This window comes from Pithys albifrons, chromosome 19, assembly GCF_047495875.1.
Source record: "Pithys albifrons albifrons isolate INPA30051 chromosome 19, PitAlb_v1, whole genome shotgun sequence".
NCBI lineage: Eukaryota > Metazoa > Chordata > Aves > Passeriformes > Thamnophilidae > Pithys > Pithys albifrons.
Genome location: NC_092476.1, coordinates 8127839 through 8199927, shown reverse-complemented (window position 1 = coordinate 8199927; position 72089 = coordinate 8127839).

The window sequence follows — 72089 nt, the reverse complement described above, 5'->3', positions numbered from 1 at the left end:
TGACATGTCCATTACTGAGCTTCCTCTTCCTGCCGGCTGCAGAGAGGGCCACATTCCTCCATAATGTGCTCCTCAACCTCCACCTCCCCTCCCAAATTTATTTTATTACCCTTGTTAGAAGCAGGCACACTATAAAATGACATTAGAGGCAGAACAGCCACATGGGAGATGCTGACTCTGCCCTGAACAGCAAATGTACTTCATAAGGGCTATGTAAATACTTTGCTAATCTAGTGCCATTTGAGAATACAGAAGAAATGGAAAGTGGGTGAAAGCCCTACACAAGCACTTCTCTCCTGCTGGGTGCCCTTCCACAGCACCTTTCCCCTCCAGCTTCCCTGTGCTTTCCATCCTGCCCCTGGGTGAGCCTTAGGTTAGCCAATGCTTGGTAACTGGGCAAGCATTAATGGAGATGATGGCAACCCTTGGCATGGACATGTGAAGGTTTTCCTCAGGAGCCACAGGGTTTCAGTGAGTTAAAACTTCAGTTAATGTTATAACAGTGCAGTGTGATGTGTGTGCACAGAGCCAGGAGGGCATGGAGGAGCTGGGATGCCCAGGTAAGGGGGACCACCTCAGGATCTGAGCTTTCTCTCATCAGCTCATTTTATGTGAAGGTACCAGTGCTTCATGGATGAGTAACACAGATTTTAAACCACCACATAGTAGCTTTAGCCATTTATGCAGGTATTGAAATGGAGAACTGTTAGTCCTATTGCAACTAAATGGGCTGTGCCAGTAGGGACACAGGGATATGGCTCCAGGGGGCTTTGGACAGGCAGGAACTCGTGTGCTGGATAGATGAGATACCAGAGGGAATATGTGTGTGTGTATATGTGTGTGTGTGAATGTACATGTGTATATATGGCACCAGAAAATCATTTTTAAAGCCACTTTTTGGGCCCAGCAACTGTGCTTAAAATCAAATGAGAGATGAAGGAATTTTTCAACCCAAACCATAAGAGACCCTGGGGGGGACACAGGATTATGGACACTTATAACTAATGCAAAATAAACAAGGCAAAATTATATGTAATTACTCCTAAAGTCATTTGCTTGTTTCAGTAATTGACCTGTGCATTCTTTAATCTTTAATGCTCCTTTAAAATTCAGCCTCAGGGACTCATAACATTTATTGACGTTTGTCATGGTTAAGGCTCTGGAGGAACTGGGCTTTATTAGAAGTCTTCAAAGAAATATCAATTTAGGGATAAGCGGCATTAATATTTTGTACACAACATCATCAGCTTAGAAAGCTTTACTTGAGTTCTTTACATCTTAGAAAAAGTGAGTGATGGCCAAAAAGGGCAATGCTAAGAGTGACTCAGCTGAACCTGCTGCTGCTTTAGTGGATTTTACTAATAAAAATATGAGGTCGTGTTTTATAAAATCTTAAAGGTTGATGCAGGAGACACTGACGAGTCTGTTCATGGTGGCAAGAGAGTTTTGTCCCAGGCTGGGTGGGGAGGGTGCTGGGAGTGCAACAGAAGGAGCAGTTCTCCCTGACACAGACTTGCTGGGTGACCTTGTCAAGTGTTGCTTGCATTTTCCTTCTGCTAAAACTTTGTCCTCCTTTCCCTGACAGAGGGAGTGAAGGTCATAAACCAGCTTCAGATGTTATGGATCTCCCAGTTCAGAGTCACTGCACAGGTCTTAGCATCCACAGCATTTGTGGGATTTTTGTCTTGCTGTTTTTCACTCAAATTTTGTTATTGGAGAACATTGTGCAAAAAACTCCAGCCAGCTGGGGAGCATCAGTGATGTGCAGCCTGACTGCTCATATGGCTGTTACTGTCTCAGAAACCTGTTCATTTTGCCATTCATAACCTGGAGAGGTATATGTGGTGGGAGAGTGAAATTCCTTGAATATGGGAAGCTGGGAGGATATTGCAAATAGCTCAGAAAGTTTGTGCTGTTTCACAGTGCTGCTGGTCTTTCCCACACATTGGAGAACTGTTTTGTCAAGTAATGGCTTAGAAGAAATAACCAGTTCATCAATTCCTAGAATGGTTTTGGTTGGAAAGGACCTTAAAAATCAACTTGTTCTAACCCCCTGCCATGGGCAGGGACACCTTCCACTAAACCAGGTTGCTCCAAGCGCCATCCAACCTGGTCTTAAACACTTCCAGGGATGGGGCAGCCACAGCTTCTTTGGGCAAATTGTTCCAGTGCCATGTGGACAGTTCCCCTGGGAGCATCCACTGCCTTTTCCTCGGGATTCCCAGGGCTGCTCCTCAGAGGTCTGTGTTCAGATGCCAAATGTGGTGGTGCAGTGGTGACCCACCTTCCTTAGGTTTCCTTGTGGGGCAAAGACACTTATTAAAAGGTTGTTTTGTCATCCAGCATTGGGTTGACTTTACTCCAGCACTGGCACAAAGAACCATTTTACTTTTCTTTCCTGTGCTGAGTCAGCCCACCCACAGTAATTTTTGCTTCTTTTTGGTGTGCCTTGTCCTCTTCCTCAGTCCCTGGGCTCCTTCTCCACCAAACCGGTGAGACTACCCTGGGGCCAACTGAAAACCCCTCTTACACTGAAAATGGGGCTCACCAAAGGACATTTCTAAGGAATTTGTCCTACTTTTCTCGGAAGGAAAAAGAATCCAAGTATTTTGTTAAAGAAATGAGAGATTTAACAATTGGTACATCTATGGTGCTATGGAGTAATGGACTTGCGTTTAGACAGAGGCCAGATTGGGAACCCTTGTGACTGAGTAGTCATTTCAGAAATATTCAGGTTGCTGCCAGCAAGACTCCTCGTGGGTGTAAGGTTTGGGTATATCAGCAGTGCTCTTAGGGAGCTTAAATGTGGTCTCTCAACAGCTCTCCCCGCCTCTCCACCTGGTGTGACAACAGCTAAGCTCCCATCAGTTGATGTTTTTGAAGCGAGGTCCTCTTTTGTCTTTCATGGAAACAGCTTTCCCTGCCCGCGCCTCAGCGGTGCAGTTGCTGCGCCAGGACAAGGTTTCCAGCAGAGTGGCAGAGTTGAGCTGCCTCTCACATTAAGCACCAGAGATTTCATTAAATGGCAGAGGAGGGAGCTTGTGTAGAGGGGAGGTTCACCCCAGAGACATTACAGATTGTCTCATGCTATTTAAGTGGGCTAAAATTAGAGGGAAAGAATCTGCGGCTAATTGGACTTGTGCATTAATCATAGTCTGCTGCTGGAGTACTTCACCCATTAGAATGTGTTAATTTGGTAATTACAAGGTGAGGGGGAGGTCTCTCATTGTAATCCAAAGCCCTTCTTCATGGTTATTGCACATATCAGAAGCAGGTACAGTGAGAGGTTGGAGGCAGGATTACATGGGGGGGCGAGCTGCCTATTACCACCTCCTACCCCACCTGTGAACACTCAGGCTCTCCAGCTCCAGACACCTATAATTAAACTGGGTTAGATATTGGGAGCAGAAGGTCCTTCATTTCAGTTAACAGCTAATTAATTGTATCTCAGTTTCCATTTTAACTCCCTCCCCCTCTCTTGTTATAAGAAATAATGCAAATGTTCAGTGAACTCCTGCACTTGGGAAGAAGAAACTGCTCTTTGCTCCTCTTTTTTTAAGATACCTCTGAAGTATGTTTTGGGAAGCTCGAGGTAGACCTGGGAGAACTGCCCCTGTCCCTGTGCCCATTGCAGAAGGTTTCAATTTGCAGGCATGATCCTGCAACTGAGATGAAATAAGTAATTTCCTCCCTCTATTCCTTAGATATTATGAAGAAGATTTTACAGTAAGGATGGTGAGGCACTGGCACAGGCTGTCCAGAGAAATTGTGGGTGCTCCATCCCTGAAAGTATTCAAAGCCAGGCTGGACAAGACTTGGAGGCACCTGGTCTGGTGGAAGGTGTCCCTGCCTGTGGCAGGGGTGTGGAGTAGGTGACCTTTTAAAATGTTTTCCAACCCAAACCACTCAGATTCTATTACTCTAAGCCCTTCATTGCCTTGCCTTGTTGTTTAGGGCTGTGTTGCCTCTGCCAGCTCCCTCCTGGAAGGTTTTGCTACATTCAGAGGTGCCTCATGAATCAGGGCAGATGGGAAAATAGAGAAGAGAATTAACAAGACGGGGAACAGGCAGAAAACTCAGGCAGGAAAATGTAAGAGACTAAACACTGAGACAGCTAGTGCAAAATATGGATTTTCTGAGGGATGTAAAACACTAATGAGTAAAAACACTGAGATGTATGTGCTCTAATGAGAAGCAAATCAGACTGGAGCTTGCAAAGCAACACTGCCTCCAGTGCCTTTATTCTGGCAGGAGGCTCCATTCCCAGCTTTGCCCTTAGAGATGCTCATCGAGGGAAAGCCCCTTCATGTGACATCTCATTTTTCCCTCTCCCTGTATATTTGCTGGTTTGCCTGTGGGGGTAACAGCCTTTCAGGGGGGATGATGTCCACTCCACCTTGAACCTGGGCAAAGTAATGTTTGCTGGAAGGACCCTGTGGTTCTGACAGAGCCCTGTATAAACCTCGCTGCTGTTCCCAGCCCATTTCCCAGCCTATTTCCTTGCAATTGCAGCCGCTCTGTAATCTTTGCAAAGGTCGCAGCCGCTTGCTATGAGTGACTTCAGCTGTGATATATTTGTGGGCAGCCCCGGCAGTTGCAGGCAGCCCTCACAAACACTGACCTGAAATACTGACCTCCAGAAACCACATCATTTTCCACTTGGGCACCTCCAGATTGGTTCTCCGGATCTGCAGAACCAGAAGGCTAGTTTTGACTCCATTGCAATAATTTGCTGGCTCATTAGCACTAACTCCTTAAAGGGGCACCTTTAATGTTAGTAAGCCTAAAAATGTGACCCATTTCCCCCTCCTCTGTTATAGCTCCTTGCAAATTCCACGTCGTTAATCTGTGTATACTCTCATCCTTCCATATCCCTTGAAAGACCAAGTCTTGTGAACAAAATAAAAAACCTGCCCTAAAATGGATCCAAACACTGTGCCACAGCCAAATAAAACCCGTTCAGAATATATTTGATTGACCACTGGTGGTAGAGGAAGACAAAGGGGAGCTCAGCCTTCTTCTGAGGTCTGTTTGCTCTTTGGTGTCACAATTTGGGACCACTGAAGAGCATCTTTACAACAAAATACTTCACAATAAACCAACAGCAGATATCAAGAATGACAAGTGTGTTTATATAACAGATTTTAATTTTAAACCTTTGGAGACCTGCTATAAACAATAAGAAAAGCAAAGGTGTTTAAAACAGCACAGTCTTTCTTAAAACTGATTTGCTTTTTCTGGAGCTCGTTAATCCAACACGAAGTTGGAACTGTGAGAGGGATTCTTTTAGTACTATAAACTGTGTATGTGGGCTACAGACTGAGCCCATTGGAATAAAGTGATTACCACCCTCATTAAGTGGATAAAGACCATTCATGACTTCTATTTTGGGGATGACTAATGTGAAACCTCGTTCAACAAAACGAATGATTAAGGGATAATTTTGTTGGAACAGATTTATAATGCACAGTGACTAGGTGTGAAAGACACTTCCTCTGTGCAAGCCACTTTGCACATCCAGGCTGTGCTTCTGGACTTAATTAGCAACACCCGAATCCATCCTGGGAGAGCCGTTTCTCCCCAGGCCTTCAAATCACTTGTTAGCAGGTGATAATCAAGTGCTTTTAACTATGTGATCACAGAATAGTTTAGGTTGGAATAGACCTTTAAGACCATCAAGTCCAGTTGTGAACAGCGTTGCTAAGGCCACCACGTCCCTAAGTGCCCCATCTGCTCCTCTTTTAAATCCCTGCAGTGATGGTGACTCCACCACTGCCCTGCGCAGCCTGTGCCAGGGCTGGGCAAACCTTTTTGTGAACAAAGTTTTCCCAGTATCCAATCTAAACCTTCCTTGGTGCAAACTGAGGCCACTTCCTCTTGTCCTACTGCTTGTTACCTGGGAGAAGAGCCCACCTCCATCTGTCCACAACTTCCAGTTACGGGGTTGTAGAGAGCAATAAGGTCTCTCCTCAGCCTCCTGTTGTCCCCCGAGGCTCCCCCAGTTTGGGGAAACCCCAGTGTACACCACCTGGAGCTGCTGATTTTGCTGACACTGGAGCCACTTGCTTAGGTGTTTGCCAGAAATGACAGCTGGCTGTTTCAAAACTGCTGTGAAAAAAGTTTTTCTTTCATTCTGACAAAGTAAAACTCAATGTTCAAAACTTCACTTGCCTCTTGCTAAAGCTCTGGCTTTGTGTCTCACTCGAAATGGAGTCACTCCACTCATTTATTCAGTGAAAACCCTATTTCTTTTTATTAAACTCCCCAGAATTATTCAATTCTGAGAAATTTGTTTCAAAACTGAAAATTAAATTTTGGACTTCTGAATATTCAATTTGATTGCCTTATACTTCTATATATATCTCCCATATATCTCTGTTTAATTTAATGAGATATCAAACTGGCAGATGTCTGTTACAGAAGGTGTTATTCTTTGCAGAAGAGAATAAGTTGTTTTGATAAGTGTCTCATAGGTGCCATTACTTTAAAAAAATAGTAAATTAAAAGTAGCATTTCACCTACTGTTTTGGTAGGTTTACTCTAGTCACAACAGACAAATTAATGCACAATTATTGTAAATAAGAGAATTCAATGTGTTTTGTTGACATTTTGGGTTGTTCTTGAACAGAAGGCTGTACAAAATGCCATCTTTTCATGAGAAGTAAGTCAGTAATAATTTTCAGTGGCTGTTTTTCTTACAAAAACTCCAGATTTTGCTTCTCCTGTAGGCATGGAGGCAGTTTGTGATGCAAGTGAGCCTGTGGGGTCCAGCAGAGCCGATCTCCGGTGCCTGTGTCTCACAGGCTGGTGGCTGCCATGGAGCTGTTCCTGTGTTGGGTTGTAGTTTTGTTGACATACCAGAACTGTTTATTTTTAGCCAGAAGGATGCTGTGATCCCACAGCTGAGGTTACTCTGCAGGTCAGGCTCAGACCCCGAGGCTGTTTACAAACCCAACTGTGTGGGCTTGAGCTCTGGCATGTCCCCAGCTCTGTTCCTGACCTCAGCTCAGTTGATCAGAGGTGCAGCCACCGTGTCAGCCACACTCACTGCCTGTGCTTTGGGCAAACACATCTGTAACACACCGTGGCCCAGGAGCTCTGCATTTCCACAGCACCCCTTCCAGCCTTCTTATCCATTGTTGTTATATGGGTTGTTTGCCATGATTTTTTGGGCAATCACTGGTAAACTCTTCTGTAGTGTCTTGGACTTGGTCACACAGTTCTAGCTACACATGAAAGGGGTTGTTTTGTCTTTGGCAACAAGTGGACATCTCCACTAGGTGGGTGTTAGAGGATCTGCATCCTTGGATGAGCTCTGCCAGCATCCTCATCAACATTTGCTCCTCCCCAATGGTTCAAGTCCTACTGCCCAGGGATAGGGATGGTCTGCAAGGATGAAATGGGATGGCAGCACCAGGCTGAGGGAATTGCTCTCATTGCACAGACACCATGAATTCAGCTGTTCCCTCCCACACTTCAGCAGTAGAGACACTGAATGACTCCAGCTCCTTCTGTATTCCCCTAGTGCAAGACACCAGGGCTGTGTGCACTGGCATGGGCAAGGGGAAGGCACTGCTGTGGCCAGGTTGCCCTGCAGAGCTCTGCCTACCCATGCCCATGCCTGTGATCACAGAGAGAGGATGGTGGCTGAGCTGGGGGAGCAAACAAATGACCTTACAAAGCCATCTAATATATTTCTGAAAAAACATTTGGTGATTTCATTTCCTGGGAGGTCAAAGATTGGAACAAATACAAACAAATGTTGGTATCAACAAGTTGTCAGCACAGAAACATAATATCAGTGTCTTGGGTTGAGTTTACAGCAGTACCAGGACTTTGGTTGTGTTAAAAAAACAGCTCATCATGGCAGTAAGAAATAGGAATAACTTTTCAAGAAGTGTTTTGTGTGGTTGTTTTTTCCTCTACCAAAACTTTGTTTAAATCCTGTAATGAAAATGTATTTTAGAATGTTTTTCATACAGCCACACAGCTGAGCTGGCACCTGTGCATTTAGGTGTGTGTGCTTTGGGGTGAGCCACCTCTTTAGAGAAATGTCATTGGAAACCTGTTGTGTTCTCAGTATTTTATGCAAACGTTATTTAGCATGGGATAGATGTCATAAAGTGTAAACCTGCAGGAAGGCAGTGTTGGTGTCCTGATCAGTCTGGGCCATTTGCCTCTCCAAAATCCTTCTGTGGAAGGACATTGGTTGTTAACTGGTAATGTTGGGTTTTTAGCTGCTCAGCATTGGTGAATATACTCAGAGGGAACAGAGCGATGAGAAACTGGGCTGGGTTTGAAACACACCCTGAGGACTGTGCTGTGTATTCCTGTGTGGCTCCCATATAAACATTCTCAAATCTTTATAAGGCAGGTAAATGTTGCAGCAGATCTTTGGTAAGTGTGGAGCACAGGCCTGTGCAGGTTTGCCCCACTTGTCAGTTATCTCCATATCTCTGAGAGCTGAAATGAAGCAGAAAGATGTTATTTGCTCCAGCTGCAGTGGAAGGCAATGCTGGAGCTGGAAATGCACTGCTGAGTCCTGATTCTTCCTTCTTCCCTTTAATTGTGTCCTTCGAAAGCAGAGTCCTCTAGTGCTAAAAGTAGATGATGGCAAACTGCCTTGTTAACCCATTTTAAGTAAATCTGTATTGAGTTTCCTGCTGTGCCTAAGAGCTGGTAGTCCCAGTAGAGTTTTATATTTTATCCCTGCACTAGCTTTCTCTGGACTTTAATTTCTCTCTTCCTTTTTCTTCTACCCCAAAAGAAATGCAAATTTAATTTCATAGGAAATAAGGATATACTTGAATAAGACAAGATTTTTATTTTTTTTTGCCCATATCTCAGTGTCTCCCACTGGTTAGCAGCTGATTTTGAGGGATCTAAAATTTTGCCTTTCTTAAAACAAATTCTTTGCATACAGCAGCCTCCCACAGGCTCCTTTAGCACAGAAAGGCAAAAGAATTTTAGCAGGGAAAAGAATTCTGTATGGAAGAATAGAGCAGCAGAGGCCACCTGTATGGTATTAGGAGGAGATGAGGGAAAAGATATCGCTGATTTTTATTAATAATTAATTTAATTTTCTATAGCCCTCTTATGAAAGTTCCTCAACAAATTTGCAGCGTGTATAATGTATGTAACACTGAATTGTAGCTATTTCTGGAGTACTTCATCTGTTCCACTGCAGACATGGGGATGGTTTTTAATAGTTTAGGTCAGTAAGTCATTATGAAAGCCTCCACTAAAATAATACTCTTGAAATAATAATATTGGATATAGACTATATTGTAAAAGCTTTTTTCTTTCCTTTTCTTCCTTATTATGAGTTCCTGCTTTCTTTCTGTTGTGATATGACATATGGGTTGCAGCGATAGCCACTGGACCTACAGGGGAAATTGATCGAATATTTAACTTTTTCTGAAGGGGATTTAACATAAGAATATAAAGAATGAGATATAGCCATGGTCTGCTCAAAAGTATTCCAGTCCTTGTGTCCTTACCAAATAAAAATATCCAGAAAGATCACATGGGAAGGGGAGGGGGGGGTGTTATTGCTCATCACAGTGGCCTAAACACTGGCAACGTTCTTTAGAAAAAGATGTTGTGCTGTTTATTGATGTTCATTATGTGTTTTATCTAAAATACCTGACCTGGAAGGACACAAGCACCTTCCCACCAGCCCAGCTCACATCCCAGCTGGCTAATGCCCACCTTGGAAAGCTGACAGTTTTTGAGCAGGGCTGAGCCTGGCTCTGCTCAGCCAAGCCCTGAGCTGCTGCCCAGGCCCATCCTTAATCTTAGGCATGTGTTTAATTGCTTTGCTAATTCAGGACTGGAATTATCACCATGTCCTGTAAGGTGTTTGTTTATATTTTGACCTTTTTCACATCAAACATGCAACCTGGCTCAGCCCTGAGGATCTGGCAGAGCTCTCCACCAGTGGTGTGGCTGGCAGGAAGATCCAGGCAGTGGGGCATGGTTGGGAACTGAGGTCTAGCAGGCAAGAGCAGCAGCTCAGGCTGGTGTGAGTGTGGCTAAGCAACAGCATGGGGAGCGGAGGAATGATCTCTCTTTGTCAGACAGCCGAACTGTTAGAGGTTATGAGATTCTTTTATTGCACTAATTTGCAGTGCAATGTGCTGACATTCTCTCCCTGTTGCACAGAGAATATATAAATTATGCCTGCAGGACGATTAACTGTTTGTCCAGGCTAATTGTCAGTATTAAATCTTGCTCAGTCACAGTTTTAAAGCTTAATTTAAACTCTCTATCTTTAAGGAATCTGCACTCCCACTCCCCCTCCCACCACGGGGAAAAAAATAATAAAGATTTAATGGTTTAAGTCAGTTCCCTTTGTAAGAGCTAAGTTATAATTGGGTGTGTGGATCGTGGAAGCATCTGCACACGATGAGCCTGTGGAGTTTTCCTTTTGCTTTGGCCGATAATGTTCATTTCAAATCCCATTGTCTTTGCTGCCCTGTATTAATTTCTGAATTATGTATTATTGTTCTGAGACCCCGGAGCCACCGCTATTCCCCACATCTATTACTGCATAAATCTTTGCTGTGTGCTTAAAGCAGCCATGATTCATCCTGAAAGATGGAGAGGAACACCAGCGCTAATGAAAAACCTCTCTCCCCATGAAATGGGCACAAACCCAAGGCACAGACTTGCAGGGTGGCTGGGGAGTGAGGGCAGGCAGACCTGGCTGCAGGGACTACAGCAACAGGCAGGAGAGGGATGGAGCCCACCGTGGGTTTGCACACAGCATCCTCTCATGCCACAGGTCGTGATCTGCTGCTGCAGCAGGACAGTCCTGGCTGTGCAGGTGATGCTCAGGTGAAACTTCAGCTCTCATGACCGAGCCTGTGCCAAGGGACAGCCCTCTGTGTCACAGGAGTTGAAGATCTGGCCACACTGGCAGAGATTGTCCATTTTCAATTACTTGTGTTTTCTTCTATAATTATTCTTAATTTATTCTCCTCTAAAGAGACACAGATGTATGCAGTTGGCTCATCTCCTCACAAAATTTTAGCAGCAGTGCTGTGAGGAGTCTGTTTCTCATCTCTGCTTGTCCCTAGACTTGATTTTCTGTAGCTCTGTGCCAGCAGCATGGGTTTAGCTGATGGCTGCCCTGTACCAGAGGGAGCCAAAAGTTAGCTGTCTTAGGCTGTTGCTGCACTCAAGCACACCTGGGTCCCCATTAGCTTTGTGTGGTGAAGTTCCAGCAAATGAAAAGGTGGCATCACACCTTGGTTTTAAAATGTACCTAATTGTACTTTTCCTGGCTTTGGTTCAGCTCGACATCATCATCATCTGCCATGAGCCCAGTGATGACCCCACAGCTCTGGGACACTGAGGATCATAGAATTGCAGAACGGTTTGGGCTGGAAGGGACCTCTTATTCCAACTCCATGCCACGGGCAGGGACACCTTCCACCAGATCAGGTTGCTCTAAGCCTCATCCAACCTGGCCTGGAACACTTCCAGGGATGGGGCAGCCACAGCTTCTCTGGGCAACTTGTGCTGGGGCCTCATCACCTTCACAGGGAAGAATTTCTTTCTAATATCCAATCTAAGTGCGTCTTCTTTCAGTTTAAAGCTATCTCCCCTTGTCCTGTCACTTCATGCCCTTGTCCAAAGTCCATCTCCAGCTCTCTTGGAGCCCCTTTAGGCACTGGAAGGGGCTCTAAGGTCTGCCTGGAGCCTTCTCATCTGTAGCTGAACACTCCTAGCCCTCCCAGCCTGTCTCCAGAGCAGAGGGGCTCCAGCCCTTGAAGCATCTCCATAGCCTCCTCTGGACTCACTCCAGCAGCTCCACATCCTGCATTGACTGATCTGATTAGTGCCAGAGTTGAGGATCGAGGCTCCAGGTGGATGTCAGGGAGATTTTATTTCACATTGTGGCTTTTGTCAGACACATAGTGAGAACCTGGGGGCTTCAGGCTTGAGCCCTTCTGGGCTTTACTTGATCTCTTGAGAGACTTTAACAGGACTTTGGTTTCTAAAGAAGAACAGGAGGGAAAGTGCTCCCGGTGCTGTTAATCTGTGCTGAAGGATTTTGTTCATCTGTCACAAGTCAAAGCTGAGCATGTTCTCTCTGGGTGTAAGAGGTCAAGTTCTTTTTGACCTGGGGAAGGTGGTAATTGAAAAGAAGGTGGCTGTGGGTAGGAATGAGCCTGATGACACAGTGACATAACCAGCCTGGTCCCCCAGTTCCTGGAAAATTACAGTGGTGACAGCCAGAAGTGAGCCCTTGTACCAGATAGCCCCTCTTAGCCCATGTTTCACATCCTGCTTTTGATTTAGGAAGAATATTCATAGTGTAGGATGAGGGTTGATCCAGGAGCTGTTTGAGAGGCTGATGCCTTGCACAGCTCATCACTTCAATGTTGCACTGTGTGATGGTAAGAGAAATGGGACCACAGAGTATGATGCCTCTTCTCTCTTTTCTGGAGTGATGGAGCAGGTTCAGGGTGTCCCTGCAGGTGTGGTCCAGGGGCTTTTGTTGGGAGTAGGGAAGGGTGAGAGGATCAGTACCTGCCAGAGAAATCAGCCACCTGAGAGCTGAGGAGAAAATGGTTCTCACTAATCCTTCTCCTTTTGACATCTTGTAAAGAAACAAAAGGGCTCGTGCTGTTCTGCTCTATTAGAGCTCCCTTTAACAGTGACAGCTTTCCTCACTTCTGTTCTGAAATCTGCAAAATTAGGGTGAGTGAAAGGTGGGGAGAGGAGAGAGACAAGTTAGTCTGGAAAAGGAATTCCTGAGAAGCACAGAAGCCAATAGGTAGGAGAGGAGAATTAGCAGATGAGAAAGCAGGAGGGTTGAAAATCAATCAGGCTCGGCTGCAGGATGGCACAGCATCACCAGTGTGATGAGAGAATGGGAATCCTTGGCCTAGTTTGCTGAGAGGGAAGAAGAGGAGGATTTGCAGAGATGTGTGTGGTGTAAAGCAGCTGGTCCCTCTGCTCTGTCACTGCTCCATGACCCCAAAGAGCTGTGGTGTGAACAGCTGCCAGGCTGGCCCCAGGGACTGGCAGGGCACAGGCTGGAGGGTTTGTTCCCTTGTGTGTCTGGGCTATTATTGTCATTAATAATAACAATAATTTGCTTTACTACACTTGTAATATTAGAGCAGCCACTTGCCCCATTTACTTCCACGGTGTGTGCACACTTCCTACTTCCAGGTCTGACAAATCTATGGGCAATTATCTGGATGCCCAAGGAATTATTTTGGGCAAACCACCTCTGTTAGTCCAAACAAGAGAAGAGCACATTTTGTGTCTGAATTTGAGTGGTCCCATTCTAAATTTTAGCAATTTTATTAAACCAGCAGAATGGGAAGCCCCATACTGGAGAGGCTCAAGGTTCTCTATGTAGCACAAATCCACAAATGCCAAGTTTGGGACCAAGGCTCCTTTCAAGGAGCACATCTTGACAAAAGATTTCTGCCTAATCCCAACACCTACCTGCTGACTTATGCCCCACAATATTTCTGGCTTTTATCCTAGTGGTCATCAAAGCAAATAATCCTACTCCATCAGAAATACCTCACTCCCTTTTTTGTGACTCAAATCTCATGTCAGCCAGGTTTGACTGCTCAGGTGTAAAAACACAAGATGGGGCAGCAGTAATGGCAGGGCTTCAGGTTCCTCTGAAATCCCTGATTGCCTCTGCAGGATTGTATAATGAGAGAAGGTAAATACAAAGAAGGCAATCCCATGCTCCTGCTGGCTTGTTGTTTCAGGTAGCTTTTCCATGGTCTCTCTTATTTGTCTTCCCTCTGGTGGGGGAGAGAAGTTAGGATACAGCCCTAGCTGGAATGGATTTGTAGGCAGGCAGTAACAGAAGTCCTTAAAACTGTGAAAGCAACGTGGGGGGAGGAAATAAAAATAAATACCTCTCCTGGGAGAAGAACAAAAGAGAGGGGCTGAAATACCTGGGATCACAGCCTGTGCTGGGGGAGAGTGCTCAGAGGGAGGGCTGCTGTGCTCAGGCAGGGAAGATGCTGTGTTTAGCATATGCTCTGCATATTTTACTGCCAGAGAAGATGTGGCGATGATTTAATATGCAAAGGTAGATATGGCATTGATATGCATCCACACTGCATAACATGTGCATACATATTTCAAAGGTGGTACAAGAAAGTGCATCGCTGAAGGCAAGCATTTATCAGGCTTGCGGTCAAACGTTTGAGACCTTCACAGCCTTAGGAGATCCTGCAAGAGGAGGAAAAATAGTACGTCTTGATTATTATTAGTGTTTTAAATAGAAATTGTCAAGATGCTGGGGAGCAGAGAGAGCAGCGAGCACTTCAGACACGTTGAGTGATGTGATGGAGGAGCAGCCGCGCGGGTAAACAAAGGCTGCGGCAGGAGACGCGGAGAGATCGAGCGAGGAACACGAAAGAGGAAATTATTCACCTGCAGCCCGTGCTTTCCGCTCCTCAGCACGTTCGTGCTCAAGCCCCACTTAATGAGAGGAGCCTGTCTGAAAGCTCGGCAGTTGGGGTGGGTTGTTTTTTTCCTCTAGTTTTTTTGTTTTGTTTTATTCTGGGAACAGAGCTCAGCTGCACAGGAAGAGGGAGGTTTGACACACACAGATGTGACAAGCGCAGGGGAACACTGCCCTGTGCCCCACACCACTCAGCTGGGCTGCCAGTCTTGCTCTCTTAGTTGCTTATATTTACTCACTCCTTGGGGTCAGCAGGACTCGGGGCTGCACCCACCCGGGGCAGGGACACACCAAAGGCTGCACCAAGCTAAAACCAGGCTTCCTGCTAAAAGATCAAACTGAGAAACACCTGGTTGTTCAGAGCACGTTACTGTCATGCTGCAGAGTACTTGGGGTGCTGTTGCTGACCCCCCAGCCTGGCATGGTCCCCGGGGGCAGGAGCCCTCGGGGGCATCAGGAGTGCATCAGTGGGGCAGGATGCAGGATGCTGTGCAGATGAAAGCACAGACAGTTTGTGTTTGTTTTGCTTAGTGACAGCTCTAGATTTTAATGTTTGATCACAGCAGGCAGGGAGGTCCTGCAGGGATTTCAAAAGATACTCTGTCCCCATGCACCGACATGCATTTTCTTTACATTAAATGAGTGTTTCTCGCCTACCTCATTGGAAAAAGCTAGTTTGGGCTTAATGCAAATTTGGCTCGGTGCAAGCATGAGACACATATTGCTGCTGGGAGGAATTTGCTCTGTTTTGCTGCATCTTTAAATCCTCTGTCCCCTCTCTCTGAAGCCTCTGTCCCATGGTGCTAACACTCCAGTGCCAGTGCAGGTGTGCTGGGTCCTGCCATCCTCACCAAGGGACATGGTGACACCTGCCCTCTGCCAGACCATGGTCCCTAGAGAACTGCCTGCTTGTCCATTTTGGGGTGCTTGCACCTTATTTTAGCACCAGTGTAGCACTCATTGGTTGGTGTAGCAAGCCCAGGTTTGCACTTGTCCCTCCTGATACCCTCTGCTCCTCCAGCACTAGAAGCAGCAGGCGATGAGCAGATTGAGCACTTTCTGGGGCACATTCAAGATTTGGAAGCAGTGTTGAGATGTGCCTGCCACGGCTGGCTGCCCTCAATCCAAGCTCTGTGTGCCTGGCTGTGCTGAGCTGCCCAGACTCCACGGGGATGGGCTCATCTGCTGAAGTTTAAACCGCATCGGTGGTTTCTTGGAGCACGTTTTTGCAGTTTGGCCTCTGAGAGTTCAGGGTCTGGTCTCCTCACAGCATCTTCAGATGGCAGGAGAGGGGCTTTGGTGGCAGTGGCCAGGGACAGCAGGGCCCATGGCTGGATGGCCCCTGGGGAGGAGGGCAAGGCCTGCAGCAGGGTGTGAGGAGTAGAGAGGGCTTCTCCCTTGCTACTGACAGCGGGCAGCGCTCCCACTGCCATGGAGGCCACTGTAACTCCATCGCTCTTTAATTATCTGGAATTATAGCACTGCTCTCACCCTTTTTATGTTACGGTGGAAGAAATCAGGACATACATTAATTATCTAATCCGTATGTAAAGTGTCACATATAATTTTCTCAGAGCAAAAGGTTTTAGCTTTAGGACCTGCATCATCCCTTAATAACCATGTGTGAGGGGAGAAAATAATATCCAGATATATGATTATTACAGTGGTCGTTGGCCACTCTTGCTCCTTTCCCTGCTTTTGGGGCAGTGTCTGTTATAGAGCCTTACACTTGCAGAGTGACCTTTAAATAGCCCCAGAGTACAGCCTGTGACCTGGCTGGGTTGCAGGGAATTGAGAGCACAAACCCAGTGCTTGGTTTTGTTGTTGTTGCAGAAGTACAGTCTGAATCAGAAATACCTTTGGGTCTCTTAGGTGGTTTGTTGGTTGGGTTTTTTCTCTTGTCTGCATACGGAAAAGAGGGGAAGACCCCACAGCTTCCCTTTGACTAAGACACATGGCAGCTGAAGAAGTCGATTAAGAAAATCAGTATTGCATTTATTAGCCTCCATCTATGATGCATGGTGTTATGCTAATATGCATGAATTAATTACTGTTATTAATTCAATTGAATTAATTTGATATAACTGATGTGTGCAGTGAAGATTTGTGGCGCGTGAGCGAGAGCTGCTTTTAAAGGGTGGTGCAGGCTCAGACTGGGCTGATGTGAGTGGGAGGGGGGGACAGGCTCTGCAGCAGCCCCAGCACATCTGTTTGCACTACCTGATGCAGCACAGGAGCTGAAAGACCTGTTTAACTCCCATCTCCTTCTTCTTCCTCTGCGGTCTGCTCATGACTCCATCCCCTCCGGCAATTAGGAGCATCCTAATGTTGCAGTAGGAGACTCCTGCTGAAAGCAGGTAAAGACTAAGAATGATTTTTGCATGACCTGAAAAGAGAGAGGGAAGAAGATAATGCAGTCCCATCTGCACACAGGGCAGGAATCCAATGTCCAGGCTCAAGGAACAAAAGGCAGGAAAACAGGATGAGAAAGGAAGGAGCAGAGAAAAACAATTCCCTGTGAGGGTGGTGAGGCCCTGGCACAGGGTGCCCAGAGAAGCTGTGGCTGCCCCATCCCTGGAAGTGTCCGGGTCCAAGCTGGACAGGGCTTGGAGCAACCCAATCCAGTGAAAGGTGTTCCTGCCCATGGGTTGGACTAGATGGCCTCTAAAGTTCCCTTCCAGCCCAAACCATTTTATGATTCTATGAATTAGCAGTTCAGAATAGGAAAAAATCCCTTTGCCTGTTTTTGGGTCCCTTTGAGGGTTTGCTGACAATTCTCCTCACCAACTTTGTGCAGGGAGGCAGCAAAAGTCCTCAGCGCCTTCAGAACATCTGTGGGAAGTGAGGGGTAAAGTCTGATCCCAAATACTAGCACAGGAAACCAGCTCCCAAGTGTCAGGCAGCAAAACATCTCAGGGCCTCTGTGTACACTCAGAACAGTGCAACATGTAGTTTGTGAACTGCTGCCAGGCTGTGAAATATTTGCATAAATTATTAGGGAGAAAATTTAGCTCAGCTTGAGAAAGCTGCAGCTTGCAGGCTGCTCTGAGCAGAAGTGAAACCCCTCGTGTGAATTATTTGTCAGAGATTTGCTCTCAGGTTGTGGTACAGAAGCTGCCTACTCTGTTGAGGAAAAGGAATCTCAGTGTATGATCAGAAAATAAAGGTTCAGATGCTGTTTCAGTTGTAAAGCCAGAGATGGGACCTGGCATGACAGGGGATATCCCCAGAGATGAAGAATGTGCTGGGACAGGAGGACCTCTGGCCAGCACAGGGAAGGGGATAGAACTGTGCACAAGGGCTCCCACAGCACCTGCTCTCTACAGTAGTGTTGTAAGCCATAAGACTAATTAATAAAAGGTAAATTAAAAATATCTGCTGCTAGTCCTGTGCACCCTCAGTGCCCAGCACAGAACCCCTCGGGCAGAGCCCAACATCCTTGAGCTGCCAGGGCTGTGTCACATTTCTAAAATGACTGTAATTGGTATTCCACAAGACAAACTGCAGAGGCCATCACTCCTCCAGATCATTCAATCATGTTGAAGACCAAACTTGCAATTGCTTTTAATGGAAATGCAGAGCCTGAGAGTTTTTCTGTTAGGAAGGGAGAACCTGTAGTTTTCAGTGACCTCTTTTGGGTAGCAGAGTAGCAGCTAATTGCAGCTCATAGAGTTGACAGATGTCCCTGCTTCATGCAGCAAATCGGTCACATCTCTTGATAAATATGAGACCTTCTGCTGTTATATATGAGTCCCATGCTTTAACCATCCTCCTAATTCATTTCATTTCGGTTTTCCAATAGGTTGGAGATATTTTACTGAAATTTCCTCTTCCCCCCCCACTCCTGTGTGGAAGTGTTTTAGTGCCATTATTTACTGTATCTTGTTCTCTGTTTTAGTCACCCATCAGCTGCTGACAGTCTTTATTAGGTCCTTTGCCTGTGGCTTAGGAAGGGGGGCAGACTAGTTTTACCCTGAGGATGACTCCCTAAAGCAGAGCTGCTGCCTCTTGCTTCTCTCTGCCCTTCCTGGGACTACAGGGTCATCCTTGTCCTGGCTTAGCATTTCCTCTGCTCCCAGCCCATACCTGGTCCCACTCCTGCCCACAAAGCATCCTCTGCTTGGGGTTCAGTGCCTGCGGGTGATCCCTTCTCTGTCGGTCCATCTGTCATCGGCTCCTTCCCTGCCCTGCGGCTGGATTGGGTCCTGCCTTGGAGAGATGTAATGTTGCATCTCCCCAGCATCCTTATTTTCCTCCTTCTCACACTGCAGAGAAGCCTGGGGAAGGGAATAAGTCCAGTGCTGCTCCCCAGCAGTAGGTCATGGAATCACTGGTGGTTTGGGTTGAGAGGGACTTTAAAGTTCATCTCATTCCAACCCCCCCTCAGGGACACCTTCCACTATCCCACCTTGCTCCTGGCCTGGAACACTTGGAGGGATGGGGCAGACACAGCTTCTCTGGGCCACCTGTACCAGGGCCTCACCACCCTCACAGAGAAGGATTTCTTTCTAATATCCCATCTAACCTTGCCCCCTCTCAGTGTGAAGCCATCACCCCTTGTCTTATCACTACATGCCCTTGGCAAAAGGCCCTCTCCAGGAAAACTTTTCTCCATGATGTGGGTTCTGAGCTCTCCCTGGGTCTCTGTTTCTTTCCCCATTATACCTGAGGTGGGTGTTTGCCCTGCCCAACACACACAGCTTTTCCCTGCCCAGTCCAACCCTGATGACCTGGACACAGATGGCAGTTGGCACTGCTACCCTTTGCTGAGGTGTTTTTCTTTTTTTTTTTCTTCTGAGAGCAGTTTTTAAATTTAAAAAAAGAAATCTGGTCTGCAAGCTGGGATGGGACAGAGCTCTGCAATTTGCATAAGCAGAAACCTTGTCATCCAGAGATGCTTCTCAAGGGATGGTCTTGTCCCACCTGCTCTTAAAAACCTCCTAACAGTGAATCTCCCAGTTTCCACCCTCACAAGGTTCTGGGATTTATCAGAGCCACCAGACAGAAAGGGGTTTCCTTCATATGAACGTGTGTGCGCGTGAAGGTGCATTAATTATACATTTAATAAATGTATTTATTATTCATACTGAAGTATTAAAGTACTTTATGTTTATTAATTATACAACTAATATATACAGGTGAAAAGACACTAAGTACATATATATTTAATATATAGGTGAAAGTCTGTACTGTAGATATATTTTAATTCCTTTAAGTCCTTCCTGCAAATTAGGCTGATGGCTTTGTGATGCCCCCAAGGACACAGGAAACAATTGCCTTCTGGCTTCATTACAGAGCCTGGATTATCTCAGCCCCTCTCAGCCTTTTGCAAACCAAACCTCAGTTCATTCAGCCTTTCTTTGCAGGTGGATCACGTTTGTACAGCTCTTATTTGTCCACCCAAGGGAGGTCCCTGTCCCTGTGGGGCACTAAGTGTTACCAGGTGTCCCCAGACAGCTGCTCTCCATTGGTGGCTCCTCACCAAGCAGTTCCAGAAAGATGCTGCCTCCTTCACAGGGGACAGCAGGGACATCACCACCCTGTGCTAAAACCAGCTGTGATGGGAACCCAAACCACCAGCACACAGTCCTGGGCATGGAGGATGCTCCTGAGAAACAAGAGGCTCTTGGATCTGCCTCAGTGGTTCATGTGTGGGTTCATGACCTGAATCCCACACAACCTGTGACAGAGGCAGGGTACATAAAAACAAGAAGAATTTTTCCTCTTTTATTTTTTAAGTACTTTTTTGTTTTGCTTTGTTGATTTTTTTTTGTGTGTTTGAACTAAATGATGAAGCTCATAAAAGCAGAGGATTTAGTTATATCAGCCGCTCCCCCATTCAGAAATATTTTACTCTAGGGGCCAGTTTCTCTCTAATAGCTCCCTTTTGAGAGGCCTCAGGAACAGCTTTTACCCCTGAAGACTGACCTCATCCCCAGAGCCCTCCCCAACAGTGCCGTGCTCCCAAGGTGGGGAGCTCAGCTCCTTGTACACCCAGGTCCCAGCAGGGCCGGGGGGTCCAGGGAGGAATTTTAGCTGTGTCTTACCCAGAATAACTGCAAAGCAGTTCTCAAAAGTTCCTTGCAGGGAGCCATACCATGGAACCACTCCTGGATGTACCTGCCCCGGCTCTCCTTGCAGAGCAGCAAGTCAAGGTATAAATGAGCCCCCCGATATCTCGTGGTAATTAATAGTGGATTTCACTTTTTTTTTTCTATTCCTTTGTTCTTGTGCTGTGTGACACGTAGCAGACTTGTAAGACTCCACTCTCTCTCTCACCTGGATTTGCTCTGCCCTTTCTGGTGGATAGGAGGAATTTGAGTATATTAACTTAATTGGCAAATGTATTGTTCAGACAGCTGTGACAGAGCTGCCTGCCTGTGGTAGCTGCTGGGTTAAACAGCTCCCAGGAGCTTTTTGGCACCTCTTTTGTTGCTTGGGCATCTCCCCACCAGCTCAGGGTCACCAGGCTTTGAACTGGTCTTGAGGAGTCCTGCATGGTGAGCTTAAGGAAAAGATGCCTTTGGAAAAATGGGAAAAAACAGAAAAACAAGGTGTTGTGGGAGCTGCTTGTTTGAGACATGTGAGAAAACTCAGCCTGTGGCACAGGGGATTTGGATGGGGTGTTGGAGATCTGGGCACTGCATTTCTGTCAGCATTATCAGCCATCCAAATCCAATAAACAGGTTCCTAAATCTCATTTTCTTGCCATTTTCTGCTTATAAAAATGGAGCTGCAGTGCCTTTTTGTAGGCCAGGTCCTTTCAGTTCACCTGATGCTCTGAGAACATTGTGGTGAGGCTGGTTTGTTTACAGGGCTGGTTGGTCCCAAAGGTGTCAACAAAGGTGAAGGTTCCAGTGTTGGGCATGTATCCAGCATCTGGAGAGGTCTTCCTCAGGTGATTATTTTGATGGCAAATAATCCAGCAAAGTGGTAGTTTTATCCACTGAAGGCTCTTGCTGGAGCTACAGCAGCCCTGGGCACACTGGGGCTGGGCATGGGATGTTGAAGGAGTCCCCAGTGAATGTAGAAGAGTCTGGCATGAATTTTACAGCTGTGATGGAACAGAAATTCCTCTTATCTGATACCTTGGCCATGTAGAAAGCTTGAGTGCATGCAGTGGTATTGACATTTCCTGATAAGGAAGCAGATTTCCAGCAGACAGCAAGCTATGACAAGAAAAATAGCTAAATTTCTCCACCAGTATTGATGGCTTCCCAGAGAAACACTGTCACTCCAAAAATGAACCATCCCCTTCAGTCAAATGTGTCTCTAATGAAAAATATATATCCACAGACTTTCTTTCAGCCTGTATTATTAATGTGACCTTTACTCAACTGCTTCCCTCTCCTTTTGATTTCTGTGAATAAACGTAATTAGGAAGGTGTGTGTTCCACACACTGCTGTGCTTCAGCAAGGGGCTGTGGAGGCAAAGGAGATGGTTCCCAATTAGCTCCTTCAGTAATGCAAAGGCAGTGGCAAGTGGAGGCTTAGCCCAGGTTTAAGAATGCCCTTGAAGAGGTGGGAAGGGTCTTGGATGGGTGGTGAAAGGAGACAAACCTGTACCTGGAGCTGGGATACAGCAAAATTCATGGCACTGGGGCAATTCAAAGTGGAAGAAGGCATGACAAAGGTTAAAAGCTTTTCCTTCCCTGGAAGTGTTCAAGGCCAGGTTGGACAAGGCTTAGAGCAACCTGGTTTAATGAAAGGTGTCCCTGCCCATGGCAGGAAGTGGAATGAGATGATCTTGATCTTTCAACCAAGCCTTTCTGTGATTCTATGAAGTAATCGGGTTTTAACACTGCACAGAGAAATTATCTGGCTCTTGTAAGGAAGAGGAATGGGATTTTTGCATCAGAAATCTGCAATTCTGGATTGCTCAGTTCAGGTGTTCTCAGCCAAGCATGATGCCTGGAAAAGACTCGTGCCTTGTTGTAAAAGCTTTAGCAGCCTGAAAACAAATGGCCCAAAGGTAGGATGGAGGGAGAGTTTGAAACAGCCCAAGTCTGAATCCTGCTAGGAGTGAGTCTGGCTTTAAATAAAAACACTATTGAAAAAAAAATCAACAAGCCTTCAAGGCAGCAACTTTTCCATGTTTCACTTGTCCCATGGTAGTTTCCATACCCAGAGGACCATGTGGGTTTGATAAAGAGCTCGTTAAAACAAAGCAGGAATTTATGATACTTGGGAAAGTTTAGACAACTTGAAGGAAATGTGTGACTGTATGTCCCTTGGACAATAAGTGCCTGTGGCTCCTTGTAGGTGGAAATACTCCCTTGAGATAAGGGCACCTCCTCTCCCCTCGTTTTGGTTTCAGTCTCTCTTCTAGGATCTAATGTGATCACAGTCCTTACTTCTTGCACTGTTTTCTTCCAAAAAACAAATCTTGCAGCTGAATAGGAGGAATCAAGCCCTTCCTTATCAGGCTGCTTTGCTGGAGCAGTCTTTGAGATCCTTGGTCATAAACATCACCAAAATATTTTAGAAAAGGTTCTTGGAACATGGCAGGAGCTGATTTTTGTGGAAAAGCATTGGCTAATCTAAGTTTGAAGCTTTTGGAAAATTAAAATTCATATAACACATTTGAGGTCCCTTGGCCAAACTTCACTGATGGGCACTTAATTATGTGTTCCCTTTTTTTGGCTTGGGTTGTCAGGCTCTGGTTTGGGGATGAGGCTGGCAGGACGTGTCCCTTGGGCACATGCACCGTTGTCTAAAGCTACTACATACCTGGAAAAACCCCCAAGCATCCTTATCCCAAATCCCTGGTGCTTTTCTCTCCTAAGTCTTTGTTCTCTCTGTACAAATAAGGGCTGCAGTGTGAACGCTGCCTGTTGTGGCATATAATAAATTCATTCATATTTCTGAAGCACTAAGTAGTGTAGTTGTAATGCTGTGGGCAGGCCTGTGAAAAATGAGTAATTCTGTCTTCAAAGCAAGGTTGATTTGTGTGAAGGCACGAGTTTGCCCATAACAATGAGGAGAAAACAAAATACTGATGAGCTGTGGTTAAACGAGCATCCTCCCTCTGTACAGTGGCAGGGCTGAGGTCCTGCAGAGTGAGGGGCTGCCAGTGATGCATAGCCCATATCAGAAGGTAGCCAGCACCAGGGTACCCAAAAATCTGGTTTCTGAATGCTGACATTCACACCCCTACATTTACCTTACTGCTTGCAACACCTCGGGGTAGAAGTTGTGAATAAAACAGGCGGATGGTGCTAGTTTTTAACATTTGGTGCATTTGCCTGGGCTGTGTGGAGCTTGTTTTTCCACAGGCTCCCCAGCAGTGGGAAATTGCTCAAAGTGAACTTTTCCAGCTGGGCAGAAGCGAACTTGCAGAGGCAGCTCCTCCTTGCCGGCTGCCCAGCACCCAGTGGCACGGCTCGGAATCGCAGCGCGTGTCACCCATCCCTGGAGAGGCGACGGGGAAAAGGGGAGCTGGGAATTGGGAAGAGATTTGGTTACAGACCAGCAGATTGCTGATAAACACTGGCAACCTGGAGGCTGTGTAAAGAGTACGGGGGAAAAAAGGGAAGGGGGAATTATTGCATAAATTTATCATCATAAAGTATTTGCTCCACTTTAATACGTGCGTGCGCGTGGGCATGTGTTTGCGTGGGAGGGTTTACACTGACACCATCACACAGGCCACAGCTGAGTTGTATTTCGAGTCCTTTGGTGTAACCCATTAGGGTATTTTTCTTGCCTTCTAGATCTAATCAGAACCAGCAATGCAAGTTGAAGCATTTCAAGTGTGTTTTTTTTTTATCCGGCTGCCCTTTTCCCGTTGTTATCGAGCGCGGGGCCGTGTTGATTTGCATGCCATTTTGCTTTTGATCTCCATGGCAACTGCTACCAAATGGCCTGAGAATAATAGAGGTGCTTTTTGGAGCTGTAAGCAGGCTCTGCGCAGAGTGCTGACGCCGGAGGTTTGAACCAAAATAAATAAATAAATAAAATTAAAATGAAGGCGGTGGTTGTGGCAAGGAGCCTTGTGAGAGGGGCAGCTCCCTCCCCATCCCGCTCGAATTGGTACATGTGACAGATGTTTTTGACAGCCACTTGAAAGAAATAAACACACGGAGAGAAGGATGTAGGGAGGGATGATCCAGCCCAGCAGCGGGAGCTCCTGGCACCGGGCTGGCAGATCATGGAATCATAGTTTAGGTGGGAAAAGCCCCATAAGATCGAGTCCAACTGTTAGCCCAGCACTGCCAAGCCCACTGCTAACCCATATAACCATGTGTCACATCCAGGCGTCTTTTAAAGCCCTCCAGGAATGGTAGAGGAGACTGGTGGTTGTGACAGTGCCATGCAGCCCCTGAGCTCACCTCACCCTCTGGAGAGCTCCTCCAAAGCCTGGAGGATGCTCACTGCCTGCCTGGCTCCATCCCAGTCACTGCTGCTTGGATGCCCCTTTCCTCTGCAGGCAGCAGGTGAAGTTTAGGATTGCTTTAGTGCTCTCCTGTGCTTGGATGTTTTCTCCTTCTCTAACTCATTCAAACAATTTGCAGAGTTTGTCAGAGAACTCACGATCTCACTGGGCCGGGAAATGGGGCACTGAGCTGTGCAGCCCTGAGCAACCCCTTTTCTCTGCTCTGCTAAAGCCTGAGCTCGGCATGTAGGTGGGAAGGTCGGGGTTGGCTCATGGGGGAGAGCAGCCTTTGGTTCTATCACTGCACTCATGTGGCTCCACAGCACCCAGTCCATGTTGTCTCTAACCCAGGACATGTCAGCAGTAATAAACTCCTCTGACTTCAGCTGGTGCCGGGCAGCCAGGAATCACTGCTGCGTACTGGTGTGTGAGGTCACGTCGTGCTCTGAGCTTCCCCCACATTTTAAAGGTTCTGGTCGGAGTGCTCTCCCCTGCCATGACTCCTTCCCAACCCTGTTAGCCTTCAGAGGTTGTGTTGCATCGTGGCACAGGAGGATTTGTACCATTTCTTCAGGTTCTTGGACATGAGCCAGCATCAACAAACCTCAGGGCAGAAACTCTGCAAGGAGCAGGAAATGAGGGAGCTGTTGGGCTTAGTGGCTGTGTTAGATCACTCCAAAGCATGACTTAAATTCAGGTTTGCAATTTCCTCCCTTCCACCTCCTCCAGCATAAGCCCTAGTGCTGCCTCAGCCTCTTCATTTAACTCAGAGCTGGACTCATTTTACAAGTATGAGGCTGGCCAGAAAGTCTGGGTTGTCAGAGGAGAGAGCAAGAGGAGAGCTGATGGCCACAGGGAGGGGTAAGCAGAGCTGCAAGGACTGACATGACAAGAGTTGGACATTTTTTGCTCAAAACCTGCTCCAGCCTTCTTATTTTGCTGCTTTCAAGAAGCTTGCTTGAACAGCAGAGCAATGTTTGCTGCTGATGGGAATTGCAGTGATCCTGGCTGCAGGGAGGGGTGGAGGATTCTGGGGGAGAACCAGCCCCTGGAGCATCTTCCAACCTCTTCATCATGTAGCTTGGATACATCAAGGCAGAAGATGGGAGTGGTCCCTTTCCTTCAAAGCCAGAGAACACCCATCCAGCTACCAGCTGAGGTGCCCAATGTCCCTGTGACAGGAGCGTGAGTGCTGTCAGGTGGCCCAGGAGCTGCTGTGCCAGCAAGTCCCTCCTGCTCCTCCCTCCTCAATTAACACAGCAACCACAACTTTGTTATCCTGGCATGAAATAAGGCTAATGAATCATGTCGCACTTTGAAGCCACGTTAGATCTGGAATTTGACACAAGCTTTTACATCTATGTCACTCCGCCCACTCGGCTCCCCCCAGACCCAGGCAGGCCAGCTCACTGTTTACCTGTCAGTCAGCAGAGGAATTTGCATGTTAGTTAAGCTGTTAGCATGAGTAATTACTGAGTGGGTCAGTGACTCCTCCCAGCAAGCCGGTCTGAAATGCTTTGCCTTGCCAGCGACATCTCTATCGTGGAGGACGGTGGTGCGGCTGGGAGGGAGATGAATGCGAGCGATGACTCAGGGCTAATTGCACACTTCCACTATCGCCCGGCTGTACGCTGAGAGCTTAATTAGAAAACAGAGCCGTCTCTCAAAGTGTGAATGAAAAGCTGCAACATCAGTGTTTGGGACGGGTGGAGGGACAGGGCAAAGGGGAGCTCTCCCCTTTGGTGACCCACAGCAGCAGGAAGGGGCTTCCACAGAGATCGAGGTGGTCAGGCTGGAAAGAGAGGCAACAAATCTGCGTCTGGGATTTGGTTTTCCACCAGCAGCGAGCAGGAGAATGAAATGGCTCTTTGCCATCTTCTCCAGCAGGAAGGGCTATCCCTGCCTTTCTAGGGACCAGCAGATCTCATGGTGTTGTAGAGCTTTGGCCTTGAGCCCAGTGGCTTATTTCCTGAGTGTTTCTTAGGATTTACCCTCCTCCAAACTGTCTTGACACCTTTAGTGTATCCCTGCTCTCCACATCTTTAAGAACAAAGAGGGTGCTGATCGCAGAGGGAGTGGGAGACTCATAGCAGTGCAGGGGAGATGGACATCAGAGGGGAGATAGGTGGACATCAGAGTGGAGGCAGGTGGGCATCAGAGGGGAGGTAGTTGGACACCAGAGGGGAGGTACGTGGATATCAGAGGGGAGGTACGTGGATATCAGAGGGGAGGTAGTTGGACATCACAGCATGTCAGGAGAGGATTAAGTGGGTGATCCTGGTTCAGCCATGATGTAACTACTGGAAGATTTTGTTTCAAGACACCCAGGTGTGTCATTGCATTGGTAAGACCCCAAGTTTTGCAGAAGTGTGACCTGTGACCTGTTGTCAAGCATCTGGATCCATGTTAAGGTGCATCTGACTGTCAGCTGATAGAAATTGCAGACATGTCAGGAGAACATCAACCCCCACCTCCCTGGAGTTCATATTAGCAGAGTGGGCAGGGAAACTTTGGCTCCTGACACTGTCTCCTGCTGCCAGTGTGGAGAGGAGACATCTCAGAAGCAGAATAAATTCTCAGGTCATCCTGGGATCAAAAGGAATGATAAAAACTAATTGGGGAGGAAACTGCCCTGGGGACTGGCAGTGGGAGAACAGCAGGCAGGACTCCAGGAGTGAAAATTTAATGTGGAAGTGGGACATTTTCTCTAAGTTCATGCTATGGCTGGGCTGGAGCGGGACTGCAGGTCCTACAGCTGCAAACAGAGCCTGAGACCAGATGGAGGATCTTTGCACAAACACCAGCAATAAATTATGGGGAAACTTTTGTTTCCGTAGTTTCAAGTTTGCATTGTATTGGTACAGTGAAAAATTAGACAATTTTTTTTTCCCCAAAATCCCACTTTTGGCATTCAGTGAAAATAGTGTGTGAAAATATTGTGAAACAAAACATTATTTTAGAAAACTGTGACATTTTGTGATTGTTAATTTGCACAGAACCCCAGAATTGTTTATATATATATTTATGTCATGACAGTGCATTGAACAACCTTTGAATTATCACAATATGGCCTAAAACTAGGAATTTTGTTAATGTCTGTTAATTGATTAGTTTATGGGATAGTTATATTTAGTACTACTTCAAATATCTGCATCTCTAGGTGAGGTTTCTTCAGCTGTACTATGGCAAGTTTGGCAAGTACTTTCATTCTCATGTATTTTCATGTTGTTTTCTTTCACTTATGTTTTCATTGCATCACAGATAGGAATCACTATGAAGGAAATAATATGTTTCAGTCAGGGCTGAGTAACAGATGATCTGACCCATTAAAAAGAGAAAATCCTACAGAGTTTCAAGTCTTACATTGTAATATGTCTTTAAAACGTACCACTTGCTGCCACTGCTTGAATGCTAAGCAATAATGTAAAATTACAATAGAAAAATGATAAAACAAAATCTGTAAAGAAATCTCACCCCAAAAAATTGAATGTTTTGAAAATTTCATTAAACTAAGGGCTATTTCAGAGGGCATATTTTGTAGTATTTTTTTCAAACATTAAATTGGTCCCAATTCCACTTTTTTTTCTAAACATCAGCACTCAGTATAGAACACAAATCCTGTGTTTTGACTGGCTTTGGTACTGACTGTACTTACCAGAAACCCATGGAACAAAGTCCATCCCTTTTACAATTCACGAAGGCTACAGAATAAATCTTTTTTAAGGTAATGTTTGTTCTGAGAATAAATCGCCGTTGTTTGGAATGCTTAAACTTTCAAAAGGACCTGCTCTAAAAGCCCAATTTTTAAACAATTGGATCGTGAGTGTAATATGAATGTAGTTAAGATGATAAATGCAGCTAATTTTCTCCCTCTATTAGCCCCTTTCACATGCTACTTACAAATGCCAGTCAAACTCGGCAATCCTTTCATTTTATTATGCGGTGATGAGGCGATTGGATTAAAAATACATGATGGCATTTTCTAACTTGGATTTATAAGTGCCACTGCCATATCTAATATTGGGCTGACATTTGCTGGGCGCAGGGGGAAGCGTGGTTTGTTGGTGCACACTGGGGAGAGCTGCCATCCCCTCCCAAGGCGCTTCATCTCCCCAGTCCCCCACGTGCCAGGGATGGGATAAGGCCTCTCTAATCACTACTCATGGAGTAATTAAAGCTTCTTCTGCAGAAGGTGTGATGTGGTGGAGTTGTGGGGCTCATCTCACCACTCCTTGGTGGGATGTTGTGGTGAATCCTTCAGTCTGAAGCTCAGCTATCACCCTGATGTTGTGAGAACCTTCATTTCTCAAGTTTCCGCTCTAATAAGTATTCTCAGCCTCTTTTGTAGAGCAGTAGTTCCACCTGCTCATTTAGTCTCTAAGCATATCTCCCTTGGCCAATCCTGCCAGCTGGAGATGTTTTCCTTTTGGCTCTGAAGTGGTGCAGAGGAGTTTAAGTGGTTAAGAAGGATATGGGTTTAAGTGTCCAGACTTGCTCATACCGTTTCTTGCCCAACCCAAAAAGTCTAACCTTCATCCATCTCTTCTTCATCAACCCAAAGTTGTATTTCTCTGAGATCTGTCTTGGTGTGGCATCATCCAGATGCTGAATGCTAACAAACACTCAGCTGGGGGGATGTCTCTGGGGTGTTGATTTGCTTTATTATTATTATTATTATTATTTTCATGCAAGTGAGGCACTTGCTATTCTGGGTTTATCCAATTATACTCAGGTCTGTGACTTGGGTCCCAGAGGTGAAGTGCCCTGTGTCCAAGCCATCAGCTCTCCAGATCAGCTATTGTTCCTTTAAACGAAAGGGACACTAAAGTCCAATTATTGCAATAGAATGGGCTGCTTCTTTAAACTGAAGAATTTGACTCAGCTCAAGGGATATTTGTGATTGCCTCTGGCTTCCCTGGAGCTAAAAAATTATATGCTTTCCCTCTTCACTAAATTAAAACATAGTTGGATTGGTAGTGGGACTGAAGGAAGTCCCTGCCTGAAACCCCAAGTGTCAGCCTGCTTTGCAAACTGTAAGCTAGTAATTGGTTTGGAAATACTGAGTGAATAGGTAAAAAGGCTTCTGAGCGATTGGTGCTGGATAATACAGCCTGCCTGGAACAGCAGGGTTTGGCTTTCTTGCGAGATTTTGCAAATGTTGAGTTGTTAATTTCAGGGTTTGATACATAAACACAATTAACATTTGTACTCTGTAAACATGAGATATAGTTCTGTTTTGATTTTGTGTTATCCTCATTTAAGCTCTCATTAAGCAATTCCTTTGTTTCCCAAATGTCAAATTTGAAGTAGACCCATGGCTGCTGTTTTCTCCACTCACAACCTCCGAAATGCCCTCTCCTGGCATCTTGGCTGGGACTGGGCAAGACTTGAAGAGAGTAACCATCATAACTGAGAGGAGCTGAAGCATAGGGTGATCCCACTGGGGCCCAGGAGGCACATCCTGCATCTGCAGAGAGCTGGTGGTGGTGGTATCCCAGCTGATCTCTGTGTGGAATCCCAGCCAGCAGCTGATGATGAACATTCACAGTCCTGCATATCTGCTGTACCATTTCCATGTGCAGGATGGTGAGATACAGTTCTTTGAGCAACATCTACTGTTTAAAAAAAACAAACCCCCCACCTTTATAAAAGTGTTTGACTCTTGGATTATTGGTAGAGCCTGAGCACCAGGCCCACCTGCTTGCAGCCAGGGACATTTAAAAAAGGGACAAGTTGTCTGTGTGACCCCCTGAGGTTGGACATGTATGAAGCCATGGCCAAAATAAAACTGCTCTCCATACATAGTGTTGATAATACCTTGTCTTTCTGTGGGTGACTGTCTGATGTGTGGCCACTGAAGGATTTGGTAGAATATCATAAACCTCTGGCTGAAGCAAAGTCACAAGGTGTGTGTTTTGAGAACACGGAAAGGGTGCCCCAAGGTAGGGGGGTTGGCTTCCAGAGCAATATGATGGAATCAAAGGCTCAGAAGCTGGTTTAGATGCTGTCAGAACAGGAAGGCTCTAAATCCTGGTTTGCAAGACCTTGCACAGGAATGTTTCTGTGTGAAGTCTGGAAATCTTGCTCAGAGGGTCAAATGGCACTGTTCATCCCAGCTGGAAAATCTGCCTTTCTGGAGAGGTCCTGCCCTACTTCATCCCAGCTTTGCATGTTATCCCACCATGGTCTAGCTCACATGTATCATCAGGTTATTTGGTGAATAGAAGAGTCAGATCGACTCCCCTGCTACTACCAACAGTCTCTGCTTCATCCCCCAACTGGGACAGTTCCCACAGGACAGAGGAAGATACTCCAGATAGGGACAACAGATGGGTTGGTTTGCAAATCCACCAGAGAGCAGGTGTGGAGAGCTACACTGGCCATGGTGCTGTGTCCTGCAAGCTCAAGCACATCAGCTCAGTGCTGAGCCTCTGGCTCATTGTACCATTTACTGAGGTTATAACATAATAGCTATGCAAAATAGTGTCTCCTTTTCTCTTTTTTTTTCTTTAGTAAGTGAAAGTAAGTCTTCTAAGCCAAGGTTAACAATATATATTTATGAGTTGTAGCCAGCTGCTTCTGTGTTTGCACATGTGTTTGTTAATGAAGAGTAACCTAAGGGTCAGGTTATTATGTAAATAACCATTGTCAAGGGTAAAGGTGAAGAACCCAGTAATGAGTTGTGTCTCTCTGTCTCTCTCACAAGCCACTAATGAATATTGGATATTGCCATTTGCAGGGCTTTTTACCCTCTTTTTATCAGAGGGTGAGGGGCAGGGATGGCAAGAGAGGAAAGGGAAAGAAGTAAATTTGTAATTAAGCTGAGACAAGTTCTTTTTTCCTCTCTCCCCAAACCAGCTAAAGCAAGTTATTTCTTCTGTAGGAATTATATGTAACTGACTTGGCCTGTGTGTGGGCAAAAAAATCACCTTCCTTCTGCAGCTCCAGGCTGCATCATTCATTTGAGCCTCTGCAGCTCTCACTTTAGAAGATGCCCACAAATCAACAGTCTGCATCTTTGCAGATAATACTGAACTGAGGCAAAGCCAGCAAGGCATTGAACAGACTTTCCATTAGGAAGGTTAACAGCAAACCTGCCTGTGCAGGATTACTGACAGAGTGTGAACAGAAGGTGCAGTCTCATTGCATATGCTTTTAATATCGTGCCACGGAGAGGGGAGCCTTGAGCTGGCAGACACCTGACACCCTGTGCTGTTGTTGGGGTAAGAGTGCAAATAGGAGCTGGGTCTGTCTCACTTCTATGTGAAAGCACAGATGCCAAGGTAGCACAACACTGATTTCATTATCCACTGGGGCCAAATGGACTCGCTTCGGGAAGTTAATACAAGCCTTGACCAAAAGTAATGTATCCATGCAAGCCTCCCTGTCCCAGGTTTTAAATTAGAGGTGGTATTGTCCACACTTAACATGCTGAGTCAAAGCATTTGATCTGCTTGGCCTGGGACAGGGGATCCCCTCTGCTCTGCTCTTGTTGTGTAGATTAAAAAGAGACGCTTATGCCTTGGCCATGGGTAGTGGGGTCACTGCTGTATCCTACATGTGTCACTGGCCTTGCAGAGAGACTGAGGGACCAAGTACATTGTGGCCTTGCAACAAGCCCATGGTGCCCAGAGCCAAAGTAATCCAGTAGATTTTCACATTGGCTGCCCAGCTCCCAGTGACTCTCTTGGGATCTGGGAGTTAGGTTGATCTGCTGGTAAATCCCAGTGGGTTCCTCTCATCCCTCCAGGCATGCTTTGACTCCTGATGACTTGTGCAAACCTGACCCTTAGAAACCCCTGGCCCAGGGAAGGACATGTGGCATGTCTGTAATTGAGGCCTGGATAAATCCCACAGTGCCTTATGGTGTTATTTGGGATGGTCAGCGAGGCAGAACCCCAGGGGGCATCTGTAAAAAAATAAATAGTAATAATAATAATAATAAGATCAATGGTCAAAAATTACCTGCTAGGCAGTGACAGCATTTGTTTTTAAATGCACCTTTGTTCATCTTCCCAAAATATCAAAGCCGGGAGCTGGTGGTAATGTGGGGGGATGCTGGGGAGAGAGGGGGAACAGAGGAGCCCCAAGTTGCAGGGTGAGATCCATAAACTGCTGGAGGTGCCAGAGGAGAAGGCTCCGATGTCTGCACAAGCCTCATTTGGTGGTTTGAGTAATGTGGTGTTGCCACTAGGGTGTCTCTGCAAACAAGATATTGCATCTCCAAAGAGTTCCTCGCACAAATAAAAAGCTAAATAGAAATGATGGGCTGACTAGCTGAGCCTGTGCTTTTTAGTTTTATGATTGAGAAATAGTTGTTGAAATTGTCAATAAAAATAAATAAAATTAAGTTTCCCTAGTTAGGTGTGGAAAGGCGAGCCTACCTGTCTTTGCTGACAGGCCTTTTTGTTCTGTGTTGGCTTTTATATATGTGAAAAAAACACTATTGAGAGCTTCCAGGGAGCTGCACTGGGGCGGTTATTGCCATTTTTACATCCTTTATATGGGCTTAAATCCATTTACAGATGTGCTGTAGACAGAGAGACATTTTTTACAAGTAATTGTCATGTATACAAGGGTCCTTATGTGTCACAAAAAGATCTCACTTAAGAGAAATAAATGTGCTTTTCATCTTTTGTTGGCAGGAGTGGTGGTGGTTGGGAAGAGGGTAATTGGTGATCTTTTCCAGTCTGATAACCAGGACAAATAGGGGGGAGCACAGAGTGGCTGTGGCATTGCTCTCCTCCCCGCTTCCCTCCTGCTGGAGCACAGTTCCTTCTTCTGGCTTGGCTTTCAGTCTAAGCAATAGATATGATAAATGCCATCAGCCAAACCCCAGGGGCAGGTTAGAGGAGAGCTGAGTTGCCCTGGGGTGACCTCAGCAGTGCTCAGTGGCTCTTCCCCAGCATAACCACAGTTCTCCTCCATGATTGGGAATGCTGACACCACCTTTACCCCCTTTGGCAGCTAATCAGGACATCTCCCCTTGTTCTGAGGCTGTTAGATGGGCTTGGGATGCAGAGCTCTGCCTCTTTATTGCCTTTATTTGTAGCTTAGGATTTCCCTTTTGTAATAAGTCCCGTGTGGATTTTTTCTTTTGAAGGTTATTGCTCTTCTCAGGGGCTGAGGTTTAAAAGACTCCCCAGAGGTAGAAGAAGCTTTGATAACATTGCACATTGCCTGTACCCCCATGTCTTGGGGAGCCTGCAGATGCCTCACACAGAGGCAGCACTGGCACCTCACTTTGGGAAGGTGCTGGTGGTCCAGGGCAGAGCTGTGATGAGCATCCCTGTTTTTTCACAGGGCATCTCACAATATCTGTAAGTTTCCCTTGGGGATGCTGTTCCATGATATTGCTCCAGAGGAAGATGTCAATAATGCAGCTGGGCTGCGTGCAGGAAGCTGTGGGGAGCACTCAGCAACTGGTTAGGCTGAGGAAGTAACAGATGTAAGCAGCCTTCACTGATGGAGTGTTAAAGCAAACCACAACTCAGGCCAAATAGCGAAAGGCAGGTCTTTTATTGCATAGATTTACTTATAAATCACTTTTCAGTCAATAGGAGGCAAAGTAGGAGTGAGACCAGGGGCCTGAGGTTGAGAAAGGCAGGATGTTTAAAATGAGACCAAATCCCTGTCTGCACCACAACAAGCTTCGCTTTTACAATGACATTTTCTGTTTAATAGATGATTTATGCCAGTAGGTGCTTCATGGCACAAGCGTGGGCTGGAAGGTGCGTGTAGGTTTGAGATGTGGGATGGAGCATGGCCTTGAAATCAGGGACAGGTGAGAAGCAAACCTGGCTTGATAAATAATGGATGAATTGTGCTTGGTTTTGCTGATGATGTAGTGACCTTTTGGGAGGCAAGAAACAAAGAAACAGCAAATGACCAGCAATACTGATGAACAGGCTAAGTGAACTGGACACATCATTAACACCAGCATACCAAAATAATTACATGCAACCAGGAGTCACACGGTCAGCAAAAAGTGAAACAAGGAAGTGGTTCTGTGTAAATTTAAGCTTTCCATCTTTCAGCAGGGAGGAGAGCTGCAGGGGGATGTGGTTTTGGGGTGGTTGGTGCAATCAGACTTTAGCATGACTCGCTGTCAGGTGTTTGAGGTTCGTACCAGAGCAGAAATGTGGCACGTGGGCTTGCAGAAGTCCTCTAGACCAAAATGATTTGCCAAGATAAGATATTCTAGAGAAGCCCCCGTGGAACAGCAGTTATCCTGTTCTGTAGGGAAAAATTTCTGGTGCCCAGGAGAGACCCAAAAACCCAAAGTGCCATATGACTGGTAAGCACATAGTGTAAAAACAAGGACATTAATTTTTTATTGTCTTGTCTTTGTAAAAGCAACAGGTCAACTCCCTATTTCAGGCAGAGATGTAGGTGATTCTGGTAAAATGGTAAAACTCCAGTTGGTGAACGACCAGATATTTGGTTGAATCAAGAGTCTGCTTGCTTTCCTCTGTTGGAAAACATTATTGTCAATGGGGATCCGTTGGCAAGAAAGTGGGGAGAGACACTGCTTTTCGCAGCTCATCTGTTTTCACATGGAAACAAGAGTACTCATTATTGGTTATTCATTATTCTCCCATCTAATAAACTTTCTGCCATTCAGGCAGCGAGCAGAAACAGCAACATGCTGCTTTGTGTAGCCCATCACACATCCGGAGTAACAGATAATGCATAGGCAAATCAAACATGTTTCCCAAAAACTCCGTCTGCAAATTATTCAACCCAGTGAATGCCTCTGAATAACAAATACATCTGCAGGAATTAAGTTGGGTTACAGTGGACTTAACAAACAGCAGAAGGACGTAAATTTGCAGCAAATGACTGAAGCAGCATTGCTTGGTGGTTTCACTTAAGCAGAAATAATGATAATTTTCACTTTGTTTAGCACCTTCCATCTGAAGGTCTCCGAACGCTTTACAAACTCAGTTAATTAGCTGTGGTGAGACCCCTCCCCTGCTAATTTTGGCAGTGCATGCACACGTTTAATACTGAATATTAGAGTGAATTTCATACATTTGCATGGAGCAAAGGACTGCTGGAGCTGTGGGCACAACCCAGCTCTCCTCCCTCCTCAGCCCTCCTAGTCCCTTTTCTTTTCTGTTCTTTGAACTGACCCAAAACTTCATGGGAGCCTTTAAATTATATCCAATACATACTATGAGCACCCCATTAAACCTATTGAAAAAGAATGCAAAATAGGCTGGTTTACTATTAGCTATTATATTATTATAATTAAATAATTGTACATTATTTATTTACTTATGTATTTATTTTCTTATGTATTTATTTTTGTTTATATTAATTAATGGTTGGACTCTATGACCTTAGAGGTATTTTCCAAGCCAACTGATTTTATGATTCCAAGTGGGCAAAACTGGAGGGGGAAATACAGCAACTTTTAAAAAACTCTCTCTTTTGCATCAAAGCAGCAACAATTTCATGTTGTTTTTTTTTCTTTCTGAGGTTTGCAAAATGAAAATAAGTCAAGGAGTGAATACCATCAGTTGAAAAATAGCAGAAATATTCTATGGAAAATCCACTTGGATTTCTTTTTGAGTTTTCTGCATATTTAACTGTTGTGCTTAAAAGCAAAGCACAGCACCAGAACTGGCATATACTGCTCAGCTCTGCTCTCTGGTCTGAGCAAACCTTCTGTTTTGCATCATGCCTGATCCCCATCATACCTAACACTGCACAAAAATAAGGACCATTTCCCAGCTGCTGGCCAGGGATGGGGCTGTTGTGAGGCTGTGCCTGCACTGGAGTTGGGATGAGCACAGTTGAACAACCAGCACTGGCTGCATTGCAAGAAGAGTTAATCCACTGCCATCTGTCTTTATTATGCTCCCATTGTTGGACACCACAGCCTGGAAATCCAGCAATGAAGCCCAGTTGTTCGTTGCCATTCATCATAGTTATTGCTGGAGTTGTGTAATGAAGAGGGGAAGTGCTGTTTATTGCTCTCCCCTCTTTAGAAACTATCCTTAGGGGTAGTTATGGATGGTTATTGGATTCATGCACAGGACTCTGGGAGGTCCTCCCTTTGCTCTGTTTATGTGTTGGACCATGAGGTTTAATGGGGTTTTATGTCTAGTTTTGCTTTGAGGCTGATCTGCTGCCTGCTTTTGTTCTCGGTGCAGTGAAGTTTGGCTACCTTGTTTCTGGCATGAAGGTGAATTGAAGGAGAGCAGGACTATTAATATGGTAAAAAGGCAGTAGGTGGGTGCCCTCTGGGGCAGGTACAGCTCTGCCATGCATAAAAGCAGCAAGTGTGCACTGCAGTCAGGGTTTAGGCATTGTCCTACAGCTGTTATCTCCAGTGATTTCTGGTGGCTGAAAAGTTGGGGAAGACACCAGCTGTGCAGGTGAAGGATGGAGAGAACAGTGTGGGAGATGGAAGAGCCAAATGTAGTTCTCACTGGGTAGTGCAATTCTTCTCACTGGTGGTTACATGGATAAAAATGAGAAGGCATTCAAATAAATCTGTAACGAAGGCCCTTCAGCCAGTCTTTATGTTTGCAGGGCAGCAGACAGATTTTGTAGGATTTAGGGTGAAAGACACTCCCTCTGGGTTGGTTTATGAGGCAGTTCCTACACTACTGAGTGGTTGATCCAGTTGAGATAATGTATTAAAGGACCTGAACTTCATCCAGAACTCAAAATCACCTTTATGCAAAGTTTAAACAATTACTAGCTCTTCTTTTTCAATAATTTAAACCAGTTCTTGCAATTACTCTTGGAAAGAAAGAAGAGTTGTGGGTGCCCTGAACCTCAGAAAGGCTTGGCTTCCCCAGCTGCTCTACTGCCTGCCACAGACCTGTGATGGTGCAGGGAATTCTCCAGCTGCACAGGTCACTTCTTGCTCTAGATACCAGCTTCAGAGAACTTTGCAGAGCCCCAAAGCTTATGGACTGAAATAGAATGTAAATGGTGTCCTGTGCAAGAAATAACAGATTTGGAGGTGCCTGGTGTGCAGACAGATAGCCAGCACAGCTTCAGCAGCAGCAATTTATTTGTGCCAGCAACAAGGGCAGGGTGTGAGGATCCTCTGGGATAAGAAGCTATGGAGGCAAAGAGCTGCCTATCCAGGTATCACAGCCTGCACTCTGGCAGTGCTTCTGGGCATGATATGTAATAGGTATGAGACAATCTTCAAGGGCTAAAGACATGGAAGGAGTTAGAGATCTCAGTTGTGTTTCCAGATAATGTATAGCCTGTGCCTGTCAAAGCTACTGCTGATAAGGGGATTCTGCAGAAAGTAATTAAAACTCAAGCCCCTGGTATTTATTTAAAGGGGAAACTCTTGGGACTTGATAGGATTTTGTTGAAATGGACCGGGAATCTGATTCTTAACGTGCTATGGAAAAGCTCAGAGAATTAAATCTAAAAAGAGTGGCCAAGCAAGTTTCACAGTGCCCTCGCACAATCTGTAAGGCTGCAAAAACTGTGAAGGTCTCTCTCACACACTGAAAATGTGGAATAAGTCAAGCAAAAAAAAAAACCCTCATGGTGACACAGGAAAAATTTATTCCTATAGAAAGGTGTAGATCTACTTATGTCGACTTGGAAAGAAACCTGTGCCATTATTTTGGGCTACAGTTCTCTTTTCCCTGAGGTAGCTTCACAGCAAAACAGATAGATCTAAACAGACAGCTTTGCATATTAAGTGTATTTTTCGCTAGACACTGGTTGTCTGAGTAACTAATTTGTGACAATAGACTATAGTTTAGTAGACATTATCTTAAACAGTTTGCAGTGAAGTGTGGATATCACCCTACTGCCTGTTAAGTCTCTTCCAGGGGGTGGTGGAAAATTATGCCCAAGTAATAGAGTACTTATTGATGAGGTTTGCAGACTCCGAGCCTGATGTATTGCTGGCTCTTTCAATTATGGAATGGCACCAGTGAAGCATGGATTGTTATCTGCTGACATCTTGTACAGCAGAAAAATGAAAAGCAGGAATTCCTGTGTCAGAGTCACTTGGGACATGGAGAAGTATAAAGAAACAGATGAGGCAAAACAGAAAAAATCAGCATGGCTTAGGTCCCGAGAGCTGCCATCACTTCATAGTTTTCCATAGAGTCCCAGCACTGGGAAACAGCAGTTTTAAAGGGAAGTGGTGTCACATGAATTTTCCCACAGTTTGTGTGGGTTTTGTCCCCTCTGGCAGACTCAGAAAGAGTGTCAGGTGATGCTGTCACCAAAGCCTGGATGGGAAGAGAAGTCAGTGGTGTGAACTGCTAGAATCTGTGGCCTCTGGGTGCTCCCTGACAGTCCCAGTGCCTGTGTTAGCAGAGCAAGGGCAGAGCCACAGCCCTGCACATGGCAAAAGCTAATTGACAACTGCTGCAGGAGGGATTTCTTCTCCAGTGGCTTCTGCACACTTTGAAAGGGGAGACGATGTTGGAACCTCTGCCTCTAAGGGCTGAGCTTCCTCTGTGCTAAGTGGCCACAATGCTTAGGATATTGCAACATAACCTCATTTGGGTATGAGCACAGAAGAAAAAACCCTTTGCAAGAGCTCTTTAGGTGTTGAGAATATGCCGAACTTCCTGGGAAAGGCTCTTTTGAAAGAGAATTCCTGTAGGAAGGTCATCACAGATCCAGCTCCAGTCCAAGCTGGGAAAATTTCCATTTTATTCCTATTGCACTGTAATACTTCATTCTAAGGAAGTTTACCCTAATATGTCATTCTAGACATTATCTTCTAGGAAAAAGCCCCAAATGAATGGCCTAGCTCAGTAAGGCTCCAGTCTTGGAGGGATTTAGATGTATGTTCATGTTCAAGTTCATAATAACCCTTGTAAACTTATGATACAAGTCATTCTCCATGTTGTAGCAAGGTTCAGGATTTTCTTCTAATCATTCTTCCAGTTTACTTTGATTTTTTAAAAAAAAGAAATATCTCACAGGAGATTGATTTTAGGACACACACAGACAATCTGAGAAAGATTTAAATACAATCTATACAATTACTGTAATTTCAGGAAGTTTATTGCATTACAGTTCCCTATTACATTTATTAATAATAAAATATATCATTGCATACACATGCAGAATGATCTCAGATGGTTTGAGTTGGAAGGGACCTTAAAGCCCATCTCATTTCAGCTCCCCTGCCATGGGCAGGGACACCTTCAACCAGACCAGACTGCTCAGAGCCCTGTCCAACCTGGCCTTGAACACTTCCAGAGATACTATATATAAATTGGGACCCCAGTTTGATATAATAATAATTAGGGACACCCAATTATTCTTGATGCTTGCAAGAAACACCCCTGAAGCAGCAGCTCTACCTTGATACTTTTTTGACAAAAGAAGCTGGTTTTTCTTGTTAAGACAATGGTCCAAACTGCCCTTTCCAGGAGAAAGTCATGGCATAATCAACTACAGATATGGGAAGGCAAGGGCAGGGATTTTTTAAGATGTCAAGGATGGGGTCTCTGGGCTTTCTGACCAATTTTGCCCCAGGGTAACTGTTCCTCCGTCATTCTGCTGCCTGATCTCACCTCTCCTCAGCTTACTCATGTGCAAGATTCACTTAATTACATTAGTCAACTTCACTGAGGTGTCTTGAAGCTTAATTAAGTTCTGGAAAGCCCGTCAAGGGCCGCTGGCAGAACGCTCTGAGTGAGTGGTTGATATGAGAAATGGACATAAGGGAGCAAAATATATCCTGATGGCTTTGGGTGAAGGGAACAGAATAGGATGGAGCTGTCAATTCACTGGGACTGTCACAGGCTGCATTTTCAGAGTATTGCCATGAACTCTGGGGAAATCACAGGCGTGCTGATGAGTTACCAGCATCAACATTCATCGTTCCTTTTTTATGGCGTGTAAAGGTGTGATACCTTTATTTATGTTTCCACACAGCTAATTTTGAGGGCAGAAGGTACATACCAGCGCTGTGCATGGAAATGCACCAAACACGGCTTGGTTTTTACCTGGCTTTTAGCAAAATTGGCCAGTGCATGAAAGCTGGTCCAGGCACCTGTGGCTGGTTGCTGTCAGCTCTCGTTTCACCCTCAGGAGGATTTTCACCTGACGCACCCCAAGGGGTGAATTGACATTCATCGTTCCTCCAGGGGAAGAAACATATGGAGGCTCCACCGGGACAAACTCGTGATCTGCATTGCCAATCAGTGCATGTCGGAGCCTCAGCTGGGAAAACCTTGCTGCTAACAAGCCTTCATGCTCCTCCAACTCCAGTTGCTGTCTGTCAGCTGCTAAGTACAGTTTCAGCAGTGCTGGAGCCAGTGAACAACCCACAGCAGTAGTTTATTACAGAGGGGTGGTAGGCTCTGCATAGTTTAGGTGCAGGAAGTTCCTATTAGAAAGACCTACAAGGTATTCCCTATAAATTAGTAAAATTGGATGGCCTTATATATGAAATATTTAGTTGGAAAGTAAAAAAATAAAAATGTTTCTTTTTAGATGGAGGGAAAATTCTCAGATTGTTGCATTTGGAGTATTTAGGTATCCTCCTCTTCTTTGAAGCTCTGTATTTTGCCTGTTTGTTTATGCTTCCTTTGCAGGGAAATGGCATGTTGTTGTTTCCTTGCACTTTCCACAGAGCTTGAAATTGCTGGCTATGCAGGAGGAAATTAGTTTGTAATTAAAGCCAAGTTAATAACGATTCCCATGGAGCTAGTTGGTCCTATGGCTGGGAGTGAAGCGCTTTGCCTCTGTGGTTGCCATAAATGTGGTCAGGCACTGCTGCCCAGACCTCAGGGCTGTTTGTCACGCTGTGGAAACCTCTCAGCACATGTGCAGGCAGGACTTCATGTCTTCCAAACCCTTGTGCCCTAACAATTAGAGATGATAGCATGATATCAAAACAAGATGATAAGTAATGGAGCAGTCTCTGCCAGCAGGTTATTTTTGAGAGGTTCAGAAGAGGTATCTGAGGAAAGAAATCTTTGGGCTTAAACTTGCACTTTGAGCCTTTACTAGAGATATATATGTACATTTTTAGGCAATTTTAAACTTGAAAAACGCTTGGAAATTTTTCCTTGCTAATTAAATTCTGGATTCCCCACTCCTTCCACAGTGTCCAAGGCACAGGGCTGTCTGTGTGCAATCCTACCCCTTGGCCAGATGACTGCTCTTCAAGGGAACATGAGTAGGATCCATTTTGGTTTTGTATAGTTTGTATAGCTCAGACACCCTGGGCACTTCCTAGAGGGGGTCCCTTGAATTTCCAGGGTGACTTAAGCATATTTTTGAGGTAGATCTTAATTCCTCTTTTAAGATTTTGGTGCTTTCAGATGTTGAGGATGAAGTCATGAGTGCAGCTGGAAAGGTCTCTGAGTGTTTTGCCTGAGCACTTTTTTTCTCAAGGAAACAAGCCTTAGACATGTTTCTCCTCATGCCTGTATGTGTGCTGATCCACGGGCATGGTTTAGTACCTGAGTTTAATGGGAGGGAGGAAGGAAGGGGTGCATATGTCTGGTCTGAGCTCTGGATTGCAGTAAAATACAAAGTTAAAAATCTCAGCACAAATCCCAGTTTCACAAGTGACCTCAGCACTTGGCCAGAGCGGAGTGGGGCTTGGCTCCAGCTCTGATGTCAGCATTTCATCTCCTCCTGGAATTGGTGTGTCAGGCACATGAAGTGGCATTACACACCTGCAGGCTTGTGCTTATCAGGGGCTGAGAGTCCCTGTCTGGGGACTGTTTGGTTTTCTGAATGCTAAAGTCCCTTTTTGAGAACAAGGGAGCTTAAAAATCTGAATATAAATTATTATACTACAGATTTTGCCTGGCTCCTGCTGTACCCTAAAGGCCCCCAGCTGCAGAGGTGACTTTTTTATGTCTTAAAACTTCCTAGAGGTGCCTGCCCATCAGTGCTGAGGAGCTGGGTGTTCCCAGGAGCAAAGCTCCTGGTGTTCTTACCAGCACCCTGAGCATGGAGATCTCCATACCTGGTGTGAAGATACTGCCTATAGAAATGGGTTTGACCCACCCTTGAGCTGGATCTCTGAGCCTTTGGAGCATCAAAAGATGCTCTGAGCTGGGCTGCAAAACAACACCATGAGCCCTGCTCTGCTTTGTGGGAGGAAAGGTTCTCCCACAACCATCTCTTCTCTTCAATAGCCTGATTGCCATAGTTTGAGGACTGTCTGCCAAAGGCGGGGGAAGACCAAAAGACACTAGACAGAAATGAAAACTTAGGAAATTCCTCAAATGGTTAAAATAAACTCCCTGAAGAAAAAAAAAAGAAAAAAACCCCAAACCTGACTCTCTTTTTGAAAGGCTGCAATTACTGTGGATAGGATCCATCTCACCTGATGACACCCAGGTCTCACTGAGCACTCAGACCTCATTTGCCATCAATGGAGAGAAATGGGCACCTCTAGCAGGCAATTGCTCTCATCTTGAGGTGGTTGCCTAAAATAGGTCAGACAAATCACTGCAATTTCTCTCCACTTACACATTTAAAGGACTAACTCAAGTATAGACACTTGCCTTGTGGACCTCTGACACCAGGTGAGATGAATCCCCCCAGAAGTGACAACAAGACTCATCTTCTCAAAGCAAGGGCTGGAATGACTGGGGATGTTTCAAACCCCAGAGTGACAGCACAATGAGTCAATGCTTATAAAAAAGTGAATAGTTTACCAGAACACATCAACCTTAGCTCTGACTCCTTGGGGAATTTGGGAACATTTGAAGGGGTGATTAGGATTAATCCATTTACCTGAGTAAGTCACTTGAAGAGCCTTAGCTGTAAAACAAGGCTAGTTATCAGCATCCTCCTATGATGATGTTCTGTAAGTTCTGGAAAGGAGATTTTTTTCTCTGAAACAGCCTCTTCACACTTTCCCTGAGTGAAGTATTTTGCTGCTCAGATTTGTGATTTAATAATCATAAATAATAGAGCCCTTAGTGCTATATTTTTAAATGACTGAATGGTGAGAATCTACTTTAAGAAATTGTATGAATGTCTATCACTTGTGTGCATATAAATGTATTCAATTAGCACTCAAATCTTGAGTTATCTCCTGATGGAAGGCAAAACCTTTTGAATTCAGCCTCATGCAAGAAATACTGTGTCATTTAACTCACAAAAGGATGCCATGCACTTAACAGATAATGACTGAAGAGGATTTTGCTGTATTGCCTGCTCAGCTGCTTGTGAGGACAAAGGAAATAATTCCCCTTTTAGGACCCTATGGGGTAATGAGGAAACCCTCTCTGCACTGATCACAAATAAAGCAGGGGAAAGGCAAGAGCCCAATGGGCTAAACAGGCTGCAATTTCATTGTCACGGTCCCCCATGTACTTTCCATGTTTTGTCTGTGATGCTAAGCCAGTGGCTAACCTGTCTCTGAACCTGCCACCAGCACACAGAGATTACTCACCCTGGATACTGCACTTCAGCAAATGCAGAATTAGCCCTGGCTAAGTAATCTTGTTAGCGTGATTCAGTGTTAAATGGATCTCGATTAAATGGGCCTTTATATTGTCCCAGCTGGAGATGATAAGCCCCCACAAGGAAATGGCAGGAGACCGAAGGAAATTGCTTTACTTCAGACTGGGATGTTTAACCCCATAAAACACTTTCTGCTCTCTCTCTGCTGTTACTTTTGCTCCCTTGCATGGCACCACTTATTTTTGCCCTCGGTGCCTGTGGGGGACGGGAGACAGGCAGGGCAAGGGCTGGAGCACCTCTCTGTGACACCTGTTGGCCAGGCCAAGAGCAGGGAGATGCATGTGAAAGAGCAGGATGGGTTTCATAGGTGATGTAGTGATGATAGTCTTCCTCTGTGTTTTTTGCTGAAACTCATAATCCCCTTGTTAGCACAGTGGTTTGTCCAAACTCCCACTGGAGATGTTGGTGCTGGGATGCCTGAGCATCCAAAGGTCACTGCAACTGGTGTCACCAATAGTTTATTAAGCATCAAACAGCATCCAGGGAGAATCTTCAGTCTTATCTTGAAAGAAATGGATTGCTTAAATGTGCCATTGGGACTTCTTGGGAATGGCTTGGGGTTTATCTGTGTGAGATAGAAATCAGCACAGTGTGTCTGTGTATCAGAACCTGACACTTCATTTCTCCTCACTATTAGACTTGGCTGTGTGTGCACAGGCTGGAGAAGAGGGAAATGGCAGTGAAACACCCAAGGGACTTCAAATGCAGAGACAAACTGTGGGGCACTGGTGTGACAGGGATGAAGAGCTGGGACTCGGCAGTACCAAAGTTTCCTCCTCTGCAGTGGGAACCAGCTTTGCCCTCCAAAGGCTCCTGTTGGTCTGGAGCAAGGACTGGTGAAAGCAGGCAGGAATAGAAAGAGGAAAAAATCAGATAAATCACTTCTCCAATGACCCCTGCTAATGGTCATTGTTAGTAAAAGTCTTCTGAAGACAGATAATAAGGTAGACATCAAACTGTCTGTCTCACACATCAGCATATGCTTTCCTCCTGCTTCTCTGCTCTCCTCCTGCTCTGTATTATCTAATAAATTTTCTCTATCCATGTCTGATGTGAGTTCAAAATATGGATTTATCCCCACGGAGTCAGAGACCCTAACAGGACACATGGAAAATCTCTGCTCTGTAGCAAGTCAGATGTTCTGATATCTTTTTTCCAGACCTTTGACAGAAATATGGTAAACATGCAATTACTCGATTTTTTCCATAAATTTTGCATTGGAGGTGGATTTACATGCTTGTGATATTTTCCAGACGAGAGTCCCAGCCCTGTGAAGCAGCCAGTTTGAGAATGGCTGCAGACGGGCAAGAAATGATATAATCTATTAGAGATTTCCTTCATTATCCCTCTAATCAAGGCTTCCATCAGTCTCCTTTGATGCGCTGCTGGAAAAAAAGATCTTCCAAGTAAACTGATGCTGGAGATAATTAATTAACTTGCCATCCTCTTGCCTTACAGACAGAGACAGTGTAAGAAAGAAGAAGTGTCCTTTGCAATTACTGCTCTGTGGTTTTCCATCCTAGTGCTGACAGCTTGTAGGACATGAAGTGGAAAAGCATTTTACCAAACTTTAAGGCTTTGGCCATCAATTCTTTCACTTGAGAATATTTCCTCCTGCTTGTATTTCTCATGCTGTTGGATAACACTTTTGATGGTGAAAAATGGATTTAATACTTGAACAGTTATAGTTGAATGTAGTCTAGCCTGGTAATATTATCTTCTTTATGCTTTCCTTACAGCAAATACCCTCACCTCTGCTCTCCTCAGATGATTGTACAGGAAATCCACCTTTATTAGGAGAGAATAGAAAATTGAAAGTAAGAGCTGGGTCAGTGGAGTAATATTGATTATGCAGGTTGCTCTAGGCATTCCCCAATATTTTTCCAAGGGGCTTGGCACTAGGAATGGGGATTGATTTCTGTCCTGGGAATGCAGCTTTTTCATGTGAACATCTCTTTACAAATCTCAGTGCAATCTCAAGTCCTGTAAAGACATGGTTCCCTTTCTAATGTTTTAAAGGATAAGATTTAAATTTATCATCTCAGTTCTAACCTGAGATAGCTGGAGGAGGTTTCCAAACCATTTTATCAACCTTATATTATTTCTTCTTTTACAAGTTATGCCCTTTTTAGCTTGCTTTTCCTGTGTTTTCAGCTCTTTGAGTCCTTGAAATAACATTTCAAATTCTAAACTAGTCTAACTCTCCTTAAATTTCTCATTTTTGGTACTGCATGAGCAGCTAGACAGGAGAGAGCATGGCTGAGTGGGCAGACTGACAGAGCTTTAAACTCAGTGCCGCTCAACATCGCTCAGAGCTGATCCAAAACACCATCAGCAAAACACTGACAAGAGCCTCTTTCCAAAGGAAATTTCCCCAGAAATATCAAAGCAGAGTGGAAAAGCACATAATAAAGGCAAGACTGAGTTTAGAATTTTTTTTCTAGCAAATTCAGGGATTTTTCTTATTGTCTTGTACATGCAGGGTGGGTTTATGGCAAAGAAAAACTTCCTTAATTTAGTTTGGCCACCAGGGGCTTGTAAATCGATTAATACTTGCAGGAGTTATTAAAGACTGAAGAAGTCAGGGACAATATTGTTAATGCAGCATAAACTTATATGTTAATTCCTGGAGAAACACTGCTGTCATTGCAGTCCAAGAAGACCAAGAAGGGCCACCATGAACCACACAGTATTGCTTATTCATAGTTTTTAATACATCTCCTCCTCTTCCATGTGCTGGTGGGCACTATGACCTCCTGGGAGGGAGCACAGGGCTGAGACAATAAATAACTTTAAATGGTATCGTGAAGCTTCGCTTCCAGTGCTGGCAGGTCTCCTCTTACCCTGTAGAGAGAATGAACAAGCTTAACATATGGATGTGTCCTCCCAAGTGCTTTATCTGCTTTTTTTTCAAAGTTATTAGCAAATTGATGTGAATTGTGAAACATTAATTGCACAAAACAATGGGAATTAACATTGTGGGTTGTTTGTGGTTCTAGTTGGCTCCTGATGAGGTTGGGGGAGGGTGAATGCTCTGGAAGGTGTGCAGTGCTGGCAGGGTTTCAAGGACTTACATACACCCTGTGTGTGGTTATTTTTGGGTGGAAAAAGTGCAGTTCCTAGAAATGATGCTGTGGGGGGAGGCAGCTGCTGGTCCCTGTTCAAAACCCCACTCCAATCAAAGCCTCACCAACCCTTAGTCTTGAAAACAACTCTGTTAAGGTCAAGAAATAGATCAATATGGGAGGAAGCATTTGAATAATAATTGAGTGATTTGCTTAACTAGGCAGATTTCTCATCATGCATCTGTGTTTTAGAACTGTTATGGGGGTGCAATTGCAGAGCAGTGTCGGGGGTAGCCCAGGGTCAGCAGCAGATGGGTCAGCTCTCAGTAGCTGAAGGTTGTAGTGGTTTGCTTATTGGAAGCTCTTCCTCCATGGCACACCTTACATCAGTTCTTGTCTTGTCTCCCTGGTGATGCTGAGTGGCAGCTCTCTGGAAATGAGGTGCTTTTTGGTAAAAGTGGTCACCTTTAGAAAACCTTCCCCTTCTTGGCTGTCTTACTTGGAAAGTAGGGAATGTTTTCATCTCCAGGCCTTTAACAGTTTGAAATTGCCAGTTTGTACTTCTTACAAATCCTCATCTTGGTGTATAAGCACTGAAAAGCTCCTAATGAATGTCCTTTCTCACACACTCCTTCTACACAGAACTCTTTAAAAGGAAAAAAAAAAATCTGCTAATTAATTTTAAGCCTCTTTGTGGCAAAGCTTAAGAACCGGATTTACCAAGAGACCAGGGGGTCCATCTGGTGCAAAAAGCTCTATCCCATGCCAAAGTATTTGTTTCATGAAGGGGTTAAGGTCTACATTTCTCCCTTTGGCAGAGGGTTGGTTGTGCTGACATATTTCTTAGTGTGTTGAGGGAATGTTGACAAGGGTCCTCAGCCAGAAGCAGGAGTTGTTTTCCTGGACTTCTGCCATGCCTGGGACATGTGCACAATGGCATCTTGATGCAGGGTCACTCCCAAATAATGCCATCAAATCTGGTTGTAGTACTCGGTTTTAGAAGTGGGGCAAATAAAGTATAGTGTGATCTCAGTGAAGTTTTCCTAAGTTTTATTCTCCAGGTTCCCTTGAAACTCCTTTTAATAAAGCCAACTAGACGCAGGGTCATTTTACATCACCATAAACTCTCCTAAGCCTGCCTGCCCTACATGGACATTCACTGTAGCTGAGAGGACACACAAACCAGCTTCCAACGTTTCTGCCCTTCCCCAGCCAAACCAGGCTTGGCCAGAAAATGCAGAGCTTGGAAAACATACACATGTTTTTAGCATCTCCCATTCTGCCAAAGCTGTTCTGTGTCTCTCATCATCTCAACCCCCTTTTCTCACACAGTTTCTAATTCTGATATACCTTTTTTCAGAAGCACATTATATCCATGTTAATGAAAATTTGCTTGAATTCCCCAAAAGATTTGCATCAATTTTTGGGTAGGAGAGAGGCAGGGAAAGCAACAGCACCAACAAGGAGACCTACTCATTTGAACTTAATTTGCTCCTCTGTCCTAATTAGCAATACATTTGCTCGTGGAGAGAGAAGAGTTTGATGGATGGAAAAATAAAATAAACTGAGTGGAGAGAATTTTGCCAGTCTTTAAATGTGTGTAGCATGCAATGAATGAAAAGAGAGAATGAAATGAATGAGAGAGTAGTGAAATTAAACACAAAATGTGTCTTTTCTCCCCATGTAGAAGCATCTTAACCTTTCTAACTGAACCACTGTTTGACAAGCATTTGTTCTTTTTTTTTTCATGTCTTTCAGCAAAGGATAAACCATCAGCTAAACCTTTACCAGAAAACAGCCCTAGAAGGAGTGAAGAACAGGTAGGGATTTTGCTTTGGACAATATTCATGAGAAATACTTGCTTGTGTGTTTGAGAATGAGCTGTGCCTGGGGGCAGGTGACTGGCCTGGCATGGTCAGGGCTCAGCCAAACCCAGAGCAGATCCCTCAGCCTACCCCACTATTACCTTGTGGTCACCTTGAACACCTGGATTATGACAAATTGGTTGTTGTGACGTGTGTCCTTCGAATGCTAATTTCAAATATTTGCAATCTTGACAAGGCTTTCTTGCAAGGATGAAATAATTTTCATTACATGCCCCAAACAATCTATAGAAGCATTAAAATCATTAAAAATCTAGACATGCTGCTGAAATTCAAGTGATTATGCTGTATTTTGTTGGGATTTTTAATTCCTCTCCTGCTATCTTTACTTGGTTAGTGGTCAAGTGTAACTTTACCTCAAAGCTCAGCCCTATGAGACACAGCTTGTGGCTGACTGTATCTGATGGAGGAGAAAAAGGGTTTTTTCCTGGAATCTTGCTTTTACTCTTAGTGCATTAATTAGGACAAATTAAGACTGTGTGGCCCATGTAGCTGGTCATGGCTTGGCCATGATATGATGCCAAGTGAGCACCACATCAAATAGTGCTGAGTGGCAAGAGAGGATCTTGTGGCTCTGCTGGCAAATCATTCCCATAGGAAATGAGGACAGCTCTTGGGAAAATCTATGGTAGTTCACAGTGGAAATGGAAATGGGATACAAAGATCAGTCACTGGTTGCCTGGATTTCACTGCAAGTTAAAACTTTACTGCCTGAGCTTTTTTTTTTTTCTGAAACAAAGTTATGAGAAGAAAAATCAGTCATGTACCAGGCTTGCTTAATGCTGATGCTGACGTGCCCTCCCTTGTATTCCAAGACATCCAGAAATGATGCAAACGTGCTTTGGGCAATGCTGAGCTAATCAGCAGGTTGAAAGATAGAGTATTTTAACTTCAGTTAGGTGTCAGGTTATCACATCCTCATTTCTTCAAGATGTGGGAAAAGCAAGCACACGTCTGCCTGCCAAGTGCTGGGCCAGCAGTCTCAGGGTGACAGGGGGTGGGGAGGGGGTTCAGAGGCTCTGCCAAGAAAATGAGGCTGCAGGTCCAGCTTGGGGAGCACAGCTGGAGAGCCATAGCTTGCCCCTTTCCCTCAGCATCCCAAGCCATATTCCTCTGGGGTTTGAATCAGAAACCTTGCTGTGCTGGATTAGATTGCTCTGCTGGATTTTCATGTCTGTGCATTACCCAGACACAATCCTGTGTTTCATTAGCTGGAGGCTGGTTCATAACACAATGTCAGCATGGACTGAAGCTGTGCTCGTGTCAGCAGGACGTGCCCACGGGTGCCAGTCCCTGCCAGTGTGTTTGCATTTCCATGTTCATGCCATAGCTCAGCAGATTTAGGGATGGGTGCAATTGTAGTCACCTGGTATAAATGAAAGGACATGGGTCTTCCTTTTTCTTGATTATAACTCTGAGAGTTCTGTGCTTGGGCTGCCCGAGCTGAAGCTGGGAGAGCAGTGCAGACCCCTCTGAAGGGCTGGGTGGCACAGGGGGCACTTCCACAGTGTCTCTTGGGGACATGTTTCTGTAGGGGCAGTCTTGGCCACAGGTCATTTGAGGGCAGCCAGCCAGGGGGTTAGCCAGATTGCCTTGGCTGTCTTTAAAGGGTTTATCCCAAGAGGCAGCTGTCCCATTTGAAATCCAGCCAACAGCCAGGTAAGATCCAGCCTTTCCCTGCCATACCCAGGTGCTCACCAGTCCCAACCCACAGCCTGCTGAAATATTTGCATCAGGCACTGGGTTTTGGAGAGGTACTGGTCTCTGCTCGGGGTCCCCCACCTCCTCCCCACTCAGGCAGAAGCCATAGCAGGGTGTGAATCTCCAGGTTTCCTTCCAGGAGGGCACTGCTGAGCTGTAACAGATTAGAATATGCTGAACTATGGAGACTTGTCTTAATTAATGCTTTATGAGGTTACAGCTAGAGCTGGAGAAATAATCAATAGTGAATCATCCACTCGGCAAATTCAGCTCTTTTCTGCAGGCGAGTTATCTGTAAACAGCTTGCAGTTTTCACCATTCATTCATTATTTACAATTATTTCCCAAATAATTCCTTCGAATTGCTTCTGGTCTGCAGCTTGTTTGCAAGCAGCGTGTTGTGAGCGCCTGATACTCACTAGTCAAGCTGTGATCATTAGTTTTTGGTGGGACAAGCAGGTTATGTGGCCTCATGCTGTGTCCCCAAGTGGAGCAGCCCAGCTCTTGCCATCCTCTTTAATGAATTCAGAATAGCTTTGGGCAGATATTCCTTGCTTCCAGTGCAGCATCCCTGCTCATTGCCAACAGCCTCGTTAGTTAAATCCTTCGTTAGGAGACTTGTCAGGGTGTAATGGTTGCAGCACAGATTCAGAGTCCATCTCATCTGGATTTTTTCCCTGTTGGCTCTATTGGCAATATTAGTAACAGGATCCTTAAAATAAGCAAGTGTGGTGTTTTCACTATATGGAGCCTGGTTGGACCACCAGTATGACATAGTGAGAACTCCAAAGGTCATCTTGCAGCTGGTTCCACCCAGCCTGACACTTTCAGCCCCAGTCAAACCTCACCAGTGCCCAGGTCTGCTGTAAACTGGTCTCTGCAGCCAAAGACCCTCATTTACACGTGTCACTGTGTCCAAAGTGGCTGTGACCCTGGAAGAGAAAATCCCCAGTAATTCCAGGCTCTTTCCATGGCCCTGGTTTGCAGTGTGCCTTCCCCTGTTACAATCACTGCACCATCACAGCTCTGAGGTGGCTGTGGCAGTTTTGATGATTAAAAGGATTTCTCCATGATAAGAACTGGAGTGAAACTCATTTCAGGTAGCAGCCAAACAGCTGCTGGATGGTACACAGTTTCATTTACTGCTGACAAGAACTGGATTGTTTTAAGCAGAGGACATAAATAGGCTCTGACATAAATCAAAGAAAACACCAGCTGTGGGTCAGACGCACCCTGGGGATTCACTTCTGTGTATCTGCGAAGAAACCAGACAGAGGAGCTGACTGCTCCCCTGCATTGCCAAGGAAGGGCTGCAGTAAGAAGGATTGCCCCATGCTGGGGGATTTTGACAGGTTCCTTCCCCTTCCAGCACAGTTACAGTCCTGGAAGGCAGATTTTGGGATGTGGCTGCAAAAGACAAGCGCTGGCTGTTGGACCGAGGTCTCTCCTGGCAGCGTAGTGCTGGGAAGCAGCCGATGCTGCCATGGGAGTCTGCCCTTCTTCTCTGAAAGCCTTGATCATCTGATAACTGAATTGAGCTGAAATTGTTGTCTGTTGTCCCATGGGACACAACTGTCACCAACCACAGGATTGCTGCTAGGAAGGGTTCTTCAGCCCCCTGGGAATCCGCCACTCACCCCTTTCACTGCCAGTCCCAAGGACTTGCTGTGTTCAGGCATCACCTATACTGCAGATGGAAGTGCAGAGAATTTGGAGGGGTAACAGAGGAGGTTTCACTGTGTAGAGTAACACAGCCCAGAGGTCCAGCTATCTTTGCTGTGGAAAGACAGAAGCAGGAGAAAGGAGGACTGCCTAAAAATTAACTAATCCTGATTTCAACAGAAAAATGAACCCAGTGCTAAAACCCACTGAGCACCTGGACAGTGTTGCCTGCAGTCTGGAAAGCATCTCCACAGGCAGTGATGGTGTCCTGGGGCTGCAGATTTCTTCTACTGGGTGCAGCAAATGCTCCCAGTGTGCTCCACAACTGAGACTGGGGAAAAACAGAAACAACCCCCTCGGCTGCCTCTTCCCTGCTCCAGGTCCCCGCAGCAGCTGTGCTTCACCACCCTGGTGCTGTACGAGTAGGGGTAGAGGGTTGGGTGGTGTTTTTTTCCTCTCCTTAAGTCAAAATCAATGATGATGACAGAGTTATAAGGTGAGCAATGGGAAAGGAGAAGAAAGCACCCGATGTCAAATTTGATGCAGGAGGCAGTTAGAGGAACCTATTACTAGTTCTGTTGCCTTAGGGTATGTTGGTGGGTACATAGGAGAGTGTAATGTCAGCGAAACAGGAAAGCAGTCTCTTTCCCCTTGAACCCTTATCATTAATGTGGAAGGCATACATTGTCAGCTATTAGTCTGGAGGGGAGGGAGAAGAGCACACAAGATGTCTTAGTTTGGAAATGGAGTCTGACTTCTCATCGTCTGGTGTGTGAAGGATGGAGGGTTATTTTAACTGTTGTTGTTGTTGCTGTGATTATGATGAGTATTATAGCATTTGGGAGAAGATGAGGTTCTGAGGGTTCTGCTGCCTCTCACTGTGGCTTTTGAGGTGTAAAGACTGAAAAGCTCAGTGTGGTGAATGCTCTGGGTAATTTGAGAGTGATTTCAGATCTTGATGGTGGAGTGGATGAAAGGGATGCTCTGTGTGAGCCAGGTGGGAGCAAGTCCAGGTCCTCACCCAGCAGGCACACTGGGCTCTGCATTGTTGTGTGAGAAATGTTGCAAGAGAGATTAAATATGAAGGTAAGAAACTGATCTTTCTTCCTACTGCTGCTGTAATCATTGGTGGAATATGAGGAGCTGCACCCTGTGATGATGGGAAGATCTGCAGGCACAGATTTGGGGTCTGAAGTTTGCATGACTCCCTCCCTGGCCATGAGCCTAAGGACAGCATCAGTTGTCTGCTTTCTGCCTCAGCAGCAGCTTTTGTCCAAGGGCACCAAATATGCTGTGCAACCCCAGATGAACCCATTCTCACAAAAGCCCATGATGCTGGTTTCTGCAGGCACAGGTAGTGAGTTGCTTTTCTGTTCCTCGGCTCCCGTCTCTGCCTTACCCACTTGATACAGTTTCTCTCATTTAGGAAATGTAAATAATTCCTTGGGCTCCGTTAATCCCAAGATTACATGGGTAATTCCTGTTTGCATTAATGGGAGGATCTCTCTCAAATTCTCTGCATGTGAATGAGCATCACAGGGCTGTCACACTGAGCCCCAGTAAGTCTCTGGTGCAGGCACCTCCCCTCCTTCAGCACCGGCTGTGCTCAGCAGAGGATCTGAAAGGAAACACAAAATTAGCTCTTTTGCCTCAGGACGTTAATTTTTTTGGAGGCACATTGCAAATTATGTCTATTATTAACTCTGGCCGTTAGTCCTTTCCTTCTCCATCTGACTTTGCCATTGTGGCTTTCAGTGTTATGTCACAGGTGCTGCTGCTGCAGCAGCACAGGGAGATGGAGAATGTGGTCATGCTCCATGAGGTGTGAGAAAAACAGGTTACAAGCAAGGAAAACAAATCCATCCTCTCTGTGCCTTTTTCTGCTGGCATATGGCATGTGCAGACTCCCAAGATCCCAGATTTTGGGTTCCTGGAATGCATATTCAGGAATGCTGCATTACTCCAAGGTTTTTATTTCCACACCCTATCTGAATGGGAGAAGACAAAGGCGTCTACAGCTGCCTTTGGGCCCAAAGCCATGGAAAGTGCCCAAAGCTGCCCACAGCACCAGGGTCACTGGGTAGAGCCAAGGGCAGAACTGAGGACTCCGCTCACTGCACCACCTCCTTGCTGTTATTCACGACTGAATCTCCTGCTCCTGCTCACAGGGGAAAATAATTAATTAAGCCTATTAATGAAGATAAATTGGAGTAGCAGCTTTGGAAAAATACCATCGGTCAACAGCAAGCCATTCCCTGGGGGGACTGTGGAGGTAGAGGGTCCCAGCAGGACTGAGCCCTCCTGCTGCTGGCAGCTGAGTGGCACCACTCCCCTTTCCTTGATGAGATGCCACAGGCTGGGAGAGTCACTCCAGTGGTGACAGCCAGGTTGTGGCCAGGAGCTCTAGGTGGGGATGCTGCTGTGGTAGGAGCTGGGAGCATTCAAGGTAATTAAAAAAATTAAAGGGAGATTTAAAAAAATTAAAATAATCACTAAAATAGCCCAAAACTGTCACACATCAGTCAGCACTCCCAGCACAGTCCCTGTAGCTCACACTGAGTCAGGCCAGCACGTGAGGATGGCAGGGATGCTGCTGAGGTGGTGTCAGACCTCCTGCCTCGGGGGCTGTCACTCAGCTCCTTCATTAGGAGGGAAAAAAGTGCTGGAGAGCCTTCGCTTCCCACAGTGGTTCTATTTCAAAGCTCTTTCAAATCAGGGTAAAGAGGGTATGAGGTTCACTTTTACACGTGGGTTGCTGAATGAAAAAAAAATATACATTCTGAATTTTGGGAATGATTTGGTGGTTGTAAAGCACGGGAATCCAGGTGGGCTTGTGGGGTTTGGGAATATTCTCAGGCTTGGGGTGAAAGAAAGGTGGGAAAGCCAGAAAAACCTTCATGCCACTGTGCAATCTGTGTGCCATCAGTACCAACTGAAAAAAAAGGTAGCAGCAGTTAGCTGAGCAGCAAGATTGGTTTTGTAGTATTATTCCAAAAACATAGGGCTGATATTTATTTCATTAGAGTAAGCCTTCCTGTAGCTAGTAAATGAATTCCAAGAAGTGAGAGGAACCCCAGGATCAGGGACTTTACTTCATTTGGGATTGTGTGCAGCTAATATTCTGGTTAAATAAATACATTTTACTAATTGGATTACTCAGACAGTGTAATATACTGCTGGATTTCCAACATGATGCTAATAAATTGTGTGAAGAACTTAATCATGTTAGCTTCCAAAAAGCTTGTAAGAGATGAAATTAAAAAATAAGTAGAAGTTGACATCTATTGCATTTCACAGTGTCTTCATTTTCCTCATCCTTCTTAGAGCTCTCTTTACCGTAGTGTGGCTGACGTGGATTTTTTTTTTAATCTGCCTGTGATTAGTGAGGATGCAGAGTTGAAGTAGGACTGTGGGATGGGGGCACCTGGCATGTGTTTGGCTCTTCTTCTAATGCTGATCCCTGTTAAGGCAGAGGGAGTGAGACCTTAAGATCATCTTCTGAAGGCCAAGTTGCTGTGGTTTATTTTCCTGGATGTGTGCAGAGGGAATTGGTGCTGGAGAGAAGCACCCAATGCTCCCCAAAGCTGGAAAGGCTGAGGGTGAGAATGCACAGCAAGCACCCAGTGGGGGCTGCTGTTGGGGGAGAGAATGTAGTCCTGGACTGGTTACCTCATCCAGAGCATCCCACAGCTCAGGGCTGTTGCAGGGAGGGAGGCGTTGGATGGCACGTGCTGTGCATCCACATTCCTCCACATCAGCAAAATGATGGAGCACACAGCACTGCCACCATAATTCATCATTACTGAAACGCTGCTTCCTTCACACCACGACTCAATTCACCTACATTTTCCACCAGAAAGAGAAAATGGAAGACATACTTTTCTTTCCTTTTTTTTTTCTTCTTTGATAGAAATATACAGTGAGAGAGTGAATGGCTCTTTCTCTCCAGGAATCTGACAAATGGTCTGCTAAAAACAGATAACTTGTAGACCTGTCAATAGAACAGCACCATGGGTTATAGAAACACCTCAGATGTGTTCTTTAAGCTGCACCCAGCTGTCAATAGGGTTTGCTCTTTACTGAGGAATAAGTGCCAGGCAAAGGGAGTTTGTGGTTTGAGCCAAGGGGCTGGAAAACCTAATGGATGAAGCCCACAGCCTCCCTGTGCGGGACAAGTTTGCTGCTACACCAGTTCATGTGGGCTCAATACCAGCACCTCCACATGATGGAAATCATCAATGTGAGTGTGCCTTTGTGAATAGCTCACCAAAATGATAATCCAGCACTCAGAGCTCAGGCATCAAAGTACCCCTTCCCTTGCTCACAAACTGCTTGTTTGGACTCCCCTAAAATTTTTAAGATGCATTTGATGCATCCAGTGGTGATAATTGTTGTATTAAAGGGGCACGTGGGGGAATAATTTGCCTTTCTGAAGCTCTGTGAGATCTCCAGATGAAACACTCAGCTGCTGTGATTGGCACTAAAAAGAAGGAATTGCCAATTCTTGTTACAGAGTCGTTCCCCACAAAGGTTTAGACATGTGGCTTGGTGCGTGCAGTTTGGTAACCAGAAATCCTGTCCCCCATCCCTCCTGTGAACCCCCCGGGTTTCAATGGGATGCACAAGGTGTAAGTGAAGGAAGACTCCAAATGGGTGATTTCCATGGTGCAGCAATTCCCACAGGCAGGCAGGAGCCAGCCTACAACACAGCTCCTCTTCCCAGCTGCGTTTCAGAGAGCCAAACCCAAACCACCCAGATCAAGCAAAGTGTCTGGGAGCAGCAGGGACTCAGAAATCCAAAAAGCAGTTCCCAGCCTGGCATGCACAGCTGGTGCAGCCCCTGGCTGAGCAGCCCTGCCTACAGTGCACCAAGATCTCTGCAGTTCTTTGCCTCCCCTCTCCCCCTCCCTTCTATATCTGCTTCTGATCAAAGTTTCCTTATTTTTTTAATTCCCCATATAAAAGAAGTATTGTCTACATGAGGCCTCACCCTGCATTTATTTATATTTTCTCTCACAGCAGGATTTAAAAACAACAAACCAGCCCCTGAAATGGCAGCAGCTTCCCTGTAACCTGAACCTCATTGAAATACTAATAACTAGGTTTTGATGCAGCTTTGTGGGTATTAATGCAAATGTTTTTCTGACTCTCCAGGTTTAATAGCAACAGCTTATACAACTCTAATTAGCATAACAAAATTCAGTGATGAGAAGTAAAATGCTTGTCTTGTTTGATGTTTCCTGGTAATTAGCAAGAATAATGATTTATGCAGCGTTCCTGGTTCTCAGCTCACAAAGGATGGCAGAGAGCAATCTCAGCAGTTAACTCTGGGCTTGTAAGGAGGATGGAGCTGATGGAAAATACATGTGGCCCCGTGTGCCTGGAGATCCAGACATGGTCACACAGCATGTGTGTCACCACATACCCGGGCACAGACGCAGTCCAAGGTCTTGGGGAAGTCTCCCTTCACATGCTCATGTGTTTTGGTCCATGTGGAGTTGTATGGCACAGTGTTGTATGGGCACATGGGCTCTGACCCAGTCCTAAACAGCTGCCCTGCCTTTTGGATAGGGCACGACAGTGGAGCCAGGACACTGCTTTTGCTTTAGAGGTCAGATCTGGGCACATTTGAGATGCTGAGTTTTCCCATCTGCATGCAGCTGGGGTGGTTTCCTTCTCTTACTGCAAATGTTGCAGACAGGGACCCCCTGAAGCAGATCTGTGGAGGAGGAGGGAGGTTCCTCAGTGCCATCTCAGTGCCAGCATTCACATGATGAGAAGGCAGAGCTGCTGCAGCACAGCCCACGTCTGCTCGTCCCGGCGGCAACATGTAGGGTTCATCCCGAAAGAAACCTCTTCCCCGTGCCTTTGGCAAGGTGTTTGATCTGAGGCTTTGTAAAACACAGCGACGTGAGTTGTGTGCTCTGGTTTGGGCCATGAGGAGTTAAAGGTCAAAAGAAAAGAGGCTGTTGCCGGCATGTGTCAGACTGGCATTTCCCAGGTTGCTCAGTCTGTGTTTGCAGACACAGTGTTCTGTATTGTCTCTAATATTTCTCCCCAGCTCTGAACTCTTCTCCTTGAGCCCATGGGGAACGGCAGGCTCTGGCCGGAGAACAGCCCCCTTCATCCCTCCTTTGCATAAGAGGGGATTAAAAGCTGCTGCTGCCGCCTTCCCTGCCACTACACAACCCTGCAGTACCCGCCGTGCTCCATCACCCGCTGCGAGAGCCGGTGAGGCCGGGCCGTGTGTGAACCTCCGGGGAATGCTCAGCGCTCCCTCTCCTCGCCTGTGCCATTAAATGTGTTATGAGTTATGGTCTTCCCATTGGGCTGGGCATGTGAAGCCCATGCATTAGCCACAGACTGTTATCTTTGTCTTCTGCCTGCTCCTGCCCCGTTCCCCAACACTGTCCCCTCCTTACAAAAGCTTTCATTGTATTAACAGCTGTAAAGTAAACCATCCAGGGCAGTAAATTTTGAACCAGTAAAAAGAAACTCTCCTTTTATGTGGTGCACAGTTGGCTTTATGGAGGGCAGTGCCAAAGGCACTTATTGAGATAAACGTTCTGACTGAGTTTTTAAGAGGACTAAATAATGTTGGCCATTTGTGGGTCTGTAAGAAGACAAAATTAGGAGAGAAGTTAAACTACCTGCTACTGAGCATCAGATGAATTTCTGTGGCAATCTGGAAGCAATCTCTGACTGTGCATGCAGCTCTCCAGGCAGGGACTTGGTCAGCACAGCAGAGGAAGGAGAGCTGCTGTGCTTCTTAAGTGCCAGAGCTTGGATGCAGCAACAGCAGACATGTCAGTAGTCCGATCCAATACAGCAAATCCTTTGTTTCCTTGCTAAGAACACTAATTTTGCAAAGCAAAAGACCGAATGATGTATAATCTGTGAGTGCCTCTAGTCTGTTGTGCTCTTGGGAGAGAGAAATTGTCATCTGAGGAATAGGACAGATGCAACCGGGGCTGCTCAATTGTATTCCCTCCTTCCCTCCACCCTCCCAGTGTTTCTGAAATGGCTTCTACCATGAGACACCCCGAGACAAGATGCATTCATTCATATTAATAACATTTGAGTATCTGCATGGGTAAGGTGGCTCAGAGAGAGGCATTCATGATGAGAAGAATAATTTGGTCCAGCCAGTCTTTGCAAACCACTCTGGGGAAAAGCTTTCCCACCCTGAGCGCAGTGGGAAGCCTTCTCTGTGCTGTTCGCATAAGAAAGCACAAGCTGATCTGACAAGCTGCAAATGCCAGCATGGAAATGTCCCCTCCATCCCTCGTCACAGGCGTCCTCCCTGCCCAGAGCCATTTCCCTGGGCTGCTTATGCTGACAGCAATATGAGGGGCTGACCCCCCACCAGCTGCTGGGGACATGTGGGACTGAAAGGGGGATCTGGGGTCACAGTTTTCCAAGCAATGCACAAATCACAGGATGGAATTTGTTCCCTCTGATGTGGTTACCCCCTGAATGCAGGGCCCTGTGCCCAGTTTTGGGGTGCTCCAGCCCCATCTGGCAGCCGGCTGGGGGGGAAGGCTTCCTGCTCCAGGAGGTGGTCACAAGGCACTGAGCTCCCATCTCCTCCTATAAAGTTTTCCAGTGTCTCCCACAGAGGAAATTCCTCCGGAGTGAGATCATGCTCTCCTCTCCAAGGGAGGGCAGATTGCTGGGGAGCAGGGAGCTGGTGATGGGGGGAGATCCTGTCTGCAGCCTCTGAACTCTGGCTCACCCTGCTCCAGCAAAGGTTTAACAGTGTCCCTACACTTCTTACCGTGCTAATTATTGTTAGCAGAGATCCAGCATGCAGAGGCACTGGGCTGCATTGCTGCTTAGCCTGACTCGGGGGTTGCTTTGGCTTATTTTCATGTTTGTTCCCTGCTGAAGGGCAGCAGCATCAGTGAGCACAGCCCCTGTCCTGATGCCCCAAGTGAGGCATCCCAGAGGTGCTTAAAGTAGAGTCTAACCTGATGGAACAAGCTTTACACTGGATCTCACTATGCAAATGTTTGTTTCATGCAGGGGTTTATTTGCTGTAGAAATAATGAAATTTTCATACAGTGCCTTTAAGACCTTGTGCTTGGCTTGTTAGTGCAAAGCACAGCTCTGAATTGCAGCTAGACCCAGGGCTAATCAGGAGAGCTCAGTACCAGCGGGAAAACGACCCTGAGGGGCAGATGGACAGGGCAGTGTGACTGAGCACTGAATGCTCACACAATACAAACAAGGCCAGTTTGGATGGAGCATTGAACAACCTGTCTAGTGGGAGGTGTCTCTGCCCATGGCAGTGGAGTGGAAAGAGATGATTTTTAAGGTCCTTTCCAACCCAAACCATCCTGTGATTTCATGATTCCAGGTATGGGATTGCATATTAAAGAATTCCCCTGACCACTGTGTGTCAGCCACCAGACAAGGGCACTTAATCAGCTTAGTGCCACTTTATGAGGCCTTCCAGAGGGTCACACAATGTGCTGCAAAATATACTGTGAACCATTTGCTCCTCCAAATTTCAGCCTAACCTAAGATTCCAGAGCTGCAATGCAGGGTTGCAGTGTGGTTCACGGGCATCAGTGCTTATAGGTTTCATAGAGTTTGGAGGACAGGGCAAGCTGTAGATGCAGCTATAACAATTCTGGCAAGATAAATGGGCTCTGGAAGGTGTGTGGGGTCTGAGCTGTTGGCAGTGGTCGGTCTGGATTTGGCCTATAAATGACTCACCTGATGAGTGCTGCTCTCTTCTACAGGCTGAGCCAACCCTTTGACAGAGATTTGTGTGTTTTAAATGCAGCTCTCAAAAGGGTAAATGTCTGGTTTGTGGACTGATCTCACATTTTCTCCAAGGTGGTCATCCTTGAATGGGATGTGATTTCTCTGCAGACAGCAGCTGGCCAAACGATGACCCTCTGCCCACAGTTAAGCACTGCCCAGTTGCAGAGACAAACCCCACTGGTGTGTGCAGACCCACTGCTGGGACCTACCTGTGGCACCTCAAGGAGACTTTAGAGAGGGGATTTACAAGCAAGTGTGCTCCCAGCATGGCTTCAACAAGTAGCCCAGCAAGAGCTACAGTGTGAGGTGACAGCCAGAGACAAGGTGGAGGGAGGAGAGCCCTGAGCAGGTGCTGCTGTAAAACACTTCCATCCTTTTCTGCTTGGAAAGGCACGCAGGCTTCCCAGAGCCTCTGTGTGTGTGTGTGGATGTGAAGGATATAAATGTAAAATTGGCCTTCTCAGGTTCTGAAGAGCACAGTTTGCAGCTGGAGATGGATCACCAATCTTCCAGGGAATTGTGCTCTACAAGGTTAAGCATGTTTGCAGAAGAAATATGGATAATGCTCTTATCATGTATGACCTTTACTATATGTGTAACATTGTCAGTGACAAAAATGCCATTTTTTAAATGGTTTTCACACTATGGTATCCAGCCATTAATCATGATGTATGTGAGCGACTCTGTATTGTTTCTCTGAAATTGCAGCATTAGATTACTTTCCATCCCGGCTGCTCACATGAATTGTACCCCCTGTTTCCATGAGCAAGGTTCCTATTTTCCATGCCTAATGTCATTCTGGCCCTACATTTACCCAGAGGACTAGAGAGAACCTTCCAAGGCACAAAGATTACAGCTCTCCTCTCCCTCCTCAGCAGACAATTTGTGCATATGTGCGTATAAATGGTGCACTTACTTTAAGATGTCTCTCTAATCCAGGAGTTGATAAATGACTCTTTCAGACACCTCTGCTGATGTTGCATTTTTAATGTAGACAAACTGTAGCTTTGGCTCTAGCGTGTGCATCCCTGCTACTGCCATCCCCACTCTTCATGGGTTAATGTTTCATCTTGCCTGGTGTAATTTGGGAGTTCTTACTTCCAAAATGTATTTTGATTTACAGAAGGCAAAAATCAGTTGGCAGTTTGATGTTTATTCTTTTGTGGGCTTTCTTTTTTTTTTTTTTTTAATGAAGTGAGCTTTCAGGTGTGAGTGCTGCTTGCTGCTATATGTAACTTATATTTATCCTCCCTATCTGAAGAAAGATGCTACCCAAAGGGGATTCTAAACAAAACCCCTTACGTCCTGCTTGAAACTATGGTTTTGGGGTCACTGACTGAGCTGAGGTGTAACTGCTCACTGTGGTGCAGGGTGGCACACAACACCTACCAGTAGAGGATTTGTGCATGGATCATAGGCAAAAAAGAGCTTGCAGGTAGCATCTTAATACAGTCAGTATTTGCAGCCCTTGTGTGAAACACAGGGCTGGAGCATCTCTCACTTCCTCCTACTTTCATGCAGAGCTCTCTTCACTGGAAATTTTCCACCTCTTACTCCATGCATATGCTATGCCCCGAACAGTAGGGACTGGTTTCCATTACACCACTTCCATAGGGCTCTGTAATCTCTTTATTCTGCTTTCTTACATGACCTCTTAATATTGCAGAGACATCAGGTTCCCAGGAGCAGGGTGCTGGACCTTCTTGAACAAGCAGCCTGTCCCCCAGTTTGATCCCTCCTTTTGTCCCCATAGACCCTCATAGGCTTTGCTGCTGTCCCCAGAAATCCCTGTAGCATGTTGACAATTTTCTGGTAGCAAAGTGAGTGCTTGTGGCTGAACCCCCGGGGGATAAATTGGGAAAGCTGAGAGCCAGACTTGGTCTGTAACTCCCTACAACAGCCCTGCAGTGCTGCCCACCCTGCGCCCGAGTTCTTCGCTCCTGCCTTCCCCCGCAACTGCCCGGGAGCGTCCTGAGATGAGTCAATTATGTGTGTGTGGGAGCCAATGCAAAGCAAATTGCACATGCGAGCAGGCGTGTTTCTTGTCACTTTGTCTCCATTTCACTGTGCTTTTGTTTCAAACTCTTGCTTTTCTAATGAGTGTCTCCATGCCACGTGCACTGAACTTTGATGCTGCTGCTGCGAGAGCTTCCCGTTTGTTGCTGCCACCTAAAGAATAATGTGACTTCCTGTCTGCCTGTCTCAAACCCATCCTACACTAATCCCAGACCTTATTTTCTCAATTTACTCCGACTTGCTATTTCCCTTCCCTCACTGTTTTACCTTACAAGTAAACCCTGGAGAACAATTTAGGATCTTGGCAGGCATACCCACTCTGGCTGCTTAGGGGTGTAAAAGCATTTTGAGGAGATAGACCTCCTCCCTCCCTTCCCTCTGGGGAAGGGTTGATGTCAGAGGTATTACCCCATGTTCCACGCTACACAGTGAGTCAAACTCTGCTAAGTAACTAAATAAAGATGTAATTTTAATGATGATTAAATTGAAGCACCTCATTAATTTCATGTGAGAGGTGGGGACGTACACGGCAGCTCTTTCCCTAAATTCATTGTTTGTCTGGCCGCGAGACGTCCCCTCTCAACGTCTGGTTGAGTCTAATTTAAGTATGTAAATTTAATGGTTCAGTAAGTAAAATTGCCTTTATTGTTTGGAATGGTTTGCACAGTAATTTACGAGCTAGCAAGGCTCATTTGATAGGAGTGTATGATGGAGTAGATGACTACAGTGAAGGACATGTTTATCTTAAGGATACAGGAGAACACAGATAGGAAACATCTCTAATAGGGGACCTTGGGATAACAGCACTGCTGGGGGACTCGAGCATGACTGGAGTTCTTAGGACAAAGAAGCCTTGAGGACTCGGTCCTGGGGCACACCAAGGCATGGCATGGGATGGCATCTCTTCCCCTCCATGGTTACAGTAACCAAATTTTGTACCAGATGTGAGAGTTGCCAGAGTTCCAACTTGGCTGGGGCAGCTGCCTGCGCAGGAGCAATGTCACCCCCATGCCTCACAGAGATATTTTTATCATCAAAACAAAGGACAAGAGACCTCACAGGCTGCAGGAGCAACAAAGAAATGTTTTCAGCTGTGTTCAAGTCTTTTTTCCCTCATATTACTGTTTGGAAAACCTTTTTCCAGGCTGCATGGTGGGCTTGGGCAGTTCCTGTTAGGAAGTAAAGAAACAGTTTTCTGTAGCACCATGAGGAGCTCAAGTCTCACCTAAGGCTGGATAAAGCCAATCTGAGACATGAGTGGTCTCAGTGAGCTCTCTTAGCCATCCTGCCACTGCTGTGTGTCACTGTCCCTCCTCCAGGCTCCATGCTGTAACCAGCTTGTTATTATCGTGGCTTTTATTTAAAACAGCTTGTGCTGAGAAGGTTGAAGTGCTTTTCTACTTTAATTAAGCCTCACTACACACTTGCAGAGCTTACCACTCTTACCTGGTAGGATGATATGGGAAGTTGCAAGGCTCTGCCCAGGGTCACCCAGCTGGGCAGTGCTGGGGTTGGGAAGAGTTCCAGGACACACAGCCCTCCAGCAGCATCTTTGCTATCAGACACCGATTCCCAAAGCTGTCACTACAACAGACAAATTAAGGAAGCAAACTTCAGTTTGCTTTACTATAGTTTGGCTTCCGGAAAAATCTATGTAGGGCATGTTGCAGTCATAGAAAAATAAAAGTAAAATGAAAGTGTAGTAACAAGCAACTGCACTTTATAAGGAAATGTGGTGCCACAGGGATAGGTTGGAAAGCCGAACCCTTTGAATGGACAGGGACATAGCGCTCAGTTGAGGAGGACATCTTGTCATCATTACAAACATAACCCAGAAAAACTCTCCACAGATTTTATGCTTTAGTTTTGCCCAGCTGTCACAGACTCCCTCAGCCAGGCTGGACAGATGTTTGTGCCCAGAGGCTGCCAAGGGTTTCCTTCTCCCCCAGTCTGGGTGCAGAGCAGGAACAGGCACTGTGAGCAGACTTTGCAGCCACTGAAGCCCCAGGGCAAAGTTTGAGGGTTTGCCTTGCACCCCCCTTGCATGTGCCTGTGTCCCACTCACAGCTGCTGCAACCCACTTCTTTTTCCCTTTTTCCAGCTCACAGCAGACTCTTTTTCTCATGATAAGTAGCCAAGGAGATAGGGGAGCTGTGGCAATGGCCATGGTTCCAAGAGCTCTTCAACTTAGTGTTTAAATCAGTGGTAGAAATTTAAAATATACAAGGAATAGTTTTGATCCTGCTTTTATTCCATGGGTGAGAATTAAAAGGGCCAACACCACCATGACATGCTTTGGCCCTTTGAGTACCTTGTGGGTGGCCCAGAGCCTAAGGGGTCACTGCTATGAAAGCATTCCAGGTTAGAGACATCCTTGCTGCTCTGACTGTCCTTTTTCTATGTATCTACCTTTGCTTGGGCTCTACTTCTGGAGCTGCCAAGATGTATTTAACCCCATGGCTGCTGCATTGCAAGGGGAGACCATTAGCAAGCTGAGCAGCCGTTACATCCCTCGGTGCTGGGAGTGCAGCCATTTATTTTGCTAAGTAGACAGTGTGTAGTGAAGAGTGTGATGAGAAAGGAGGGAGGGCTGGGTGATGTGGAGAATGGGATAATTAAAAAAATGAAAGGGAATCAACCCAATTGTAAGGACTGTTTTCAGGGGTTGTATTCCTCAGGCTGTGTTTGATATTTCAGGGTCTTTGCTGATGGGTTGGGTGAGGAAAGGGGCAGCTTCAGTCAAAGAGAGGGAAAACTCCTTTTCTCCCACTCTCTCTTCCCACATTTGGCTGGTGAGCAGGACCTGCTGACTGTGGTGGTGTAAAAGGAAACAACGGACCTTCTTTCATGGCCTTATACTGAAGTCAGCTGCTGTTTTGCTCTCAGAGACTTTAAAACTGAGTTTTAGGGGTTGATGCTTCCCATTATCCTCCACCTAATGCCCATTCACCAAAACCCTTCTATCAGTCTGTCTGAGCTGTCTTGCTGCAAGGATTTTCCTCTGCTGAAATGAGTATCAGGCTAAACCATGATACTGGTTTATTCTTGTGGTTTCCCTTTATTTTATTTGTTCCTGAGCCTCGAGCATGAGAAAGCCCACACCTGGGTTTTAAAAGGCTGTTTGTTCTTTGCAGTTATGTCTTGGATTGCTTTCTGAGAGCTTGTAGACCCCAGCTGGGAGATGCTGCTCCAGGCATGGCCCCTGCCTGCTCATGCCTGAAAGGGTTGTTAACGCTGCAGAAATACAGGAGAAGGGGCAGTATTGGTGTGGGGAATGTAACATGTCCACTTTGCAGCATTAGAATCATAGAATGGTTTGGGATGGAAGGGATTTTAAAGACAATCTAATTCCAAACCCCCCTGCCATGGGCAGGCACACCTTCCACTAGACCAGGTCACTCCAAGCCGTGTCCAACATGCCCTTGAACATTTCCAGGAACTGAAATGTGCAGTTAACATAAAAATCAGCCAGGTTTATTCCTAACTGACTTTAAAAAACTGTTTCTGTACTCAGAAGAGCAAAGAGAGGCTGTACCTCCTGCTGACAGGGACAGGAACTGGAGGAATCCCAGGTGGGGCCACCAAGTTGTCCCAAGGGTGGTGGAGGGATTTGATGCTCCTGATCAAATTGAGTTGGGCTTTTTTTCCATCAGCATTGCATTGTGGCTTATAGCAGGGCTCCCCACTAGGCAGCCAGGCAGATTTGCAGCCTTTTGTCTCCAGCACCGGCTGCTGTGACAGCACCTGCCCGTCCCTGCCTGTTCTCTGCCTGCAACCACCCGAGCGGCAGAGCGGGATCCTCAGAAGGACAAAGGAAAGTGCCTGCACTGAGCACTGCACACAGAGCCACTATCCAGGGCCTTGAGACCAATTAGTCTATATTAATTACCTTTTGAGCTCGCCTGCAGCTTTTTGAAATTCCAGCATCATTCCCACCATGAACACCTTTTAGATCCTTCAAAGGGCCAGGGCTGCCCATACCCTGGGCAGGCTGAATTCTCTCAAGCTGCCCAGGCTCAATTATGTCTTTCAACACAGCTCGTCACCTCTAATCCTGCGGCCCAAATACGGGGGCACTGACCTTTTCAAGTCTTGGGAAGGTTGTTCAAATGAGGATGACAACACAAAGGGAGGAAAAAAAAACAGGGGGAAAAGGAAACTCCATGTGACATGAAAATAATTTCTTGTGTCTGTGTGAAGGGTTTTACTCTGCCTTCATGTACATAATTTATCAATTTAGAGATTAGTAAAATTGTACAGGCTGCAAGGAAAGGCAAATTGGTGCATTACAAAGCTTTACAAAAGGTCTGTCCTAGCCATGATAGGAGAGAGGATGAACTGCCACTCCTGGACAAAGCAGTTCAGTGCTAAAAAATGATAATGTCAGCTTCAGCTTTGCCTAAAATTTATGTTTTACACAATAGAATGAGGGAGATTTCTACCAAAGTTTTGAAATAGTGGTAAATATTTTCAGACAATTAATTTAAAATTTGTAGGAAAGGGGAGTTACGGGCCTAGTGAGGGGTTAATGTTTTGTGGGAGGAGGTTGCAGTTATTTATATTATGGTATTAGGGTGCTGAGAGGGCTGGTAGTTCAGTTGGTTTTGATGGAGAAGATATAAAAATTTAATGCTGGAAAACAGATATGCAAAGCAACAACAAATTATCTGCCTGAGTTGCGCTGCTTTTTCCTGGGCAAAACACAAATAAAGAAAGTGCATAAATGATAATGAACTCAAATGTCAATAATTGAAAATCTGAGTCACGTGGGCAGGGAAACTTTTGTACTAATTATCCAAGTTTCAAACAGAGCAGCTTCAGCTATTTGAGTCATTTCTTGATCATGCAAACATCCATTGAAATAAATTCATTTTTCTTCTGAGGTTTTCAGCTCTTTTTCCATAGCCCTGGGATGTGACTGTCTTTATATTAATAGGAACTGCTGCCTGACAACCATTAAATGTGCATTTAAGCCTTTTGCATACCCTGAACATGCTATAGCTGTTCCATGTCATGACTGCTGACGAGCGGGGTCAGGCCCTTTCCTCAGCAGATATTGCTGAGCCTATTAGGCTCTAACGGGGTTAGAACAATTGATATTTACAGCCCTGCAGCCGACGTGAGGGCTGGCAGGACAAGGGGTCTGCCACTGGCTGGGGAAGGTGTTTGACTCCATTCCTTGAAGGGAGGTGAAATGAGGGGCAGAAGGTTGATGGATGGATGGATGGGATGCGTGTTGCTGTTTTAAGATTTATCGACAGCACCAAGTTTTTAAACAAAGTCATTTGGAAATGCCGTTGTGGGAAGCTGAGTGAAAGTTTGCCAGGATGGAAAACCTTCTCCTTAAAGTGCAAGCATGCCCTTTGCCTGGGCTCTGTGTCCTGCTCCCAGCCAGAATGCACATGATGGCACCTTCACATGCATCATGTGCTGGGATTGGTGGGAGAGGTGCTGGGTCTGTGCATGGCAGGGACCAGTGCCCACTGAACATCACCCACGCTCTGCCTAACTGAGGGTTGGGTAGGAGTGTGATTGTACCATAATCAGGGAGCTCTGGTTCATGGATCCTTTTAGGTAAGGCACAGAAAAAGGTCAGAAACTCAGTGTACACCAGAATGTAACTAGAAACTGGTTAAAGCCAGTTTGGAATTACTTTGGAATTGTCATGCTGTGCTGCTCCTACCATGCAAGTTATTCCCCAGGGGTGAAGTCCCCTGGGCTCCCCAGAAGCTGGAGATTTTCCTACCCAGGTGCCGTGGCAAAGTCCTGGAGTGACACTTGGAAAAGCAATCACTTGGAAGTCCATTACTTGAATTCATAGTGGGTTTTTTCCCTTTGGCTTCAGACAGAAGTGGAAACCAGAACAGACCCTGACCTGGTTACATAAGAGAAAATGTAAAAATAACCCATGAGCGTGAGAAGGGAAAGCACAGGAGAAGTGAACCTGTGTGACAGTTCCCGGAGCTGCCCTGGCTCCAGCAAAGATGCTCCCTCTCCTTGGTTGGACCCTGCTCTTGTGGGGTGATTATTTCAGCCTACGGGAGCCTGTAGTTGCAATTAAACACTTAGAAAGAGCAGAAAACAGATGGGAACAGAATGAATAGAGAGGTGAAACAGCCTTGCCATGATGAGTATTAAAAAATTATCTGCTCTGAAATAGTTGTAGGCCCAGAAGACAAGACAGAGATGGAAGATGATGGAATTCAGTTGGAGCTGAGTCTTTGGAGGATAAGAGGGACAGTTCTGCAATCTGGGGTTCAGACAAGTTTTTGGGTTTCAGCATTAAGACGAGACTCTCTGGAGCACCAGCTCAGGGTATCTCTGGTCTGTGCATCACATCTGTTCCTTTCCCCATTTATAAAGGGAAAGGATGAGGAAAATTAAGCAGAGTCTGGTATTTCCTTTCCCCTTCGAATTTTCTGGTGCTTTGCAGAGATGAGCAAGTTCTATCCGATAAAGGGAAAGCTCACAAACAGAGGGGGAGTTAGGTGACTTGCAAGGTGAGGTGTTTGTTTCCTAAGGAATCAGAAAGCAGAGCTCCTGAGCCCCGGGCTTCCTGATCCATGCAAGTAAACAACAAAAAATATAGAATAAAACAGAACAAAACTCATTCTTTCAGCTAACTGCAGGTGACCACTCTCCCAAGGTAGTTGTTCCCCTCTTTTATTCCACTTGCTTTAGCATTCATGGTGCAGGAACAGCCGGCTGGCTCCCTCCCGGCAGGATATCAATGTCAGTCAAGACAAGGAAAGTCCGAATCCCCCATGTCACAGCATGACAAGGAGGCCTGCATGGTGGTTAAGTGAAGGGAGTAAAGGCTGATTTAGCACTCTCTCTGTTAAGAAGACTTTGAACTGGCAAGTAGGTGTCAGCACAAGGTGACCGAACAACAACCCCAGCATCCTTAGGGTGCACTTAGAGCTGCAGCAAGAGCTGTTTGTGTGCAAAGGGCTGGCTGGAAGCACCAGGCAAACCACGGAGGGGCTGGGGCCGCTGCTGCTTTGCCTTATTCCCTTTTAGTTTTAAAACCAGGTGTGTTTTGGAGCTGTCAGCGAGGTGGAGATGGGAAGCTGCATTAAGAAAAAGCACCTAAAAGGTGCTTGAGGCAGATGGATATGACAAGAGTCTCATGGTCCCAATACTGCTGATGATGCTGCAAGGGTGAGGATGGGCTGAGTTTGAGCCACTCCGGGTTTTGCTGCAGAGGGGAGGCCTGATTTCAGACTCACCCTCCCCACAGGCTCCCACTGCCGTTTTGGCTGGCAGCACAGCAACATGTCACAACCCCATGCCTGGTGCCAGCTGGGCTGGCAACTCTGGCTGGGTGAACCCCCAGCAGCAGGGTGGGTGTACAGCCCTGGGCACTCACATCTCGCTTGCAGCCCTTTCCCCATCCAGGGCATCCACGCCCGGGCAGCGCTGCCCACTCCACAGTGCCGGCACCGCCTGCTTTTGTCTCACTGGCAGCGCGAGGGGACGACTGGCTTTGATTAATATTATCACTGCGTCAGCGGCTCCTTCCCCATCGTTTTAGCAGAGCCTTTCTCCTTTGGCATTGATCCGCCCCGCATCAACCAGGGGGTGAGGATCCACGGGCAAAATCCGGGCACAGCTCGCCTGCGCCTTTTATTTATTCCTCCCTCTTATTTATTTATTAGTTAATCTGATTTATATCTTTCCCGCTGCTTTCATCTACCGCAGGGCAGTCTGGTCTGGCTGAGGGGGGGGTCACTTAGCCAGTGGGCCACGAGAACAGGCTCTGTGTGACAAAACTGCCCGCGAAACAGCGCGATCCTGCACCCGACAGCCGCGTCTGCTGCTGGAATTGTCATCCCGGCGCTGATGCCGGGACGGCGCTGCCAGGCACCCCCAGCCTGCCCAGCATCGCGGAGCCCCGCGCCGCTCCCCCCGCCGCCGCACGCCTCCTCTGCTCGCAGCATCTCTCCCCTCCGCATCCGCTATAATTGACATTTTCCATCTGACAGGTTCTGTTTTCCCTTCCCGCAGTTGCTAAGGAAACCGGAGAGAGGGCCCGGGAGCCATTAGCTGCCGTCATCGCCTGCCCGTCCGCAGAAATGTCACTTCTGCTAACGAACACCGCAGGGAAAAAAATTTAAAAAAAAAAAAGTTAAAACCCGAACAAAACGCAGCACTGAGCTGCTAAAGAAAGGGGATGGAGGAACAGCCCCACATCTCACCTTCCTGTGTGAAGGTGGTGCATCCCTACCCTGATGGGGATGCACACAGGGCACAGCATCATTTTCTGGTCCACCTTTGCCCCTGCAAAATATTGGGATGAAGGATCATCCCACTGACCACGGGCTATGCCCAGCCATGGGGAAGGACAGAGAGGTGCCCTTGGGGATTTCTGGACCCCCAAATGGAGAGGTCAAATGCCCAACTGCCTCCCTGCAGTGTGTATTCCACCCAGGGCTGGCACTACAGGGGCACAAGCAGCTTCCCCAGCTGTTTGCTGCCTCCCTCCTGCTGCTGTGTTGTGGTTTTAAATTCACTTGAACAGGTTTGTTATTAAAAAATAGACGGTCACCCTTCACCAGTCCCTGATGTGGTGGTGAGGAGACGGGCAGTGGCAGCTCTTACAACTCCCTGGGGAATTAAGTTTACAAAAAGCAAACACCCATTGACCAAACCACTGTGGTTCTGCATCGTGCCACACGCAGGTTCCTGTGTTTGTATGAGAATTAA